The sequence below is a fragment of the Corvus hawaiiensis genome, chromosome 26, assembly GCF_020740725.1.
Source record: "Corvus hawaiiensis isolate bCorHaw1 chromosome 26, bCorHaw1.pri.cur, whole genome shotgun sequence".
NCBI classification, from domain to species: domain Eukaryota; kingdom Metazoa; phylum Chordata; class Aves; order Passeriformes; family Corvidae; genus Corvus; species Corvus hawaiiensis.
In genome coordinates, this window is record NC_063238.1 from 31,549,675 (window position 1) to 31,621,763 (window position 72,089).

Below are 72,089 nucleotides of genomic sequence, written 5' to 3' on the forward strand. Positions count from 1 at the left end.
TGGATGATGAGTGATACACCACTTTGATGAACGTAAGCCCTGGCTGAGATCTCACCACTCATGCCAGACAGGAGGAATTGAGTAGGGAAGGCAGCCAGAAGACTTGGCAGAATTTATGCCAGCCCTCCTCCTTGAGAAAGCATAATTGACTCTTGTAGCATGGTGAAATACAGAATTCAGCATATTCCAGCTGCATACCTGGACTCTCCAGGAGAAACTCGGTCCAGAACCAATTTTTATGGCCATGTCAAGGCACATATGACTTTTTCTGCCAGATGCAAACCTATAACAATTGTCAACATTTTGGCCACCCAAAAGGGGGTTGGAGTAATACTCCTCTGATGTAGAATCATAAATATACTGAAGATTGTGAAGACTGCTGAGGCTTGAAAGGAGCTATATATGAAAGGCTTATGAACTAACTGCTGAACTAGAGTGAGGTCCGCCCTTAACTGTGTTTCTCTATACTCAGCAGTCTTCTGGCTTTTCCTTTGTATTTCTTCCATTTACAAACTTTTCCCATGACCCTCCCAAGTCAAGGGACTCTACAGATTCCTGGCTGAGGGAGCCATGCAAATGGATCAGCTTGCTTCTGAGATTAATGGACATAGATTTTTTTCAATATTCTGAGATGATTAATTCATGCATTATAGACACGTTTATTCACCTGCTGTTTGTGGACTACGGATCCCAAAAGAGATGTTTTTGAACGGGAAAAAGAAGGATCCAGCCCAGGCTTTTCCATTAGCATTCTTCATTACAGTGTAGGAAGAAATGCATCTGGCCTGTTACTGGATGTGAAAGCAAAACCCAGTCTCATCTTGCTCTGACTGACCTTCCTGAAAGATCTGAGGATTCATGGCCTAAAAGAAGCAGGAGTGATCCGTGCTGTAGGGAGATAAGCTTTGTGAGCTTTGTGTGACAGAAGGGAAATTTAGAGAAGCCTGTAACGATAATGTAGGAAAGTGGTGGAGATGCAGCTAAGGGTTTCAAGTGCTGTATGGAAACATGAACTGCAAACTCAGTTTGCTCAGCAAAAACTGAGCTTGCTTTTGCTTTGCCATATGGACCACGGTAGATGGCTATCAGAGCTTCAGCAAATCTCCCCAGTGTTCACAAGGACTCCCCAGCCTGGATGCAGGGGATGCCACCAAAACATGGGCTCCATGCATGTTACAGGAGGAATAATGGCAGGAACCTGGAGCCAGAAACGTGCAGCACAGTAGGCTCAAAGGTGGGTGGCAGGTGGGTGGCACTGCCACCATGTCAGTGCTCCCTACATGCCCCTACATGCTGCTCAATGAGTTACAGGACTCTCGACCAGCAGTGTTTGGTGACAACTGGAAGAGGCTGCAGCTCCTTATCTCATATCTCTGTCTGCTGTGTCTCGTGCAGCACATGAAACTGGCTTTGCATCTTAGCCTGGAGTCAATTTTCAAATGCAACCCAGTGACAAACTCATTACTTTGGTCCCAGAATGAAAACCTTTCAGGAGAACTTAAGTAAAAGAACTAATTCCACTCAAAGTGTTTTGCAACATATAAGAGAAAAAAAAATTAGAATTTGATATTTTTGATGGTGCAAGAAGAAGTTACAAACAGTGGTGATAGGATATGTAGCTGAGGTGCCTGTCCTTTTTAACCTGCTTGAGATGTGGTGATTGCTTGGATCCCCGCCACCATAAGTCATATGGCAGCAACCTCATCCTCACCAGCATTTGTTTTTTCATTCCACCAGAAAATGATGATTGATTCTTCTCTTCACATGTGGACTTTATAATAATGATCTGTCTTTTTCCTCAGAAAGCTGGATTACTGGCCTGAGATTTTTCTGTGAATTCTTTTGGACCACATTGAAAGACCCATGTACTTCTCTGAGAGAGCGTGGGATGTCTTAGAGGTTGCAACGCAGGGCAGAGAAGGGTCCTCAAGAGTGCATATGGTTATGAGAGAAGAACCAGCAGCATCTGGACAGTTTTGGACCCTCAAAAATTAAAATAAAAATTAAAACATGGTTTAGCTGATGAAAACTACCCTGTCAGTCATCACAAAATCTTTTTTCTAGTATTGAGTGAGACAAATAATATCATCAGTTCACAGAAAATCAGGTGATTTAAAATGCAAGAGTAAAAACCAGATGCAATGGACAAAAGGCCCATGTTTACATGGCGCAAGACAATGCCCCATGGATATTGAGATAAGTCTCTGTTTGTTAAAAAAGCAGTAGGCCAGGGAACCTATGTTATTTTATGGGAGGGTTCAGACCTTTTTGTTATGCAACTTAGACCTAGGAAGTGGGATGGTTGGTTTTGGCTTCTTTGACATAGTTTTGGATAAGAATTTGGTATGTGGGCTTAAAGAGAGCTCAGATTGCAAACTTCAAGAATTCATCATTTTTAGTGGCTTGCAAAAGTGGTCCAAAACCGAAATCCTGTGGGAGAGCTGATGTTTGAAGAAACGCCGCAATTAAAAATGAAACGGGGAACATGAAGTAGCTATTGGAAAATGTGGTTCATTTTATAATATGACTGAATAATAGAACAAACACTTATGAATCCACAACTAAGCCTGAAAGTGTGGGACCAGGTTTTAGATAGAAATAATATGCAGCCAACTATTTCAGAAATAAGTGAAGTGTTGTAATTGGTGAGGTCCTGAAATGCGTGTGCTGCCAATTTTTAGATGCACTAGACAAACTTGAATTTGTATTTGTTTTGACTCAGTCCCCTGAAATAAATTTGGATCAGATATTTAAAATCCAATTATGCTATCTACCATATTTCAAATGCTAAAATAAACCCCCCAAAAGGAAATAAGGTCTCCTTACTGCTTTCAAGTGGGTATTAGTGCTGGGAACAACCGAAGAACACTATCATCTTGGTATCCTCTTGGTTAACACGATGGTTTCATTTCACATTTGACTCCCACTAAAGCAATGGTATATTGGAAAAAAAACACAGGAACTTCTTTCTCCCCAGTCAAAATATACATGATGCTCATTAAAACCCAAACAGGTTGCCAGTGTATCCACATGCTTTATCGTTTGTGTTGAGTTTGCTGAGTGAAAGCTTCTCAAGCATCTGAAATTGGAAAAACAAATTCCAATATGTTTTTATTTTTTTGCTAGTGGTACTCAAGAGAAAACAAAGAACTGGGACAATTTTTCCACAGTAATCCTGTTGTCCCCTACCTTGAAGTAGAACAAAATTCATCATTTACATTACTTCTTCTTTGGAACAAATGATTCTCACATATTTTGATATTATTTGAAATAGAAAAACCCTGAAAACAAAAGGCAGGTGTTTCATCCCTTTCCTCTTTTTCTTTTAGCTTTGTTTTCAGAGGAATTCAATGGTGGTCTTCAGGAGCTTCTGACTGTAGGTGTGAAAAGGACAATAAGGAATGCACTCTAAAACCAGCCAGATACATAGTGAAGTGCAACACTCAGAGAAGGGTCTCATCTATTGCACTCTCCTGGCATGGTGAGGGAGGCCTGGAAGAGCTCTGGGATCTCAGACAATAAGCAATTCTGTTTAAACTTCCTAGTGTACTTGGGAGTATTTTGCTGTCATGCGAACATTTATTTTTAAAGGAAAATCTCATATGAAAACCATTTTCTTTGTGATTTAGAAAATAGTGATGGCTAATTCGGTATATGAATTGAGCTTTCACTTAGACTAACAGGAATTCTTGATACTGTGCTGCATTGGATTGATTACTTCAGCTTTCCCTTATTTCTGTACCGTAAGTAGAAGAAAGGATTTTAAAAAATTTTAATTGCTATTTTCCTTTAACTTGGGCTCAGCAGGAGTTTCATGTCATAGCAGCAGTTTGCCAGTTCTCACAATCTTGTCTGTAATAGCTTTGTTGAAAGTCTGGAAAAATGTGGGGTATATCTGGATTCGAGCAATTTTATCAAATTTGGACCTGTCTGGCCTCAGTTTGGCTGCTGTTTGCTTTCACCACTCAACTTTGTGGTGATCTTTCTGTGAATGGAGTCCCAGGCTGAAAGCACCCTGCTTGGTTAAGGTTCTTCCGCAGCCTCTAGATAAATAGTGATCTCACTGCAAAGTCTCCAATTATTTATTTGCCAGGGGTGAAATTCTCCCACCTTTTTTTGACTGACAGCCTGAAATGTTTTCTTTCATGTATTCATTTGCACTGACAAATTTGTCCCTAGCTCCCGCATCCTATCTGCTCCAGTCTGGCCTGTGTCCACTAGCTGTACCCTGTGTCTGGGCTGTAAAACTTCCTTCCTTTCCTGGCATTTCTAATAAGGCACCTCCTTAGCTCCAAGAAATCCACTTACTCTGTCCCAGGCCCCACCTTCCCTTTGCCTGCCAGTCTTGCTGCTGCAATGCTTTCTACTTTTCTCTTTCTTTTTGTTCCTATGGCCTGTGGGGCTTTTAAGTCCTATACTGTTCAGGTGGGGTCTTAAATGTCAAAGAAGAGACCACTGTTAGTATTGTTTTAGACCTAAAACATCATCATACTTTTGTTTTGCCCTATTCTGGATACTGTGGACTGTAGTGTAGAGAGCAAATACTTTTCTTAGTATATTTCTAAAGCTTAAAATAAACAATGAAAACAAGATTGGAAATGTTGTCACTGTCTTCCAGAATTTCCACTCTGTAATGATGAATTTTTTTCTTGTGTTTGTTCCATAAGAAATCTTGGCTGAGATTTTTTGCAACCTTCTTTCAACGTCTTGCAATCAAATTCTTGAACATTTGTCACCTAAGATCTGTGCCACTCACACCTCTGCCCTAGCTACCCCAACACTGCTTTCATGTCATCTCCATTCTTACACCAGCATTTTTTCTCGTGAAATTATTTTGTGAATTCAGTGTTAGTCCCCCTGAAACCCAATGATTCCAGAAGTATGTTTATTTGAACCTTTTGTACATGCATAAGGACCAGCCTTATGAAAAGTTAAGCTATGTTTTTAGTTATGGATAGACATGCAACAAAAACACTGCACCAGTGCAGGCAGCCTGTAATCCCAGATAGTCCCCTTTATGTCACCACTTCCTTCCTGTTTTTGTCATTGTTAGAAACAAGCACAAGGAGTGCATTGTCTCATCATTTGACCTTCCACATCTACTGTGACAGTAATTTTCATGTGTTCCACATCTAAACACACAGGTTGGCATCCAGGTCATTTTATGCAAAATTTGAAAATTCCTCAAAGTAAATTAATTTCCTTTGGAGCTGAGCCAATGAAGCCTCATGGTCATCCTGAGTGTTCAGGTGACTTTCTTGCCATTTTCAGAATGGGCAGAGGAAGGAAGGAAGGAAAGAAGGAAAGAAGGAAAGAAGGAAAGAAGGAAAGAAGGAAGGTTGGTTGGTTGACCAAACTGTACATTAACATAATGCAAGCAATCATTCTTTAGGATATTGATCCATTTTTGACAATTTTTACTAAGCAACAGTCAGACCCAGTTAGGTGGCTACACTCAGATGTTTTGAAGTGATATTTAACCTCTCGTGTTGAAACCTTTTATGAAATGTGAAGGAGTTTTCTGCACTGACTTGTCTAGGCTTATCTAGCTGAATGGTTGAGTGAACATGCCTGATTTTAAAGGAAGGGAGAAGTTCCTATGCCATACACAGGTATTTCATACTTCCTTATTTTTTTTAACTTACTTTACTTCAAATACCTAGAAGTATCAATTATCACGGTCCCAAATTTATTCTAATATTGATACTATTTTTACCAAGATAAAAGTGAAGGCTCTTTCTCATCATTAAGAGGAGTAAAAAATATTGGCACACATAAAAAGTCCCAGAAGCTTACAAGTAGCATTAAATCATACCTTTAATAAACTTATGATTTCTCCCAACTGATTTCATTATCTGAAGACTGCCTTACCTTAGCAACTAACCAGAAGCATTATTTTAAAAATTAGAGTTTCTGTAGTTCTTGTTTAACTTTTTCTGGAGATCTTAGGATATGCCAAAAATGTGAACTTTCACAACTCTATCACATCATCATCTGGGCATTTTACTGCATCCATTTCCCATAAGGGCACTGACATGGACAAAATAGAAGTGACATGCCTGGTAACAATGAAATATTTTTGGGGGGTAGGGGGTGGTATGAGTACAATTAATTCAGTCCACTCTCAGTAAAAGGATTTTAATCACATTCTTTATCTAAAGTCATTGCTGACTTTAAAGGACTATTTTTACCTTTGCACTTGAATAGCTACTTGAGTTAGGAAGATCAGACTTCCACGCTGTAAATCCCTGAGGAGAAGGCCCTATAGTGTTCTTGCCTTGCACATGCTTGGCATGGCAGAAACCATAACTGGGCTCCAGCTAAAGGCTCGTGACTTCCCATTTTTGGCTGTGTGTGAGAGCTCACCCTTTCCACAGAGCCATGAATTCTATGGGAGTGAGCAAGGGATCTGTCAGGAATGCTGCATGTTGTAAACATGGCCAGTGCTCTCGGCAGGGCTTGTGGCCCTCATTCTAAGGATTGAAGCAAAATATTTCTTCATCACTTCTGAATTTTAGAGCAAATACAGAACAAGCCCATGGTCTCTCCAAACCTCAGGCAATTTACTTTGGCTACCAAAACACCCACAGAAAGAGTTTTGCGATTTATATATTTATCCTTTCCTTACTTAGTATTGATTCTAAATAAAGAAGAAACCATGCTTGACGGGAAACCTATGAGTAAAGACATATGAATTAAAGAGTTTATCTACCCACTTTCCTTCGACTGCTGCCAAAGAAAGTTTTCTTCTTTGTAGTAAAAGTAATGGTGCTCTGCATATAATCAGTATGATATAGATGAAGTGGAAGCTTCTTTTTCAGATATTGAGTACTGAGAAACTATCAAATTATTATTCTACTCCATTATTCATATTTCATTAATCTTATCTAATCTACCCAACAAGGAACATGTACTGACAAGCATTCAAAAAATTCACCTTTCTTATTTGCCTATCACTATAATCTATCATTTTATACATCTAATTTATTTAGTTTAACTTTAGTTTGACAGATCTTATGTCTGCAGCAGAAACAAAAAGGAGATACTTCTGTGACAGCAAGTTTCAAGGAGAAAACTAATCTGAATAGACAACCCTGTTATGTTTCTAAAGTACCAATGATTTTATTTTACATTCATATTCTTCTATCAGTGGTAAAATGCAGCCATTTTTCCTCAATGGATAAGTTTAAAATAATATTTTTGTTATGTCTGTGGAGAACTATAATAACCTTGAACCAGTACTCCAGATGCAGGTTGCACTATATAATTAGGTACCCTAGATAAACATTACTGTAGAAGTTAGAACTGAATGAACTTTTAAGGAATGGAAAGAAAGGGAATTATGATCCAGTGGTAAGAATACACTTCAGGCGATTGTCATATAACAGTGTTTTCCTGATGATAGTTTTACCCATTTGTTTAAGTAAATAAGCAAAAGGGCTTGGAAAAAGAATTAGGTTTAATTTAATTTTTTTAAAAATGCATGCTCACTCCTTGTTTTTGAATTTCAATGTGATACATATTGCTGCGTGATGGGATGACAAAGCAGTTCTGCCCCTAAGCACTTGCATGCACACACTTTTCAGCTTCCTTAGAAATTGCACAGTTTAGTTTCATTGATATAATTCCAACATTTGCCACTACTGTACTTTATAGAAATGGCCATCAGGCACATGTTGGACCCAGTGATATGGTTAATGGCAAGAAAAATAGAAATATCGCACAGAGAAAACAAATCACCAGAGGAAGATGCTTGCAGGATGCAGAACCAATGGTACTTTTTATACATGCCAGGTTCTCTCTTCTCCATCCAGTAGTGTGAAATATGGGCAGTTGCTTCTCCGCCTCTGTGGCCTTGGAGTCCAGGTGATTAGCTCATTGAGGCAACAGAGGTGAGTATCATGTGATGTAGCTCCATACAAGTAAAATGGGCACATTGGCATTAAGGCCAAAAACCCAGCTGAAAACAATCCCGCAAATTTCCAGATGTTTTGGAGGAGGCCTAGAGGTTAAACAATGCTCTGTGAGAGACCTATACTACCCAGGTAAATGGTCCTTCCATGTGTCTGGCCCAAATGGAGAGGCAATTTTTTTACTCCCTGTGTTAGTCTATAAAGTTGAAACTCAATTCAAGAACTGACTGATTATTTCCTCCTGTGCCAAAATAAAGCTGCCTTAATGGTAGCTCTGAATTGGCTTGTCATAGGGATAATAAAGGCTTCACTTGTAGTAATGGAGAGCATCTACTCCTCACCAGTGCTCATACTCTGCATACCATTTTCCTTACTCATGACTTCATTTTAGTTCTGGGAAAGTGGCCCATACCTAAATTGAACATGAAGGAAATGGGTGCCTGCAACCAAAATAAGACTGTAAAATGAGACAAACTTGAAAGTTAAAAAAAAAAGGAAAGGGGGAGGGAGGGAAGGACAATGCTTAGACAGTGTCAGAAGTATTCTTACTAAACTTGAGCAGCACATATAAGAGGATTTGTGAAGCATGCATGAAACTACCAGCTTAACTTCTGCGAACTGTCTTGGGAGAGCTGGTCTGTGGCATAAATCTAGGAGTGACAGATACTTAGCTCAGTTTTGGCGGGTGTTTAAGGATGGATATCTAAATCATCTGACTTTAGTGGTATGACATGTAGTAGTTCAATCAAGACATTGAACGGCCTGTAAACTACCTCAGGTCCCTAAAATAATTAAATAAAAGCTGTGTGTTTATGGTTGAGTGTCATTCAAGATCCTTCCCTAGAAGACCGTTGAAGTTAGGGGCATGGCACACAGCTGGGAGTGATCACCTGCCTTTCACAAAAACTTGAACAACTTACCCAGCCAGCATCAGATAGACACACGCAAAAGCATGTACTTCAGCTATAGAAATGACTACAGACATCACAAAGCTAAGTTGATGCCTTCACCTTCATGTACAGCAAGTAGCCTGGGTAATCTAACATCTCCCAGGTACCCCACAGTGCTGGCTTTCCTGTTTTCTTTTTTTTTTACCTTTTTTTTTTCCTCTTAGTCAGAATATCTGGAAATGGACCCCTGAACCCTGATGTATGTGGTCCTTGCTTGGTGATATATAAAGGCTTTCTGAAATAATCTCTATTTTTTCTCTTGGAGCTGCAATTGTCATCCATCAGGGTCCAAATTTGCTTTAAATCCTATTGCACTACTGCCAGGAGGAACAGCAAAAAAATTCATAGGTTTCAGTGTCTTGTTGCAGTGAAAAGAGCCTTTAATGTTCATTCCACCCTTAACCCTGTGCCTCTCTGCATCATGATTCCTTTTAAAGGAGGTGATAAAAAGAAAAGTGTAGAAATTGCCTTTAGATCAAAAAATAACCTGAGAATTTATACTTCTCCTCTGGGAAATCCCTTATTTTTGAAGACAGGCTCATCTGTCAAAATAAACTATGGTGACATTTAAATACTCTTCCTTAGTAATTATGTTTTGCTTTGCAGTTTTTTAATTACTTGTTATTTCTAATATGCAGCGGCTGCAAAACTCTACAAGCTCATAACTCATGCTTGAGTTCTTGAAATATGATGTTTCTTTGTGTGGAGGGGAATCAGAAGTGCTTCTATCTTTCTAGATCATAGGTTTGGTGAGGGGAGAAACAGCAGTTTGTCAGTGACTGGAATAGTACAGCCTGAAGGCAAGTTGCAGAAAAGTTGATCTGGAAAACACAATTTAGTGTTCAAAAAAGATCCCTCATAATTTTCCAATAGACACTCCAAATATCCACAGTACAAATGGCTGTAGTATAAGTAACCATAGGGCAAGAAACCCTTGGCAAAGACTTGGAAGTGGTTACACAGTAGAAGTCTGTTCCTTGGCTCAGAAAAGAAATGAATCGTGGTATAAAGCCAGGGATTGTTTCTGGGACTGGGGGTATCTCAGGCATGGATGACCTGCAGGAGGAAGCAGGCAGCCAGCTAATTAAAGTCTGCAGATGACTAAGTTGTTTTCAGTAATAAAAACTACGGAGGCTTGTGAGATGCTAAATGATTTGTACACATTGGAAATTTCCCACATGATTACTTATGTAAATACATTGTTGTCAATGTACTTTAAACAGAAAAACCTTCTTCTGTACATATAGGACCCAGACACTGCCAGAAATCTTTATGGAAAAGCTCAAGGACATGGTGACATCCTCCTTGATTATCTGAAGAGGAGACCTGTGCCTTTACAGCTGCAGATCAAAAACCAGGACAAGTGCCTGAAAAACCAGGACTGTTGCAGTGCGGATACTGTAACACGTGTATCAAACAAGGAGGCCCATGGAAAAGAAATATCTATGGACCGATTCTTGATAGCTGTTTCAGAGATGTTTATTTCTCCAGCCGCATGGCCGGGGCTCTGCTGAGGAACTGAGGCAATCACGGGGCCCGAGGGTCCTTGCCCGCGCAGGGGAACACAAAACAACCAATGGGGAATGAGGCTGAGCAGGGCCAGGGAAATCCCGTGCCTCCCCCCCAGGGCCCCTCTCCCAGGACCCCACGGCTGGGGGGGGACGGACCCCGACACAGGACCACACCTGGGTCTCTTGCACAAGAGTATGTTCTCAGCCACAGAGCTGGAAGGAAATGCCTGGTGTGGCAGAGGAATACCCTGTGCTGCTGTCGTGCACTGCACCACCTGGGCTTACCCACGGCATCCCCACAGTGGCACCAAAAGTGTAAACGTTGTGGCAAACAGAGAAACCCAGAGAGCCACAGTGTTTGCCTGCAACTCCGCTGCGCAAGTTGTGACATCCAGTGCAGACTGGATGTCCATTTGGCTGCCTGCCTACTCACTCAGGTAGAGACCCCTCAGCCTCAGTCTTCAATGCCACATTTAGCTGAAGTCAACAGGAAACAGACTGTGACTGTGAGGTGTCGTTGCAGAAGGAGGCTATATATAGGTGTATACTCAGAAATGGTGTGTACTTTCAGAGGGCGAGTTCAAGGAACCAGGATAAAAGTTTCCACCAAATAGGAGGAAATGGGGAAGCCTTCAAACTAGTCTGAGTCACGCCTTCAGGGAAACCTCTGAGAAGCAGCCTGTCTGGATGCTCACCTCTTTCCTCACTCCTTTGGTGTAATCAGAAGAAGGTTTTTCTCCACAAGTGGTGGCCTTGGAGCAGACAGCTCTGGCCTAGCTCTGGCAGGGCTGCTGGGACAGCAGGGCCCAGGGCAGCCACAGGCCCCAGGGCAGCCACAGGCCCTGCCGCCCACGGCATCCTCCAATGCATCCCACTCCCAGTGCCCCTCCTTTTCCTACAGCCCTTTGACTACCAACATTTTTGGTATGACCACCCATCTCCTTTTCACCAGATGATGATCTATTTCAAAGGATTTTCCATTTCACAGATTCCCAGTTTGTATTGTGTCACTCGTCTCTGGAGTTTTCACTCAAATGGCAGTGCAGGGCACTTATTAAAGAAATCTTTGCTCACTCCTTCCCTGCCATTCACATGAAAAATAGCAGAATGTGAAATATAAACCTCTGTTTAGGCTTCATAAGTATAAGGTTTAAGCAGCAATAAAGCACTGCGAACACTAAAATCACTGAAGCTAAAGAAAACAGACGGGACTTGTTTTCCTTCATAGATACTAATGCATTTTCATTTACTTCTTTCTATTAACTGGATTTCCTTGACTGTGTCTACAGCCATCTCAATTGTAATTATGTAGCAGTTAACCTGTTCCCCATGCCTAACACAACCCATAATTAGTTGTCTTGTGTCCACAGTTTATGACTCAACTCCATGTGGTTTTTCTATATCAAAGGCTTGGTTAGCAGATTTTTTTTTCTCTACCACAGTACTTGTGCCTGCACTGGAGGAGGGCAGCAAAACCTGAGCACATCTGTTTTGTTTGAGGACAAAACCACCAGAAAACCAGACAGTTTTATGAAGATCTTACTTGGGTGCTTTCCAAATACTACATAGTCTTGAAGGAGAAACTGTTTTCTTGAGGAATGACCCTTATATTTATATATTCAAGTTGTCACTTGGACATAGATGTAAAACCTTCTCAAAACAAATACTATCTTTGTGCCTTATCTGGAGATAGGGAGAAATACACATCTTAGGATGAAGATGACCTATTCTTCACTGACAGGCAAGAATTTTATATAATGAATTCATAAACCTCTACATTAATTATGTTTCATTATCTCTCAGCGTTCCTCATGTGGACAGATAAGATCACTCCACATGAGAAAACAGATTACTTTGATAAATAGATAGCTTTGCTGAATGAGAATGAACATTTTAACTTGTTTACGCAAGTTTTCCATTTGATTAATTTTGCAGTGACACGTGGGCAGAAGAGATGTACAAAAAAACAAACAGGTCCTTTAGACTGATATAAGAAAACAGCCAACCACGATTGGAGAATGTTTAGATAAGAACAATTAAAGGAAGTGACTTAAATGTTAGGTCCATGGCCTGTGTATGAAGGCAAGCCTTCTGACCACCCTGGATGCTGCACACTCAGCTCAGCTGCTGCATCAGAGAAGTGCTTGCAGCAGAGGAGCAGTGTCATAGGCACTGAGTTATGTCCTCTCCACCAGACTGGAACAGAAACTGCTGGGAAAGCTTCACTTTGTTTATCTTTGCAGGAGGTCCTTCTTAAATCACAGCTGGAGACATTATCTCAAAGCTGAGATGTAGGCATTGCTGAGTAGTCCTCATTAATGAGGCTTGTGGTTAAAGGAACACAGCAGTTATAAAGCTCCAATATCAGATAAGAAAGAATAGTGCCCTAGGAAGGACTTTTTTTTTCAAATGAATTGGCAGTTTATATGAGATTTGTTTGCTGAAGTCTCCCATTTGACCCTCAAGGCTGTGTGTTTTTGTTCAAGGACACGATAAGAAAAGTCTGATGTGTGCCTTCAATGCTTTTACAGAATGGGCAGTCTGTCTTTCCCTGATTTTTTGTTTTTTGAGTACAGTTCTACTGGCAACAGAGCAATGAATACAAAGTCCCTTGTATAATTTTCCTGGCAGCAAGGAATAAATGATGCACTAATGCTTTGGCTCTTGAAGGATTATTAATTAACGCATAAGAATAACTGAATTGTAGTTCAGTAGGAGGGGAAAATACTATGGCAGATGATTCAGTTAATATGGCCCAAATTATCTTGCCCCAAAATATTTAGAAAAAGTTGAACTCTGATGAATTTTGTTTGTGTTTAACCAGCCCAGAGCCAGGAACAGAGAGATCTAAGATTCCCAGCCTCTAGTAGGTCCCACTCAGAGCAGTGGTCTAGATGGGAGGAGTAGTTCAAGTGCAAAATCTACTGCACATTTCAGATTCCTTTGCAGTGAGAGAGGGAGCAAAACAGCAAGCTGACCAGTCTTGCATCAGTGTTTATAGTAACCAGAAGGACAGACCTTTTGAGATGGATTTATGGCCAGGTTCTGACAGAAACCTACGGGGGAACAGCTGAGAGCCATACTTAACAGAATGAGCAGCAGTTAAACCATGATGTTCATTTCTCTTGATGAAGCTACTGCTATTTTTCAGGTGCTTTTAATATCCTTTTTAATAATACCATGCAGTCGTTTTTAAATTTAAAACCTGAAGTGAGAGACTGCTGATGCTCCAGCTTTTTTCTTCTCAGCAGAAAGTGATATTTACTGTAGTAGTCTCTGGACAACGATACAAGGCATCCATGTATGCATAAAGGCCAGAGAACCTTTTCACAGCTAAAAATAGAAAGGGGACTTCATGCAGAAATTTAGCAGCTATGGCATTTAAAGAGATATGTAGCGCTGCCTGTTTCCTGGTTAACAAAACTTAAAGTAGGACTTTCCATTAAAGTATCGACATCAGGAATTCAAATGTCTTTATCATATGGTTTTAGATCCGCCTCTGTATCCTCTGCATTGATTCCTATTGGCTAAAATAAATGTTATTTATATCAAGGGAAAAACCTATGGCAAATCAGACATGACTTTTAGAACTTCTTTCGAAGATAATATTTTTTTAAGGTTTTCTATTTTTTAGGTCACCAGATACTTTACAAACAAAACAATATCAAACAAAAACCAGGATCTATAATTTTTCAATTGGAAAAGGCTAAGATATTAAACCAGCCAAGAAGTGGTACAAAAAAATTTCAGACCTAAGGGCAACCAGACAGCCTAAATTACTGGTAGTTCATTGTTTTTTACTTAAAGTAGAGGAACATGAACAAAACTAATAAACTACAAATTAGGAAGACACATTAACGTGAGAGATTATGGGTTCTAGAACTTAGCTCTAGGAGCTATTTTCTCACTAAATTTGCTGTGAGATTGGGAGATTTTTAGCTGTGTTTTAAGTCTTTTGCAGACAGCACTTGACCACAGGTTTGGACTCTATTCCTTTGCAGTCCTGAAAATAAAGGACAAGATTGTACTTGAATTGGAAAGTATGCATTGCACATCTAACTGAAGTAATTTTGTCCCTTTTCTGCAGGTCTGTTTTCTTATGGGAAAATGGGAATATTTGCTTTCTTCATAGATATGTGGTGCATCTTTATATACAGAAACACCTTTAGGACTCCATATGGGAGGCACCTCAGTGTAGAAGTGTACATAGAAAGAAAAATGTTCATTAATTGAATCCGGCTCACCTAAATTAGGCAACTAACTAGTATCTAAACTTTGGAATCTAATACATTTTAGAGGACAACATTCCCTGTACAAGAAATGGAGAGAAGCAAGTTATTGAAGGCTCCTTGGATGGAAGTCTTCCTTGCATCTGCATTAGAAAGAATAATTTTGTTCTGAAAGTCTTCTGAGGCATCTCCTTTACTTCATGGACAACTTAGGCACTTAAGAACTGCTTTTTTAGGTTCTAGAATTATAACACAAATTTCCAGGGCTCCTGCTTTTGCAAGATGGATCCTATCTAGTGTTTTCACACTTATAAAGAGAACTGCTAAGTCTTTGAATGTTTGTCCATCAGGTGGGTTAAACACAGCAGTGAAATGACAAGCGCTACCACCTGGGGTACTTCTTTTTTGTTTTTCAAAGCACTGAAGTGAAAACTTTTAATTTGAATATTCAAAGAGAAGCTTGAAAAAAAAGAGCAGGCTATTTTATTTGATCATTGAACTCTTCATTTCATAGATGGCTGCTGCAATAAGCAACCTCTCCCTGTAATTGTGGTAGTGCACAGTCACTGCTCTCTCAAGTTTGTTGGCTCATTGAGATGGGAGTCAAAGTATGCTGCCTGTTTTAGCATTTAATCCAACAGTTTAGAGCAACCACAGTTTTATAAGCATATAAATCATGTCAGTTTCCTATGAAAGTTTTAAGGGTTTTCATGGTCATCCAGTTTTCAAAGATTAGCTTTTCAGGCCACCAGAAGCTTACATGACCACCCCTTTGTACATTTCCTCTCCATATTTTCCACCTCCCAGATTAGATACTTTCTGCTGTGTTACATGCTGTAGAGGTCAGTAGCATCCGACTTCTCACTTAGCCCTCTATTTAAAGGTCTATGTTGGCCAGTCTGGCTTTCGGCAGTGATGCAGCTTTATTATAATAATAATGCGTTTTAATTTATGGGCATCCATGCCTGAAGCATCTTAACAAAAACAACTAAAATCTAAATGGCAATAAACAAAGGCAAAAGAGAGCTTGGAAGCAAAGAGCTTAAAATCCCTGCAAAACAAAACAGGAAAGGAAATGAGAAAGCCAGAAATCTTGCCTAAGAAAGTGTTCTGGCATAAGCAAGAGACAGTGTGTTCCTGAGGCAAGGGAGGAGACCATCTCTTTTGACCTTCCAACAGGCGATGACCAACACCATCAGCTTGAATTGTTGAGAAAGAACACAGAGGTACAGGAGGTGGCTTTCTCTCACCTCAGAACAAGCAACTTCATTGGAAAAGCCACAATAATCTTGAAGTTACGTTGTCCCACTTTGCTTCCCTGGAAAAGTTCACTGAAAATGTGTCTTCCCCTCTAGGTTTTGTTTAATTTGTTTGAAGACATAGCAACAGGTCTCTCAAATGGCATCTCAAATGATGGTCCTGCAGCATTTGAGCTTAAATTCGATAATTTTGAGAATAGCTAACTATGCTATGCACACATATATAACTATACTACACATATATGGCTAACTACACTGTATATTCACTAACTACATCAGAACCCAAAGGATTAGCAGGTTTAAGAAAAACACAGAAGGTGTGTTAGCATAGGATTTTTTTGTCTCTTCAGCAGCATTTTTTATCAATCTTATTATTTCTGTGCCTCAAGTGTCTGACCTGTGATGTGAGAATATTTACCTGGTATGATGGAAAACACTATCGACATGGCAAATCTCCTCTTGTTCACTTACCTCTGTCTGCAGCAAATTCTAGTCTCAGCATGGAGCTCTGCCCTGTGGCACACTGAGCTCCTCTGGTCTGCCAGGGTCCCCTCAAACACCTTTCCCAGGTCAATTCAAATTTTAACAAAGCCCTTGACTGGAGGTTTTGTCCCTGCTTTGGAGGAGCTAATACCAATTATAAAAAAAAAAATCCACTGAAACAACTTTAAAAAATGAGGCTTTTGGGTTTTCAGCCTGTAATTACAGCATCAGTTCCCTTTTATGCTTCTAAATTACAGAGAAGCAAACTGCCCTGTGTTCAGATGTTTTATTTTTTTAAAATTACTCAGTGGCTTTGTGGGGAAAGAGTAACTGAATATTTTTGGTGGTGTTATATAGGCGACGCCTTCCCCATTAGCTCTTAGGGAGTGATTCTTTCTCACTCCTGAAGGTTCACTTCAGTGGGAATGGAAATTAATTTGCTTCAAGAGAAGTGGTAATAAAGAATGTCCCCTTTTCATGGTTTAGCCAGCTTGAAACAAGTTCTTAAAAATGTGCACATCATTTTTTAGCAGAGGCTTTGCGTTAATGAGGATTAAGCAGGCTCTGTTCTTGCTTCAAAACATAATTTTCCGGGTAGCCTTGCAGCATGGTTGGCATGGGCCTTGGCACAAGGCATGAAATGGAGCCTTTGTGCCAGACAGCCACAAATGTCACCCCATCTACCCGTACTGGCTCGTCCCAGCTTGGCACCCCCACGCCCCTGCACACGGGCCTTGCTCCAGCTGCATCACTCATGCAGACGCTGACAGTGTTGCTGGATCCAGCTGTAGCCTGAAGAAACACGTTGAGATGTTTTTAGAGGTTATAGGGATATTGATCCATCTTCAACAACGGTCAGCTACATTTCAACTTTCCTTGGAGGTCTTGCCTTTTCTATTTATCTTCCCCTGTCTCTCCAGTTTTAGAGTGTCTGTCTTTCAGGTTTTGCCCTTTACACGGAGGACCTGGCTTTCAGCTGATTGTCACAACAGCCTGTCTCACAGTTTACACCAGCAGCTGTCCCTCAAACTGATTGCACAGTGACAGGAGGGCTGGGTGGCAGAAGCTGGGCTGGCAAGGAGAAAGCAAAAAAAATTTGCAGTACCTTCATATTTAAATACTTAATTAATGCATCCAGAAAATGTCCCAGCTGAGGAATTGCATACTGCTGGTAAAGCACACAGCAGGTTCCCTGAGCATCCATCCCACCGGTTTGCCAGACTTTGTAGAATAGAATGGAATACAAAATAGTAGAATAGAATAGAATAGAATAGAATAGAATACTATAGTGCAGTTGGAAGGCACCTACAACAATAATTTAGTCCAACTGCCTGACAAATTCAGCACTGACCAAATTAAAGCCTGTTATTAAGGACATTGTCAAAATGCCTCTTAAACACTCACAGGCTTGGGGCATTGACCACCTCTCTAGGAAGCTTATTTCAGTGTTTAAACACCTCTTGTTAAAGAAGAGCTTTCTAATGTCAAGTTTAAACCTCCCCTGGTGCAGCTTTGAACTATTTCCACACGTTCTATCACTGGATACTAAGGAGAAAAGTTAATCACCTCTCTCTCCACTTCCCTTCCTCAGGAAGGCACTCCTCTCCCACTTTATTCTTGTGCTTGGCGTTACTTCATCCTAAGTGCAGAGTCCAGTACTTGGACTTGTTAAATTTTATCCCATTAGCCATAGCTCAAAGCTCCAATCTATCTAGATCCCCCTGCAAGGCATCTTGTCTCTGAAGAGACTCAACAACACCTCCCAGTTCGCTATCATTGGCAAAATTTTTAGTGGTGCACACAGCTGGGCTGACAGTGCATAGAGCTGGGCATTAAATCCACTCAAACGTGCTTGTGCTGTCTGTCCATTTCATGGAACCACTGTTCTCTGCCATGCCTTTCCTAACTTTTAAAGCCAGTTTGTACAGGCCTTTGTAACCAGCAGGTCATTTATGACATTGCTGAGATGCAGTCATGGGCCCATAGCCATGAAATTGTGCCTATTCATGATTTTTTTTCCAGCACGGGAAATGAGCAGCATAGACTTGTCAAGTAAAGAGTTGTCTCAATTTACTGCTTGGTTCAAAGAAAACATGCAGCATTTCAGAGATTCTAATTTCTAAAGCATTTCTCCAATAACTCATGGATTAATATTTATTTATGGATCAGTAACTGGTTTGAATTTCTACTGGTTTTTGCCCAGGCTGTTCTGTTGTACCTGGATGATGATCCAGCCAGACCATTGACTTTAATAAAGTCTAGGATTGTCTTTGGACCCCAGACTTGCCAGATGGCAAAAAAATGAACACTTTCCACCACTTTTAGATTTTAATTTTCCTGGGCTATGGCAGACATTTGAATTTACAAAAATTACTAACTCAGTGATTTACAGTCAGGTCTCCTTATCCTTTTAATATTTTTTAAATTCTAAATTTACTTTTCTTTAGTTTATTATACTCAGTTTACACATACTCTTGAGTCCTGCTTCTTCCCAGAACTAATTTAATATTGTTTTGTGTCAGCCTCATAGAAACAAGGCTGGATGAAAACTAATCCAACGGTTGTTACACACAAGTCAGGAAAATCTCACAGGCTGCAGAATTCCATTTTTCCTGGGATTATTAAAATTGTATTATAAATGATATTGCACTGTGGTGAATCATATATTATTTGTAATGTGTTTTTGATTGCCTTTGTATGACTAGATATGTGGTTGGGTTTCATGTATTTTGTTGTTGCAGAGTGGAGCAATAAAATTAGAAAGAAGTAATCATTCTCTATAGTATCTTTAATAAAATCTGATTTTTCCTTTGAGAACCTCCAGGAAAAATCACTGTTCTCTGTCCATCTGTCTCGCTACAGCAAAAACCAAGTCCAAAACATCTTCAGGTCATTATGGTCCATTGTTGCAACACTGGGATTAAATTTTGACCCAAATAGCAATTGTTCAGTCACTTGTAGAAAAGAGGAAACAAGAGAGAGTTTTCACAGGTGTAAGTAGGGGCAACATTTGAATTTTGGCTGGCAGAGTTTGCAGAGGTGAGCTTTTCCACAAAGAGTCCAGTGCTTCCATAGCCACTGCTCTGCAGAAAGGGGTGATTCTGGCTGCCCAGCCCAAATGTCCATTCAGGCTGTGCCTGTGCTCGCCCGGATCACACATTCACACGCCCAGGTATGTCCCTGAGATGGCCTTGCTGGGACAGGGGAGGGCCGACACGAGCAAGGCCAAGCAGCAGCCCTGGCCTGTGGCAGCCCCACCCAGCACGGTGCTCACTGAGCACCTCGGGGCTATTTTGGCTGAATTGAGAAATGAATGTTGAAAAGGCTGTTTGCTTCGGTGGTGCTTGGCCACTCATCCTCATGCTGGTCCCAGGACAGTCTGCAGGGGTGGGCAGGGTCTGCAGTGGTGGTGCAGAGGGCATCCTTCTCTCTGCTGCAGGGAAAGGAACAGCAGGAGAAAGGAGGCAGCTGGGAGATAAGAAATGTCACGGAAAGAGAGAATTGGTGGGGGCAACTTGTGTTAGTTCACCTGATTCACCACTATTACCACAAACTTAGATTCGTTTATTCAGATTGTTGAGCCTAAGGATTTGGTTGTCAACTAAAGTGTGAGAGGGAGAAGTGAAAGAGGTGAGGGTGGTGAGATGCGGGGGATTCCCCTGGGCTTGAGGACTGACACTGCAGGTACATCCCTGGGTTACAGACCAGGAGGAAGACACGATGGTGTGTGGGTGGCAGGGGTGAATGGAGATGTGTAGGAGAAGGCAAAAGGCCTTCCTTAGTCTGGCCAAGGCACCAGAAACACAGAGCACCCTCAGGCTGCTTGGGAAATCCATAGGGCTTGGATGCCAGCACATGGTTCTTCCCACTGCTCATGGTATCCCCAGCTTGAGGGCAGTCAGGGCAAGCTGGCACTTGCCCAGCTGAGGCTGGGACATGGCTTAGAGGCCACCACTGCCAGAGACCACATCTTTATGAGGCTAGGACATGCTCCAACACCTGCCTAAGTGAGACATGGGGTTGTATTTCAGGACGTAAAATGAAAGAGGGCATTTAGCCATGTTTTGGGGATGCAGCTTTGAGGAATATCATTGAGTCTTGCAATATGATTCTCAGTAACAGGTGAGTTTGATGTGTCAATAAGAAAACCAGTGTTAATAGCCGTTATATTTCTGAGTTTAAATTGATAAAGTTTGGATTAGAGTTTCGTTGCTGATGGGAGCCACAGAGGGAGAGAAATTGTGATCTGGTGTCAGAATCATCTCTTGATTTCAGTGTGATCCAAATGTTCCCGGAGACTTTCTGTATCTTTTCAAAGAGACTTGGGCTTGATATGAGATCAAGAGATAAATATATGCTTTCTTCTTGGCAGGAAGGAGATTTTTTTGGCAGGATTTTTTTGGCAGGCCCAAACCATGCCTTTGTCATCAGACCTTCATGCAAGAGTAACTGGCATAGTCTGTATAGACTGGTGCTCACCACTTTTGACTATCAAGAGGACAAAGAACTTTGCTGATAGCTTGATTTTTCCAGGTACACAGGAGTCGCAGAGCTGTCAGCATCTCAGAAAATGGTTTTATTGGTTTCCTTCTTTCTGTAGCAGTTCTATTCTTTCAAAGAGCCAGACAAAGTGGATGAGATAAACAGAAGTGGTAAAGGGTGGATAAGACAAAGGAGTGAAAGCAGGATACTGCAAAAGACTACAAGCCATTTTTTGGAATCTTCTTGGACAATAAATCTTGATGCCTACCTTCAGCTTAATGGTTGGCTGCAGGGCCCACTTGCTTCTCCAAGCACTCAGGTATAGATATTTTAATGAGATGATGGAGTGGAAAATACGATGCAGTCAGCAGAATGTGCAACCCTTCATGTTAAAGGAAAATTTTGTGACGATGAGTAGATAGATTACCATTTGCTTGTGAGGCAGATTTAATAGACTTCTGGTTTGCTGTTGGAATAAATGACTCTGCAAGCACCTCTTGTCTTTTTGCAGACCTGTGGTGCTTTGACAACAGTAGCCAGTACCTTACTGGGAGCTGAGTCCAACAGTAAAAACATGAAAGGCAGCATCATGGCCTCTAGATGGTTTGGTTGTTGGAAGAGCTGACTGGATTTTATCTTGGAAGGAGATGAGAAACATGCAGACACAACCAGCTCAGACTGAAATGGGCACAATAAATTAAGCCATGTTACATTTTTTGAGGGCATCTTGATAAAAACTAAATGAACATCCTTTCTAATTGGCAGCTATGCTTTTAAGTTCAATTGAGTTTAAGCCAGTTCTTTGTGAAACAGTTTAAGGACTTCCTAAGAAAAAAGATGATGTTAGTAACATCAAGGCTGACATGAAAGCTTTGTTATCACAAATGCATCTTTTGGCTCTCAGTATATGCTGTTTCTGAAGTCTTGCCTTCTCAGGCAGGAATAATTTCAACTGTAGTCTTTTTTGTTGCTCTCTTGGGTTCTATTCTTGGATAGAAGAGACATAAGATCCCAAAGTGGTAGTGCATGGTAAGCACCATCAAGGAATATTGGGGAAGGTTATACAGGTAGTGTAGAGACATGTTAATATCATCAAATTGCACGGCTGAGACATTATTTTGCATGCTAGTTTTGCCCATGGAGATCAGTTAATCCAGAATTATAGGGGGTATTGACATTTTTTCAATGTTCTTTACTGAAATTGATTACCATAATTCAACATATTGGAGCTTAGGAAATACACACAAAATGTGGCAGATTTGCATGAGGTCTGTATTTTGTATTCAGTCCATGGACTTGAAGATTGTTCTTCCCACTTCAAGTGTCTTCACACCACATTCTTGTCTTCTTTTTTCAGTTAACACTCTCTCAGTCTCTCCCATTTTGTTTTATACCACCAGTGGTATCTTTCCTGGAGCCAAGGGCTTGACTTCAGATCCCTCACACCCCAAGAATGTGCCTTGACAAACAGCCTGCCATGGAGACTGAGCAGCCTGTTTTCACTGGAAATTCCAGGTAGGCACTGCAAAATTCTTCCCAAGAAAACTGGCATGCATGCTTTCACTGAAATGGGTTGGTTTGGACAAATACACACTTTCTAACAAAATGGAAAATTCCATGCTGGTCTTCTACTTGCAGAGATGCTGATTTAAGTGCACTTTGACTGAGTGGACAGTGCAGTAGTGCCTAGCACCTCAAGAAAATGAAATGAAAAAGCCCCAACCCAACCTCAAAAATCAAGAGAAAGGGGAAATGTGAACCCAGCATTCATAACATGCAGAGCCAAGAGCATTGTAGTCAACCAGCAAGACAAAGTGACAAGTCACGCTTCTGTCTGAACTTCATGCTCACTTCTGATGAACAAAATCACATACAGTGTTGGTCTATTCCCACCTTTATTTGTCTGGGGTCCCTTTGCAACTGTTTGGTAATCAGATCCTTAGATCCTGCTGCATCAGACAGGCCAACAGATCTTTCTCACTTCTCTTTTTCTTTTCAAAATTTTCTGAATTCTCATCCAATTTTCATTGTTCTGCTTCCCTGTCCCACTCACCAGAGGCTACCTGCCACTCATGTGGGGGGACATGCATGCACTGACACCCAGAATCTTATATCAAAAGAACATACTGAGGAAGAGTTTCAGTGAATATTCATAGCCTTCCTATACTCAGCTCTCTCCTGTCCATTTTCCTCCTCTCTTGCCTGAATCCACTGCTCTAATCTGCAAAGTATCTTCATGTGCTACTCAAAGCACTACACCAAAGAGGAAGTAATCACAGGACTGTTTAAATTGGAAACAAATAAGAATGGACAGCCAGGTAAAGGACACCTTATTTGCTTTCTTGCAAGAATAAGGAGATGCTTAGTCATTTTTAAAGCACTGCAGTGGAAATCTTACCAAAAGGAAATGATCTTATATTATGCAGAAGCACTAATGCACAACCACAGGATTTAAGTAAAGCCAAGGTCAATAGGAATAATAAGGGGAATTCAACATTTGTATAAGTAATAAGACTGTAAAATTATGTCTGATGGGAATCTGTTGTTTTTTTAAAAGAAATGTTAAACCAGCATGTTTTTGAAAACCATCTGGGGGTATACTGAACACAACTCATAAGGAGAGCTGGTGAGAAATGGGGGACAGGCCAGTACACAGAGAGCAAGAGGGAAGTGATACAACTCTCTTCCAATACCTAAACCTTTAGGCAAAATAGTAGAGAGTTCCAGACTCCTGGTCTGCCTGTGCCACACAAAAAGCTGGCAGAAGCAGTGTGGACACTCAGCACTGTCTCACAGCCAATGTGAAGTGCTTTGGTCCAGTCAAGGTCACACTTGCCACAGCTGGTTAAATGGAACAAATTCACTACCACCAGATTGGAGAGCTTAAGATTTGGGATCAGGCAAATGGATTTATCATATCTTAATAAATAGAAATTTCAACAGAAGCTCCACTGCATTGCTTTCTGTAGCATCTTGCAGAGCTGTTTCACTTGAATTCTGAAACCATCTTAATTCTTGTATTTCATTTGTTTTCCATGTAAACAGATTGGCAAGACTTAGCTGCCTAATGAGGAAGAATCCCTTCATCTTAAATCTCTGGAAGCTTCTACTGTCTGGAAAAAAGGCTTTTGTGAGAAATCGTATAATTCTTAATTCATTTTTATCACTACTTTATCTTAATCAGAAAAAGAAAACATGAAGGAAGTTTAAAGACATTTACTTAAGCTTCTTTTATACAAGTAAATGAGGGATTTTCTTGTAAATTATGTTCACCAAAACTGAGAGTTTGAGGATTATTTAATAGCAAAATCAAGATAAACAATAGCGCAATTCTGAATATACCTAGTGTCTATTTCTGGATGTTGAGCTGTTCTATCAACATTAGAATTTCAGCATTTGAAGAATTACGGACTGCAAAATTTAGCAACCACTCCAACCAAGCTGAAATGTCACATTAGCAAGGAAATGAAAATCTTAAAATAAAGCCAGGCCGTATTTATCCACTTGCTTTAAAGCAAATTTTGCGCATGTGTTAACAAAGTAGACAGCGCCTTCAGAATAAAAATCCTTGTGAGTACTGGATGTGTAACAGGAAGGATTTTTTTTTTTTTTTTTTTTTAATGTTCAGTGGAGAAAATAGAAAGATTTGTCCACACTGGTGCTAAAAATACAGAATAATTATCATCTGAGGTAGGTGCACTTCTGACTTAAGCATACATGCACACCATGTATTTTCAAGCCCTCGTTGTTAGAATAAACAGATGAATTTTTCCTCAAGTACAGACTTTAAAGGCAGATGCAAGTGGCTTCACTGGGGAAGGAAAAACAGTCCCAGAAAAGCAGAGGAAAATGGAGTCCCAATGCCTTTGACACCTTGTTGCATTGTTGCTTCCCCAGCAGGACAGTGACTGTGAAACATGTGCCACAACCCCTCTGGAGATGGTGCCAGGTGACCTGGACATTGGTGACACAGGCCTACACCATGTATGGCCTCTGCTCCTTCTGGCCAAGGTCCCACATAGCACGAGGATACGCTGTGGCATTCACGGGATCACAGAATCACGGGATGGTTGAGAACGGAAGGAACCTCTGGAGATCATCTGTTATAACCCACCCGGTTCAAACAGGGCCATCTAGAGCCTATTGTCCTGGACTGCAACCAGAAATGTTTCAAATGTTTCCAAGGGTGGAGACTCCACAACCTCCCTGGGTAACCTTTTCCAGAGTTCACTCATCCTCACAGTAAAAAAAAGTTGCTTGGGGCTTTTTTTGTGTTCATAGGGGAACATGAAAAGAAAACACTGGTGTTCATAAGGGATCTCCTAATTTTCAGTTTGTGCCCATTGTCCATTGGGACAGTCTGTCTGGTACTTTTGCTATTGTGAAGTCTTTCAGTAACCTCAGCTATTAATGGAATGTGATTCCTGATTTTTGACATGCTGTAGGTCAATAAACAGCTATTCTGATTTCCTGAGTGCATGCTAAACCTTCAGAAAACCAGGAGTGATATAATAAATGAGTAGGTGTAAAGTCAATGCATATTCAGCCTGCATAGTTTTGGTGAAAGAAGGTGAAATTTGATGCTTTCTTCCTTCTGCTTGGATTCTGGTTCAGTTTGTCTGTGTTTCACTTCTACACTCCTCCAGGTTTTCCTTCTCAGGGTGCAGTTGAGGTCTGCACCTGTAAGCATGCAGGTGACCAACAGTCCCTTCTGGACCAACTCTTTATGACAAAAAGGGTTTCTAACAAGCATGGGATGTGCCTTATGAGAGCTAGGACACAGCATCATATTCCAAACAGCTCCTTTAATTATACTGACTCCAATTTTATCCGTGCTCCTTCACTATTGTCTACTCTTTTTGAAGTCCTACTCTCCTCCACTTCCCTGACACCTCTTTTTCTTCTCAGCCATTTTGTAATGGAAGATTATTTAGCCATGGAACTGCTGCTTAACATGGATAATTGGATGAACTGCCTGCAGAAGACACATTTCAGACTGCTTCTCCATGTCCATGAAGCTAGTAAGGCTTCAGACTGGAAACACACTTTTTTTCCTTCCCTCTCACTGAGGAGTGCATGGGTGGGAGAAAAAAAGGTGGGAGAGGGTTTGGTGTACTTGGTCATAGACACTGGGGCAGAGCTGAAATCCTGGACCCTAATCACAGTTGTGCCAGAATCAAAATGTGGCTCAGATCCAGGATACAGGTCTGGGCTCAAATACCTTCAGTGTGTTAGTTTTTCTGAAACATTTCATCACTACATCATTCCTCATTGTGTTCCAGGGCCACAGGAAGAAGGACAAGTTACACTCCACAAGTGTAAAGGCCTTTTTTTGATTCAGGGCTGTGTGAATGCACATAGGCTGCTAAAGCAGAAACATCAGCAGTTATTAAAAAATTAAGGGCCTTTCTTCCAGAAAGGGCTAAATAGCTGATTTCCTTCATGCATGGTCTTTCCAGAATTATCCATTTGTGTAATAAAAACCAGCTACACTTCTGAGAAAGAGAGAGTCTTACACAACGGCAAATAAAAGCCACTTGCACTGTTTGTTGAACATGAATCAAGTAATTTTTTGTCTGAAATAAAAAGCAATGGATAACCTAGGTAAAAAAAAGCCATGCAAGCGTGTCTGTATTTGAGCTGTTTTGAAGGTAATCAACACTCAGTTTTTGCTCTCACTTGGTAAGAAAAGCTCCTTTAATACCTTCTGCCAACTCTCTTAAAAGTTTGGCTTTTCTTCTGAAGAGATGCAGGAGTGCAGGCAAAATCCTTCTTACTTTGCCACTTTGGGTCCTATTTGTTTTGGATATGATGGTTAGTGGGCTTGATTCACTTATCTGACTTTATTAAGAGGTCGTACAAGGTATCCCACAAAGAACAGCCTGCAAGGCAGAGAAAGACAGGGATATGCCAGAGACAGGGGACCTATACAAACTGAACGTACCATAATGTAACAAAATCAGGGCTTTTTTAAAAAAACAAGTGGATCTAAGACAAGGGTAAATGGGTTCAATTTATTCCTCACAGTCTTATCAGGCAGAAGATGTGGGCAACTGACAGAAGAGACTTGCTACAGTCAGGAACCTAGGGATAACTTCAGTCCCTATTTTCTCTAGTCTTTCTTCATTGTAGGCAGTTTGAGGCTAGTACTTTTAGTCCTTTTTGCACAGAGCAACTAAGTAGTTCTGTCTGTGCCCCACAAATTGCTTTTGACAGTGCCTGCTAAAGGAAACCTGTTCTGCATCCATTTAAACTAAGAAAATATATCCACAACATATTTACACTGTGTAAGGTAACCCTTTTTTCTTGGTCCCCCTGCCTTCTAAGTAAACAGATCTAACCATTTGTTGTATAACCATAAACACACACAATTTACTCATAATTTAATTATTTCTGAAGGTTTAAATCAATTCCCCCCCCCCCCCCAATTTTACAGGTATATATGGATTTTGTGTGAACTGAAACCGTTCCACCTACTGCAGTCAAGTGGAGTTGACATCCATGTTATCTCATCTCAGCTCAGCTCTTTCATGCTTAGAAAATAAAAACAGGATTATGAAAAGAATTGATGTTTTTCCTCTTTTGTTTTAATTTAAAAGGCTTTAAGTTAAACATATTACATTTGCTTTTGTTTGACTTGGTGGGGGGCGACAGAATGGCCCATTTAACTTCAAATAAATAAGTCTTTCCAAAATGAAAAGTTTAGTTTAACCACTTGCTTTGAATTCAAGAGTGCTTTCAAATTTTCCTGTGCGAATGACCTAAAGTCTTTGATTTTTGCAGCTGGAGTTCTCTCAACCCCTGGTGGCAGAGGAAGGGGAAATTTCACATCAGATGAAATGCTTGAACCCCTGTGGGCTCTGCCCCCCCCCCCCCCCCCGTGGTTGCAGTGGACTCTGTGAGCAAGGTGGCTCTGTGGCCATGGAGAAGAGCAGAGCAGAGTGCCAGACAGATGCACTTAGTGACCATCCAAGCCAAAACTCTCTCTCTGGCCATATTCAAACAAACCTTGGTGCCAAATCTTTCTGAGCACAAAGCCATTGGACTGAGCAGCGAAATGTGAAATGGTCACTGTGACTGATGGAGACAATATGAAATACTTTGCTTCTCCACTTGTAGCATATTGATACTTAATCAAGCAGTTAAAAGGAATCCAAACTGTTACTTGGGGTAAACTGGTGAAGTGACCCATGGACTTGAGCTGAGATTACTTTTCTTTCTCTGTTCTTGCCATCAACAAGCAGCAAGCAGGCACTAACCCTTTCCTCAAGCTTCCTGCTGCTTCCAGAAACAAGTAAGCCACAGTAACAGGAGTTCCCAGAGGCTGCTTTTTAGTGGTAACTCCTGATTTATCCTCTGGCTGGAAATGCATCTCCAGGAATTGGATAGCTCATTCATTAGTCTTTCATATTGTCCAGGGCCCCTTTCTGCTGGTGGAGCTGTAGCAGCAAGAAGACAGATGTTGATCTGGGGTAGGCTGCAGTAAATTTAAAAAGCTACAAATCGAGGTATACAGCATCCACTGAATCAGGCATCCACTGAAATTTCTGTTCACAGAGAAATTCCCAAGAAAAGAGGACTTGAAACAGAGTTTGCAGAAAATTTGCAGAGACCAAACTGAAACCAGACACATTAGCATAACCCAGAAAGTTTTTGGATAATCAGGTGTCTGTCTCTGTGGACTCAAAATTCCCCTCTGGCACGACCAGCAAATGTTTGCTTGGGAGGTAGAAGTGAAAAGCCAGTGGGTCTGAAATCTGAGCTTCCACAAGAATTTCTCTGGTCGGTGTTCCGCGTTGCCTTCAGGGGATGAGAAGGCCGGGAGGCAGGATGTCGGCTGCTGGGCTGATTCCCAGTGCCTGCGGTTATTGCTCGGGTAATCCCGCATGGTATAGCTGAGCTAAAACTAAATTGTATCCATTTCTCCTCAGCCCGTCTTTCCAGAAGCAAGGAGATTTTCTTACTCTGAATAAATACCAAAATAATATTTTTTCCTTATAATTCTTTGTCTGGACCCTGTAGCTGAAAGTATTTCCTTTTGCAGCAATGAATATCTACGCTGGCAATAACTGCACTGGCAGTGCTGCGGACTGGCTCTATTTTACTTGCCTGTGGCAATTTAATTTTTCAGTAGCTCTTTCCTTTAAAACATTTAGAAATCCCACAGAAACAAGTAAGCCTTGGATATGTGAAGAATTCCAGGCATAAAACTTAAATCATAATTAGAAAAGAAATGTAAACACATCTTTTCATGCCTGACATGGGGCTGAAGATTGCCTTTTACTTTTAGGAATAAGCTGTGCACTCAAAGCCATGATAAATCACACATAAATAAAACCATCCCATAATTCAGATGCCCTCCCAGAAAGGGCAGTTCTAAAATGTTCATTTAAAGAAGTGTTTTCTCATACATTTCAGGTTTTACTCAGAGAAGGGAGTACTAGAGGGTGTTCAGAGTCTGGTGGAAAGAAAGGAGAGGAAGACGTTTTTCTTGGCTTGGGATAAAAGCAGAGCTAGATGTCCTAGAATTTAAAATTCAACATTGAATTTGTATTCCCTAGGCACAACACAGCGAACCTGAATAAAACAAATTCAAGGAGATTAGCTAAAGCCATGTAGGACAAATGAGTCTAACCTCACTCTTCTTACAATATGACTTCATTCATAAGGAAACATAAAACTCTTTTCTTCATTCTCGCTTTCTTATTTCTATTGCTTTCTTCTTCCTGCTTGAATAATGCAACTGTCCTAACTCTTTGTATCAGAGCTCAGTATTGAGCCATCAATACCAGTGAGTCAGAATCCTTTCCCACAAGATTCAGTACTTGGGATTTTTCAGGGAAACAGTGCCAGCTTGTTACGTCTCAATGGGAATTTTTTGGAAAACACCTTACATTTGGAACATAAAAAACAACCGTTGAGCATTATGTAGATGAGGGCCAAGGACCCATTATCTTCCTAAAGGATACTTTACCAAGAAGGTAGTAAACTGCTCAGGAGGTGGGGAAATTACTCCAAGCTTTCCTCTATTGTTGGCAAGCAGTTCCCTTCAGGCATCTCAGGATTGAACATTAACTTATTCTAGAGAGAGTGAAAAATATCTCCAGGGCTGAATTTGAAACCCAGCGTTCTCCTACAGAAAAAGAACAGAGGTGGCTATTAAAAAGCTGTAGTTTTTTTATTCTTATTATTGTAATTATTTTTATTTCATGTATAAATAGCCAACTCTGGAAGTATACATTTATTTCTACAGTTAAACTTTCTGTGGGAATGGTATCTCTGGGGCATGAGAGCAAACCCAGGAAACTGCTGATTAAATACTTACTATGCTGAATGGGCTTGTGGGTATTTTAGCTTCAAGCAAGGCTAACCAGGCAACAGGACTGATGCTTTTTTTGTGGGTGTCAGATTTATTGTTGCTCCAGCAAAACTGAAGCATGTGTCTTATAATACCTGAGCTGTGGGATATGAAGAATGATGATTCTTCACAGGGCTGTATTTTCCTAGCTCAAGGGTTTTCCTAGTCATTACCCTACATATAATCCAGGCTTTTTGTTTGTCAGAGTCCTTTTATTCTGTATTCTGTGGGTGTTTGAGTTTGTCCTATACCCTTCAGGCTTACAGTGTGGGATGTTGCAATAACCACCCACTTATCATCATGTGAGAGGGAGCAGGGACATTTCTGTGGGAATAGGTGCAATTTCTTCACTTCCAAAGCATCTTATAAATACAACGTAGCACAGAGCAATAGCACAGTGCTCTGCTATCCTGGTCACTGCTGTTGGAGCCTTTGCAGTAACAAAGTATTTTTTGTAGAGTCAGTTATTTAGAGTGCAGTGGCTCTGTGGTTAATTGCTGCTCATTGCAGCCTCAGTATGTACCTTGCAGGTTTTCTGCATGGTGACATGAGGATGACAGCATGGCTGAATGGGAGAGTGGTAAAATGCAATGTAAGAACTGAGCCATTCTCTCTGCCAGAGCAGGGGAACGAATTGCATCAACAAACTGTGAGCAGCATGAAAGCAGAAAGAGCTGTAATAGGGCTATTGTGTGATGAGAATGGTTTTAAGGGAGCAAGGAAGATGAGACATGAACAGTCAGACCTGTGTTGTCTCACCCAATACTGTTCTTTTTGAAATTTATTTCTTTGTGCATGTAGAAATACTCTAAAATTAGTTTAATTGAAAAGAACACTAAATTAACAATAGTTAACTCAGAGTTTGAATTCACAGAGCTGTACAAAGCGTTTTTGATACTCCCCTGGTTGTGGCTCCTGGCCATGACTTTTTGTCTGAGCAGGCATACTTTTTCTATGCCTGTTTAATGCAAATTAAGTTCCTGCCTGCCCATTTTTCTTTAACTGTTTAATACGCACTCAGCCACTGGTGTGGCCCCATTCCAGGATGGAGGCTGGTGACTCCTTCAGGCTGTCAGGGCCCCTTCCCAGCAGAGGTGGGTAGAATCCCCTGAGGCTGGGGAAGAAGAATTGCACTCCTGTTGCCACCTCCCTTCTGTGTGTGCTCTTGGATAAGGAGAGGTGGGCACCAGCAGCTCCAGGTGTGGCAGGAAGGTGAAGTAATTATCTGCACCTGAAGGAATCGCTTGGCTGGATTGCACCACAAGGGAGAGCTGGGCTGTAAGACCATGTGTCACTAAGACAGTGGTGGGGTGGGAATGGAGGGACACAATTTCAGCACACAGACCTTTGCAACAACTTCCTTAGTGGGACTGAACATCCTTGTGCTGAGTTTAAAGTGCCCAAGTCCATGGAGGGTACAGAGAGAGGCTGGGAACATCACTGGGTCACCACTTCTACAGCTGGGCATTGAACTGCTTTGATGCTGCCATTGCTTGCCTGTGAGCATCCTCTGACAACACGAAATCACCCACTTTGGGTCTTTGTCAAGAACTGCAAGAAATCTTTTCTTTTCTGAGTACTTGGTTTTTGTGATTGTTTCAAGAGAGAAAGTCTGGTTTTGAGGCACCAAGAGCAAAATTTTTCTGCGTCATTCCTCTGTCTTCTTGAGGTTTCGGCATGTCAGTCTTCTCAGACTTTCAAAAACACTTCTCAACAGCAGTAACTACCCATTCCTTGTATCCCCGTGTTGGGTCCCAACCCACGCGGTGTCAAACCAAGCTGCTTCTTTAGCTCCAAGAGACAGGAATAGCCTAGTTTCCCAATGGCTTCACCAGCCTGCCAGCTACTCTCAGTTTGTTTTGTTGCAATCCAAAAAACACACCCTACTTCAAGCATTGACACATCTCCCAAGTGTGGACACCCTTCCCAAAAATGTGAGCCTGTGTTCATCTTCCCTAACTCTGGCCAGGAGAAAGAAGCTTCTGTGAAACTGCTGGTGTTTAAGCACCTTGGTCTTTGATGTCTCAGTCTCTCCCGTTCAAAGAATGCAAAGACCTGACCTATCTCTTACCGACACCGAATTTCCATTGTATTAAATGGGATTAATCATCCTTTAGGATGTGCCATTTCAGTCATCTAAAGTGCCATAGGCAGAGCTGCAGCACAACACAAATACCACACCACTGATACTGTCAATAGACAGAAATCTTGTTTTGTCTGCTGACAAAATTCTGCATATCCAGAATGATATATATCCTACTTGCAGAAAGTTTATTTATTTATTTAAAAGAGAATGAAGACTTGCCTTCTTAGATAAAGAAATAAAGGAGAAAAATATTCTCCGGAAAGTTCTGTCTTCACCATTATTGAACCACACCCTGTCTTCTTCATATAAGAAATATTGCCAAAGCCACAGTCTTTCATCATGTGGTTTCTTTTAAATAACCTCCTAGGTACTAAAGGTCAGGATGATTTTAAAAAAATAGCCTGGTAGTATGAAAGAACTTTTTTTAAATGCGAAAAGACAAACAGAGGAATCCTACGCAAACTTGCCATAAATACAAGGGATGAAGATGATGATGAGTGGAATAAATTACATTTACATTGTGTTCATCTGCTTTACTTCATCTCAAGTTTTTTCAGTTCAAAATTCTAACGTAAAAATAGAATTACTCAATTCATTGCAATTCTGAGTCCATTCTTTTAGTCCTTTTCCCATAGATTTGTCCTTGAACTCCACTGGGAAAAGTCACACAATGACCGCAGCCTTAGCTTTGTACGTATTTTTTTCTCTCCTCATTACTGAGCTTATTGTCAATTTTGCTTCTTCATCTAAGGTAAAGGAAGAAAAATGCAAAACTCTTTTTTTTCAGTTCTTTTTGTCCAATTTTTATTTCTCCACATTATTTCAACAAAGAAATATTTTGAAGGGTGGGCCTTTTTCATATTTGACATTTGTCCAAAACTGAACAGTTTCTGATAGTCTGCAGAAATTACTGGTACCTTTTTCTAGAAATATTTGTTTATTTCTGAGCCATGGTTTTGAATTACTTTAAGGCTGAAAATCTGGCCACTTTGAAGGTGATTCACGAGCAAACCAGACACCTGTGCCTTGGATGTGGCAATGTTGACCCATATCAAGACAGGCAGGGTGGATGTCTGAGGATGATGAAGGGCTTGGTTAAGCTGCAGTCCCCATCATGGCCTGTTGAAGCCCCAGGATAAGTTGTGTTCCTGGTGTATGGTGTGTGTGTGTGTGGTGCTCGGTTTCAGTTTTGTGCGCATTCCTAACCATCACTTTGAAACATCATTATTCAGTTCTCTAAACTTTTTAAAAGCTATCTAATACCTGGCTTTATTTTTAAAACATTCAGTCGATAGCAGGCTATACTATCAATTTTTACTATAAGAGCATTCATGGGCCACGGTCAGGGACCAGGCCGGGGTCTATTGCGCTTGGTGATGTGCACAGCATAAAAAAATATTATTACAGAGATTAGTATCTAGTTTCTTCACTAATTTCCCCCATAGTCCAAAGCATTTTCTGGAATTCAAGAGACTGCCTTGATGGAGTACATATAAAGTACATATAAAAAAAACATTTAAAAAGCAAGGTTGTAAAAAATTTTGGAATCATAATGTTGTGCTTTAAACCCATGTTATTTTTCAATAGGTCAGGGTTGTTTCCATGCTTCGAGAGCAGAGCTGGACAGACGACAGCTGAAGAACCTGCCTTAAAACCCATCTCACTGTCTCCTTCAAATATTCCCCAAACAGCTTTTCCTTTCTCTCAGTGAAGAGGAAGCCGACAGGACAGGACAAACCCTGCCCCTGGCTGGGGCAGCAGAGGCAGCATACTCCTCTTGCTTCCCTGTCCCTCTCCTCCTTTCCACCCCAAGGCAAGGCCGGCCTCACTTCTGGCCAGAGGATGACAAAACATTTGCTTCCCAAGTCTGGTCATCAGCCAGGCTGGGAGGAGAGCAGGCACTATTACCCTGGTAGGTCAGGGCACCCTGAGCACAGAACCCCTCTTCAAGTCATCCCCAAGGCCCAGCTCTGGCTGGTTGTCCCCAGCCCTCACACCTCACATTTTCCTCCCCACAGCAGCATTTCCTCCAAGCCATGGACAGAGGGACCCCTCTCCCACCTGCTGCCCATTGCACATCTTCTTTCTCCTGCAGCCTTCCTTATAAAACAAGCTACCACCCCCAAACCCACATTTTTTCCAAGCATTCCTCCTACTTTCTGTTTGCCTCACCCTCTCCCTCATTATCCTGGGTCTTGCTTTTGTTTGTCTTGGCTATTTTCGGCTGGAGGCTCTTTGGGGAAGGGAATACAGTTTAAATGTCGTCTGCTCAGGATGTGTTCAAGTCATTCCAGCTGAGTGAAGCTGAATTGATAAATGAGGCACAAACTGACTGAGAAGTGTCTACCTGAGCATGGGCAACTGATTAACTGAATCAGCTTTAAGAGGTATAATTCATTAAGCATGTGTATCTTTAAGTTTAGGGGGAAAAATCCTATTTTGAAAGGCACAGGTAATAGTTTAATGCTAAATTTTCCCAGGAAATCCAGTCCAGGCCATACTCTACTGTAGTGAAGCACAGCATGTTCACATGGTAGTTATAGCAAAAACTGTAGGTTCTGGCTCCAAGCACCTTCTTCACTATTGTTATTCCTGAAGGACCACAAACACTGTATTGTTTACAATGAGAGTTACATATAACTATTTGAAAAATGGAAGTATAAAGTATAAATTAAAACCCATGTACTAAGAAGCAACTGTGCTTTTCTCTAGAGTGATCTATCTCTGTGAAACATTTTTAAATTATATTTCTACTTGATAATATAACTATACTATCAATTACAAAATTGTTTTATATGTAGACAGGATTCAGATGATATTGTTTACAATGTGTGTGTGATCTTAATTTTGTTGCCAGTAAGATCATTATTCTCACTTTAACACCTAGAACACCCCAAACCTCCACACCTGTCAGAGTCATGGAAACATCTGGTATCTATTTTGCAAATTTGAGACTCTGTTGTTATAATCTTTTAATTATATGTAAAACCACTTTCTGTTGTAGAAGTATGTAAATTATCTCAAGTGAATCAACACAAAACTAGGAAATTTTTGTGTGTTCAGCACCATTTCTCAGCTACACTGATAAATGAGATGCTAATAGCATGTGAAATTTAAAAGGGAGTTTATTCCTTTTGATAAAAAGGTGATGTGAGAATTCAGTGAAAAATGAATCCCCAGTATTTTAAATTAGTAGGTCCCATTTTTATCCTCTGTATGGAGAGCAATTCTAATGAGCACCTATTGTATTAACCAGAAATCTTTTTCTCATTCTTTGCTTAAGTTCCTCTCATCTGTAGTAGAAGAATATTTGTCATACAAGCCTAAATGCTTATGGATTTCCTTTCCTTACACAATGGAAAAGAATATGTTGAATATTCAAGCTCTGTTCACATGGTTTAAAGAAAAAACCCCAAGATGACAGTCTCTCTCTGAAGCCACCAAAGCCTTTGGTGTGCATTGTGAATGACCACTGGTCCATAAAATTGTGAGCTTTTGATAAGACACTCATCCACTCTCTGTTCTGTTTTTATGGGGCTCAGGGCTTTGTAGGTGCCTCATCCTGTAGCTGAGGGAAATGGTAAATGACTATTTTTCTTCTGTGACCTCTCTGTGTTCCCTTCCTTTAAACACAGTGGCAGTATGTGAGGCTTTCCAAGCCTGTCAGGCCTATGCATCATCTTTCCTCCATGAAATTACAAGCTGTGGTTAGGGCAAAGGTTGTGAGCTCTCCAAGAACATCACTGGGCCAAGAGTGGTGCTGGCCCAAATGTGTCTGTGGAGTTGTAATCAATTGTATCACAACCACCTGGGCCTTTTAGACTGGAACCATTAATACTTTTTTAGCTTCTTCTACATCTTTGCAATGACCGTGAAAATCCAGTGCTCATCAATATTTACATGGTTCACATATTAACTACTAGACCAGAGAGGGAGTAGCAGAGACCCAGGCCCAAGATAAGGTGCAAAATCCACATAGTCTGTCTTTGTAATTAGTTCCTACATCAGAGTCAAGAGTAAAACACCAGTCAAAAAGTAAACTGAAAAATTTAATTGTTTTATAAAATAAGATTATGAAATTCTATATAAAAATCCAGCTTCTTAAATATGGTACATTCACTTCCTCACAGAATATTTAAATATTCAGGTCACTTGAGCTATATCTTCACCGTATTTGAGTTAAAATCATTGGATAAATTAAAACATCCTTACCAAAAGATACCACAACTTATACAAATAATACTAAGCAATAATACATTTTTTTAAATACAAAATGTAAAGAAATTAATAACTCTTAGGGCATGCTACAAAATTTTGCCAGAAAAATATATGGAATCATTTTTGTTTAACTAGAAAATATACAGTGTGCTTTCCATTCCTCTTCCTAAAATTCAGTCTCATACAATTTCCATTTAACTTAATAAATATGTACAACAAAAATGTTTATTCTTTGAAGAATATAAATAGCAAATACTGGAGTAGAGAGCCTGGTCTGGCATTCCTTTCTCATCTAGTGACTGTAGTGGGACTTTTCAACTCTGAATGTGCAAAAATGCAGAATCAGGCTCTTAGTGTTATCATTGGGTTAACAGCTTACACAAAAGTGATTTTTATTAAAGAAAAAATAAACCTTCAAAACCACTGCAGGAGACTTAGAACTATTCCAGTCAGGCATTCCTATAAATAGTAAATCAAAATGTGGCGAAATAATGTTCCAGTTTAATTACTGCTGGCAGTAATTAGAGAAAAATAGTCAGTGGAGAGAGAAACATATCTTGAGCTAGACACATCTTACTTTCACAGATTTAAGTTGGTTCCCTACCATTTCTAAAAAGAGTTTCTGGTATAATCTATACATTGTAAATCTGTGAAGAAACTTAATCACCTTTTTCAGACTTTGGATGGTTCGTTTTGGAAAGTGGTACATTTTCAAGTGCTTCAGTCCATACATTAAACCTGTAATGGTGTCCTGGTCACCGTTCTTTATTCTCCACAGATTGAGAAGCTTCAGAACTTGCTCTGTGGGTTGACATAGTTTCATTGTGCGCTCAACATCTTCTTTTCCCACCTTCTTGCCTGGTAAGCTTGCCATCAGCATGCTGAGATGTTCAAAGGTGAGGTTCAGGTGGCCAACATGCTTGAAGACACTGTTTTCACAAAGATTGATATCTATAGAAAGTAAAAAGATAAGAGAGGTAAGTACAGAACATTACAACTTTACTGTAGCCTGCAGAAAAGCTTCCACAATTCCAAGGTGAGTTTGCTTTCCAAATACCTTTGCTTCAAATAATTCTCTCATCTTTGCTTTTTTAGGCTTATCTATTTTGTAAAATGTTGTGTGTATGTGACAGGACTCCTAGTATTTGGTTCCAGTGAATGAAAATTTAGCTCATTCTGTTCAGAAATGCCTAGGCAAGCTTTGTTAAAATAATAATTTTGAATTTTGAAGTACTCTATACACTTCACAGTCTGACATAAGCATACATACTAAATAGCAGAGGGTTAAAAAACATTTCTGCAGCATTTTTCAAATCTATTCTGAGTGGACTATATGCCATTCGAACGTGGTGGTTGTTGATGGTGGCTTACATGAAAAGGGTTGGCCTGACTGTTGTAAGAAACCTTGCTATTAACACTGCAGCACTATTTCATCTTTGAAATCTGTCTTGGTAGATTCAGCACAAACAAGCAGTGAATCAGCATGACAAATAGGTACCAGAAGGGAAAGCCTGTCTGTGTATTCCTCACTCCCATGTGCCCGCACCCTGTGGATAGATGTCCCAGTCCAAAATATCAACCTCCACTTTATAGAAGACAAATTGCACTCTCAGCTGCAGGCAACCAGCTCCCTCTAACCTCAACTGCTCAAACATTACAGTGGGAAACACTTTCCTCACTTGATCAAAATTCTTCGTATGTTGTGCAGTCTCAAAAGGGGACCTTGGTCATGGCACAACACACGCTCCAAAGCGGGCCACAAGTCTGGGAAGAATTCAGTCCTTGACTGATCTGGAGAAGTGGAATTCTGTTCCTGCTTTCCCCCATCTTCTCTATGCTCACTGCATCGATGTATCTCAGTCAGCCCCTGCAGATCCTTCTCCAAGCACAACACATCCCCAGGGGGTATTTGATCCCAAACAGTTTTTAAAATGCCATTCAGAAGGTTGTTCATAATGCACATGCTGTCACAATAAGATACCTTGGATAATCTTCTTGACCATATCCTGTTCTTTGTTCTGCTGCTTCCATATTTTCAAAAGCTGAAAGGTCTGCTCTTGAGGACTGTGCCTTTGTTTAATCCTTTCGATATCTTCTGTGCTAACCTTTGTCCCAGGCAAGCTGTCTGCTAGTATGTTCAGCCACTTAGGTGTGAGATGAGTAGGAACAGCAAACCTGAACATAGCCTCCTCACACAGGGTTACATCTGAAATGAGAAAGAGATGTCAGTTGTTCTGATCTCTTACCTTGACTCAGAAAAAAAAAGCAACAAAAAACCCCCAAGAATGATAAGAAAACGTGTTAGTAAAACAGACTAAGAAGTTATCTTTATAGTGCTGTTTCTCTTTCTGCTCGAGTTCGTTTTAGTCTGAACTACAATAGTTAAAATTCTACTATGGCCATCACCATAGCAGGCAAAGAGCTAACAAGCTAGGTATTTTTATCCCAGATTTTGATAAATTAATTTCAATGATAACTAAAAGTATGTTTTCAGAGCATTCTTCTTTAATGTGATACACACCTATTCCACATTTTTGAGGTGTCATATCTGTATTTTCCTGACAGATGTTGTCACGAACCTCATTTCCTTTCAAAGCTATTTTGAAACCCAGGGCACTACAGTTGGTGTGCTTAAGACAGGTTGCTTTGGATGAGGTTTCATTTGAGAAAAATCCTTCTGGACATCTCTCACATACAGTATCACTCTCAGCGGTACCTGTGGAAACAGGAAAACAATGCATTCAATTATGTATAACCTCAACTGTGGAAAAAAAATTTAAAAGAATACAGAAAGCAAGGAAAACATTCCTCTAAACTGTCATGCTTCTGTTTTTTATGTTTGCAATCTACTAAGGAATCACTTAAAAAAAAAAAAGACAGAAGATGCCTAAAGAGAATTATGTTCCTGCTGGTGAAATACAGTAAATAGTACTCTTAAATATGCTTGTTACCAAGTTTAAAATCAGTGATCACTGGTTAAATCAGTAATTTAGTAAAGTAATATCTTTAAAACCTCAATTACTTGAATCTGTTCAGACATTACACTATGTCTGATCTTCATCCTTCAACTGTACAAATATTCTGTAAAGCAATTAAATGGCAAAAAAAAGTGTTCTGAATTTCACTCTGCAATAACTGCCCAGAACCTTACTTGAATTACTTCAGTTCTAGATAAAAATACAACCCAACTAAATATCAACTAAAGACAACAATTTTGAAATTCTTTTGAGGTTTGAATTAAGTACTATTAAAAGCAAAGAAAGCAGAGTAACCAATGTAACAAAAGTATTTAATAGACATACATGTTTTGCTTGGTGATTTAAAATGCGTATTTTTACTTCAGAACTAAATATATGATACAACAACAGAATGACAACATATGGTTCTAGCACATTTACAAAGAGGAAGAAAACTAATCCATGAAATCTGAAACTATGCAGTCTAACCACTAGTGTCAGGAAAGTAACAGCACCAATAACTGCTGTATATTCACTCTTAATTCATCCTTATTCATCCAACATTTAACAAGTGCCTGACGTTTGGTATCTAATAGTGCATTAATGAACATGAACTTAAGCACGTGCTTAAAATTTATTCGAAATAATTGGAAACTATACTTGAATTAAGAAAATACCTCCATCTAGTGTATTTTTAAAGTATTTACATGTGGATGATTATTTTAATGTTAGCTTTTAAGTAATATTCTATTTATTTTGGGAAATCCTTAGAGAAAAAGAGTATGAATCTCAGGTTTTGAATCAGCTGTGAAATAAAGAATAGTGCTTGCATACAACCTGACTTAGCACTTCATCAGACAACGAGTGAAAACAAAGGAGTTTATAGTTGCCAGAGAACCTGTATGTAGCCAAGCAGCTCCCAAATCCTGTGCTTTCTGCAGCCACCGCGTTGCCCTTGCGCAATGTGCACTGCCTGCAGTTATGGGCTGGACAAAGCTCCAGCCAGCACCTGCACCGCGCGGGCAGCCATCGGCTGTCCTGAATCAGCCGGATTTTAGCAACTTTCCCTGCTACAGACAGGATGCTGTTGTGTTCTGGCAGCAAGGAAGTGGAAGAAAGGAGTGTTTCCGCAAATGGTGCATCGTTCTGCTCAGAGCTTCCTGCCTAATCTTTGCAGCACAAGAGAGGAATAAACCGGGTAATCCATCAGTGTTCTCATCGCTGAGCATAAAGTCACCCTCCAGCTCTGCCAGGTTCTTCGCTGTTTACCTCGCCGCTCTTGTTCAGGGCACAAACTGCTGCTGTCTGCCTGCCCCTCTGCCACTCCCTCCAACTCGCTTGGAATCCCCCATTCTTCCCAGGGAAACGGCAGCCGCCACCGGGGAGACAGAGCTGCCTCACAGCAGTGCTGCTTCCCCGGTACAGTGATACCCTGCCTCGCACAGGGCCGGCCGTGGCAGAAAGGAACGAAGCCTTAATCTGCACTCACAAAAGGGGATTACAAAAGCAAGGTGATATCCCAGTGTAATCGTGGACAACTGGCACCGGGGAAACAGATTTCTAATGCTTTAAGCCTTAAATGAGGCACTGGACCACACCACCTCCCTGTGTGGGAGTGAAATCATATTTTTCTACTCTTAGGTTTTATTCATCTGAATTTGCATCATTACAAAGTTCAGGGCTATCATATGGCAGAAGGCAGTAACACAGTGCAGTACATGCTTATTAAGTTCTTAATTGCTGCCTCACCTCAAAAACTGACTACTGACATAGGGGGAAGCAATTATTTTTACAATGTTTTCATTCCTTGTTTGAGGTCTGCTTGGGTTCAGCTGGTTCAATCTGATGGTCTTTTGGAAACCAATTTTTCAAGATATTACAAAATTCAACATTTTATCTTTAAAAGTTTGCTTCATTCTGAGCTGAAGGATTGAAATTTGTCTGCCACATTTCCTTGTGCTCACAGGGATGCAGCATGCTGGTTGCTCAGACAATTTATACTTTGTTCACCTCCCAAACATTCTTTCTGAGAACTTTGTTTCTGGCCCCTTTTGACTTGCTGCCGAGATACAGTGGAACCTCATTAACCCAAGTCCCTGGGTTTAGTTAGTTTAGGTTAATGAAGGTTTACAATATGGAAATGGGGTAGCTGCCAGTGGAAATGCTTAACAGTGGAAGGGCATCAGGATAATGCTTCATCAATCAATTACTCAAGGACTAGTGAGCAGCTACAGCAGTGACATTTCTCCTTACATCAAAGCTGCTCTCCAAGGAGAGGTTCATAACCCAGAAAAGGGCTTCCAGCCTGTCATTCAGCTCAGCTCTAAAATGTAGAGGTGAGCCCTAGTGTTTCTCACTGCAGGTACGTCATTCCTAGGGAAATCATTCAGTAGGCCGGAGACGGGTTGCCTGTGGGTGTCTGAGACACTTTGATTTTCTGCATTTCCTTCCTCAGTGCTCCTCTCCAGACAGTGATCAAGCTCTGATACAATGACAGTTTACAATTCTTTCAGGCTGTGTTAAATACTGGAGCTAAACTGGGCCATGACATTTACCAAACAATAAATGATGTATTTTGTTTTGAGGGAAGAACATATTATTGTTTTAACAATTTATGTTGTCTTAAATGAAGAATACACTCCACTGAAAAGTGCTGCTTTGCTCTATATCCCCATCAGACATTCAGCACTGTGCCAGCCTGCTTGACAAAGAAATAGTTGTTTGCTTGATAATAGTAACAGTTTCCCTAAGAATTCCACTTAGGATGGTGATAATTAATTATTACCACATATTGCTGTGATGCTAGAGCTATATTAATGTTGTTATAATTATACACTTGGTGTCAAATGTAGTGCTCCTGGTGTTTATCAAGATACACAGTTGCTTGAAACAGCAGATTTCAAAACGAAAACATTATTATTTATCACACACAAACACTACACGACAGATAATGTTCCTTTAAAAGACGCAATCCATCATGTTTCTCATTAGAGTGCAATTTGCTACATTTGCTACTGCCATTAAGTTATATATTACAGCAGGAGCAGGGTATTCCACTGAGAAACCTTCATTTGGCTACAGCCCAAATGATGCAGACTAGAACAGGTTCAATTGGCTTTACAATTTACTGTCCTGCAATTTCATCTGGACAAGCCTCTTTCCTAATCTTGTAACCGCCATGAATCGCGGACGTGCGGCAGGGCTCTAATTCAGTCTGTGCCTATGGAGGAGCGGCACCCACCTGCCTGTGCCACACCGAACCCGGGCGGACACTCCGTGTGCCTCAAGCAGAACTCGAGCTCCAGGTACCTGCCCTTGACGCACTCGCAGACGCGGTTCTGCGTGCTGGAGCACTCCTGCCTGACGAACTGCAGCTCCTTGCACACGGTGCTGCAGTACTGGCACTCCTCGTTGCTGTTCCACTCGTCGGCGTAGTACTGAGCCGGGCACGGGGCGCACTGCGTCGGGCTGCTGGCGCTGCAGTGCTGCTTCACGTAGCTCCCAGGAGGACACTGGTCACACAGCAGCTGGCGAGATGTTCCTGGGTCGTAATGGAGATACTTAGGGGGAGAGTCATCCTGGATGGTCCACTTAACAGAAATGTCCAACAGCTAGTGACAGGAAAATAAAACATCACTTCCTTTTAGTTCCGGGGAGCACCATGATCAAAAAGAAACCTGCACTTTAATGAGTTTATGAGTCTACTCATGTCACTATCCTCAAACAAATATTTGCGTTAGAAATTGCCAAGATACTGGCCAGCTTCCAGACTCTCCCATGTCTATCTTAGAACGGGAAAGTTTCAGGATTTTATCTAGCAAATCTTCCCGACCTAAGTGATTCCTTGTTCTTCCAGAGATGTAGATCCTATTCTTCTCCCATTTACACCCTTTTAATATCACTGGGCAATGGCCTTTTACTGCCTGGCACCAGAGAATTTATCTGATGCACAGTCAGTGTGGGGATTATGCACCCCTGTGTTCTTGAGTACCTCAGATGCAAAAGCAATTGTGCCCGAGCATATGAATCTGACCAGTGTACTGCACCACCACCACACCTTTAAAGGTGATTCCTCACACTATTTTGCTTACACTATTTTTTTACCAGGAATTAATGGCTAGAACAATAGAGGCTACTTTTTAATGCTTTCCACTTAATTTTTCACTGATACACAGCAGCTCTTGGGATGCAATGTGGCAGCTACATCAAAGGGGAAGACACAGCTGGAGACAGAGGCAGAGAATGACGCAGGTTATGAAGGGCACATTAAGTACTTAATTGCATGAGCTGGAAGAGACCAGGCCAATGCTTTCATTTCCTACCTAAAACCACAGGCTCACAGCTGTTGTGAGAATCTGGTTCTGTACCGGCATATGCAATGACAGCTACAGTCCCCCTGCTTCCTACAACAGCCTGCTTTGCTGGTGTGATTTGGGACCTAGTGATCGGAGACATCCTGCCCTGCTGCAGAGACAACCTCCATATCCCTTTGTTCTGGTCTTATAATTGAAAATTTGGTTCTGTGATTCCACCGGTCTACCACAAAAATAACTCTCGAGAACCACCCTGATCCCCACAGGGTCTGCCAACAGCAGACCCCTCCTCACTGATAACCCAGCTCTGTCCCAGCACTGTATGCATGTGCCACTTCTCTTCCAAAACTTGTACATTTTATAAAGATGAAGTAAACTGGCTCTGACTTAAGATGTTTTTCTTAAGTGTATCAAATCAAATTATAGATCTAACGGACTTATCTGTGTTGCTATTTTAATCCCCCTCAGCTAATACAGAGTTGCCAATTCAATTTCAAAAATGTATTTCTTCTTTTCCAAATGTCCCCAAAGTATAAGTGGAATTAACTTTTTTTTTTTTTTAACTCTGTATTTCCTTGAGATGCTTCATTTAAGGGCCTCACTTCTGCCACATCATGGCACTTCTAAAGCCATAGTCTTATTAAGTTTGGAAAGGACAATTCAAAATTTCATCTGCATTAACACAAGTCACAATAAACAACTTAGGTGCTTAACTTGGGAACTCTTATTGCTTAAGCAAATACTCTTAAATGCATTCTCCTGTTGCCTGTCTATGAATCCACTTTTCATACAGCTATAGTTAGGCTGAGGAATGAAATGCAGATAGTATGGATATTCCCTACAGCCTCTTGTAGCTACCTTTGACTAAGTCTGATAACTTATCCAATCTGTGATTTCTAGAGGTGGAGATCTCACTTTTCTTGTGGTCTCAATGCACAATACCTTTCATTGTGAGAAATTCCTTATTAGTCTTTGAAGTTTGATGAGCAACTCCATTTTCCTTAAATGACTGGATCTGGTTCATGTGATCTATTTAACAAAGAGGGCGCAGCACATTTTTTAATAGTGAGTGGTTTTACATTGAGGAAAAATGCCCCCACCCTTGGTAAATCTACAGCTATGACTCTAGTAATAAGGAAGTCCTGGTAATCTCATTAATTGTTGATGTGAACAGTAAAGTTTTCTTCTATAGTTTTAATTCAGTAATAGATAATACAATTACTAGCATCCTAGAGTCCAAGACTTGCATGGACACATGTGCTCCCCTCACAAAACATATCTGACTACAATCTGTGGCACAGGCACTACAAGGACAAGAATCAACCCACACTTCATGCAGGTTTCTGTGGAAACCCAAGACAATTCCCAACAGAGGTAGAAGTGTGACACTGTGAAAATTATTAGGGACAGCAACCAGTCATATGGGCAGCACATCCTCATGCAGAAACACCAGTATTCCTGCTCTGCAGTGCGCAGCTCCTAACAAACCCAAAGCTGTCACTGCACTATAATCTGCTCGTCTGGGTTGTGCCTCTGCCCTTGGTGACACATTTTCATGTGACAAACAGGTAGGTGAATCATTTCATGACTTTTAACTGTACTCTGCAACACGTAGGAGCAAGAACAACAAGATTTTATCTGTGTTCCTTACTCAACTATTTACAATGGAAACCATGTATGAGGCAAGTAAAGAATTTTGCTGCAGGGGATGATTCAGCATTAAAATTAATTAGAATTCAACAATCAGAGTATGAAAGCATAGGGGTTTGTAGGGGAAAATGGAGACGCTTCCTGAAGAACCTACAGCTGTGGAAACAAGCCAATAAAAATTGAAAACATTTCAACACAATTTTAAAAATTGAGCAAAACAATACTTGAACACTATGTGTGTGAGATATGCAGAGTTTTGTCTTTGGAAGAACCAATAACTCTGAACTAATAATGACAACCAGAATGTTATTAATCTAGATGAGCATAGCCAAACCCCATATTAATAGGATTAATAAATCAGCATCACTAAAATCAGTCTTCCCATTTGATTTTTTTCTTTGTGCTTTTAAAACAAAAGCACATCACACTTGTTTTCCCTTTTTTTACCAGAAACACAAATTACATAGCTGCAGTAATCTGTTGATCAGTGGCTGAGCCACACGTATGCAGGATCCAACTATTTTATTTAGTGAAAAATTATGACATAAAGATTCTTCAGTCAAACTAAAGATATAAATGCAATCAATATCTCAGGATTTTACCAGAGCATTTTATACATCATTTTCGACATAGAGCTAGATTATCATTACTGCTACTGTTTGACTACTATGAGTTTATTAGCACAGTGAGCTGTGCAACTTACTGCCACAGGACATTGTAAACAGTCGAGTTCATGATGTTACCTGACATAGTAATAGATGAAAATCATAAAGGACTATTAAACATAAACGTCACCTTTTAATCAAGAAATCCCAAGCTAAAAATTGCTTGAGTCTGAGGACTGTTTTGGAAAAATAGTGATATTTTTCTGTCTTTTTCTTCCATGTCTTCTATGCATCAGGTGTTGACCACTGCCATAGACAGCCCATTTTAGGGCTTTTTGTTTCAGGATTTTTTTTTAGACCAAATACAGCCATTAGTACGTTGCTAAGTACATTTCTAGACCTCAATCCCCAATACCACACTTCATAAGACTACTGTAAGTTACTTGATAATACTTAAAAAAAAAAATCTGCGAAATTGTCTTCTATGCAGTCTGAAAACACGTAGCACACCGGAATACTCTGAATATTGATATGCAACCTGCAAATCAGAAGTTAGCTTTAAACCTACATCAAGTGCCAAAGTAAAAGCAATCTATTTCTCAGATGTTTTGCAAAAATTCAGTAGTAATGGTGGAAGATAATGAAATATAATTTTCACTAGTTTTACTGCAGCAACTTGGCACAAACAGAATGAAAAGACTTTTTGTCCCCCAGTTCCCAGAATAAGCTGGAGGGGAACATCACTAAATTGTCCTTTCTCCTGGCCTAACACACCCTGAGTTTGTGCTTACATTAGGAATTTGCATCACCTGTTACAGCAGATTTGCTGAGAAAAACAGATGGTGCTGCGCACCTGACATCCGCATTATGTATTATTCTGAGGGGATATTTTAGACTAACTTCAATCTGCTCTCATGGACAAGCATGCATTAGTGGTTACAGTGCATCTGGTGTGTCTCTGGGGTCCATCTCTGGATTTACTTTCATCAGGCCAGTTTACTTTGGTAAATCTACTTTGTGCACTCCAGGGCTGCTCTGATGTGGAAACTTAAATACGGTAAATAAGGATGATCAGGAGACGCCCTTCAAAAGGATGTTCCTAAGACAAATTAAAATGGTATTTAAATGAATTTTATGTCATTCCTGACATTTCCTCTCCTAAACTATGCTATGACCAACTTGATAGCAGATTCTTAGCTACATAAAACCTCTGATTGATCTGAATGCCCATATTTAAAGGTGGTCTACATACGAAGCACCTGAATCTCTTCTGTAAGAAACAGCACTATTTGAGCATAGGAAAATGCCATAATCAGAACTTACTAGTTTTGAACAATGGTCTCCCCAAAAGCTTCATAGAAAGCAAGACTTCTTCCATAATCATGCTGGCACTGGCCTGTTTTGCTCTTGCTGGAAAAGGTATCATGTGCTAGTCTGGAAGAAGGAAGAAACTACAAGTCTGGCTTCAGTTGACGGGAATCAGAAGTAGGGACAATGAAAATGTTCATCCTATAACCCTTAAGAAACCAGAGCTGGCATCCACCAGTGCCGCACATGGCCAAATTAATGGATTTGTCATTCAGAAGATTGTGTAAAGTTCTGTTCATCTGTGTTTAGGAAAGGTTAATTCACTGGGAAGCGATACAGAGAAAGTTTAGAAGGAAATTGGGAGCTTCTTCTTGGAGAGGATCTGGACTTGTTCAATAGCTTGGCAAGTCATAACAGAAGCTATGAATTCAGTATAGGTAGACAGTGACCTCAGAGAGAAGAACTTTCTCTGTTAAAGGGTAATGCTGGCAAATGAAAAGGGGATTCTCTCATCAGAAGAAGATTGGGAACAGCCTTTCACTGAGAAGCAGGTGCAAGAAATGTACCTTAAATATAGCTCTCAATGCTTCTCTGAAAGTAGATATGACATTTGGTTTCCTGGAAGAGATGGAGAAGGGACTAAAAAGATCCAGGCAGCTTCTTTCATTTTTAAACCCTCAGCCAATCCTTTATATCCCAACACTGAGGGAAGCCAATAATGCTCAGTATGTTTTTCATCTCAACAAATTAATTTTTAGTCAGATACATTTTTTTCTAGGGGTAGTGAAATGCAAGGCTCAATTTAAAAAAAACCTCCCAAACGTTAGAGGTTTTTTTTGTTCTATGAATACGAAATGCTATCAGTAATAAAATAGTTATAGCAAAAGAAAACCTAGTATCACTAACTACATCTAACAACCTATTGTGTGAAATTGAGTTCTAATGTCATGGGCTCAGTTCTGAAAGGACTGAAGAACTCAATCTTCATCCATCTCCCTGGGGAAAATCCTGGGCACCTCTCAGGATGCCTGTCTCAGTGTGAGAAATTGGGATGAACTGTAAATATTGGAAAGTAAGTCTAGTGTAAGTCAGTGTGATGCAAGTAAATACTGAGAACTTATTCAAGATGAAGTACCCAAGGCTAGAAAGCAGTTCTTTCATTGTGTCACTCAGCACATTAGGCCTGAAGCTATATTTCTCCATACCATCCTTATGTCAGCATACACAATGCTAACATAAAAGGCCTGTGCAGTCCATTTATTTGAGTCCTTAGAAGATGCTTTTGAAAGAGAAATAATGTGATTGTAAAATTTCATTTCAGATACTGGGCATAAAAAAATACACGCCCTTTTCTTTCATCTTTAAATGTAAGGCAAAGAGCTGCTTGCTTTCTCTTGTTGAATTAAAATGAACTAGAAGACAAAGCACATGAAGTAAAAATCATTCAAGCATCATCCCTTTAAATCACTGCTTTGTGGCAGAAAAGAAAGTGGCTTTTCAGCATATGAAAATATTATTATATAGCTTGGCTTTGTGGTTTTGGGTTGTAGACCAAAGGAGAATGTTTAATTTGCTGAGAAAGATAAATCTGTTTCTGTTTTGCATTCCGCAAGTATTCCAAAGCATATTTTCTTGTGTGATAAATAATCTTTCAAGACATCTGTCAGATTGCTCCCAGTGTTTGCATTGGGTTCAAAGTAAAACCTCATAACTCTCCTACTTTGTCTTCTACACAAAGTATTTGGACAAAGCTAAGGCAGGAGGCCTTCACATATCCTCAGCCCTCAGGTAGAATTCCTCACTGAAATCATGCTCAGGCCCAGAGAAATCCCACTGGCAAAATATTACCGGATGATATTATAGCACTGGATGATATTATCAAGGTCCTCCTCATCAACAGCTTGTGTCTCAGATCCAGTATGTGACAATGCTGTGCTGGATCAGGTCCACGTCCACCTACTGAAAATAACCATTCTAAAATATTTGTCATCCTGGAAGAAATTACTCCCATCCGGCTCTCATCCTTCTTATCTTGCTGTTCTGGAGGCCCATGCAGTCACCAGATTTAACCTCTTTGGGCCAGCAGCTCTGCAGCACTGATGAACTATGGATTGCTGCAGGCTCACAAGAGTGCTGCCCAGACAAAGGACCTTTCTGCAGACCACAGCCGAGTGCCAGGTACACAGTGAAAGCTAACATGGAGTCATTTTCACTGGTTTGAGTTCAGCTTATAAAGCTCTTCCACCTTTCTGCTTCACTGTAATCCACTCACTTTGGATATAACAGAACCTACTTTTGTTTGGAAGACACTTTATAAAGTGAAGGCTGTTCTTTTACATAAGGAATGCAACTGGTGACTCTCCTGAGCGACCCGTATTGAAAACTGAGGCTATGAAACACTGTCTTCATTTCTCTACCAGTAAAGAAATATGTCAAAAAGTCAAGTCTTGTAGAGACTTTTTGAGGCACCATTAGTTGTCATTCACAAAGCAATTTACGGGTCGAAACTACTGTTTCATTTTCAGTGGTAGGAAAATGAAATTCAGCTGAAGAGCAGTTTTACATCTTATCAAACAAGTGCTAAATTGAAAGTCTTCATTTATATGAGTTACATTTGCCTTGAAGCTTGTAGAGGGAGAAAGCAGGAAAAACTAACCGGATACTCTCCAAAATACATGTCTTACATTTTGGAACATTATTCACCAGAGTGACAGCAAGATTTAGAGCTAACCCAAAGCTGGGGTGCTCCCACAGTGACTACAGTCTCCCTTTGCACTAACATAATTTCTAACAGCTGACTGCTAGCTAGAGAATGTATGTCCAGTACTATGTGCAAACAGGTGTTTTTACAGAAGGAAAAAATTAAGTTTTCCATGAGATTGAACAGTGGGTGTTGCTTCAATTTCGACAATATTTTTTAAAATTCTTCTGGTAACCTTAGTGTTTTATTTTTAACCAAGACACATGCAGACAGAAAGAAAGTCAGACAGAAAGATAACTCCTACCCTCGCGGGCTGCAAAGCCACTGCTGCCTACACACAGCAAACCCAACAGGCAAGCCAGAAAAAGAATGTCACATGTGCCCAGAGATCCAAAATAGAGAAAGGTCAAGTATAAGGGTCAAGATAGTTACATGACAAGTAATGAGATTCAGCTCTGGGGAACTTCTTCCATTCAGACCAATTTCATAATGTTTGTAAGCAGCTTTAGTGTTCCAAGCAAACAACACAAACATGAGTGCACCAGGTAACCCTTCTGAAACCTTAGCAAAGAGACCAAGGTTCTCATCATGCCCCAAAAGTCTTTTTAGATACAATGTCTCCAAACTAGGTTTGGAGGTGTGTGAGCCAAACAAACACAACTTTGAACAACAGTTGTGCCTCCTAAAAGGGTTCTTATAAAACAGGTACTAAAGCTACTCTTCTGAGCTCTAGCACATCTGATAGTACTTGAACTTCACTAATTTTACTTAAATGTCACAATAATTTAAAATAAATTGCATAATAATAATAGTAATAATGCAGTTGAATGATTAAGTTCTTTGTTATCTACTGCCATTGATGTGTTTCAGCTCCAAGACTCATCTGTCAGAGGATTAAGCTGAACTTCACCAAATGCTATTACTTTATGGGAGAACATGAATAGGCACATTGCATTTAATCAAGATCAAAATCCTGATGTGATTATTTTATGACAGCCACAGATAAGAAGGCAAGTTGATAACTAGATATTGCTGAAATTCCCAGATTAACTTCCTGTGATTTCATACTGAAAAAGCAGGCACAACATCAGACATGAAATGAAAAATTGTCCTGCATTTCAATCTGCCGACCACAAGCCTGACAAATTTTTCTTCCCTTGCACCATTAATTATTTCGGGTTTGTTTCTCAAAAAGCTCTTTCAGAAAGTTGTACAGAGAATAATAAACACGCATTACTCATCAGATCCTGGAAATCTCGTTGCATTTATAAAAAGCTTTCAGAATAAATGGATCTCAGTTCTAATGCTCTGCCACAACATTAATGCCAATGTACTCACCAAAACAACCCAGAAGCAAGTTATTCAGCCTGCTCTGAATATTATTTTTTAATGTTTTTCTTTGAAAGTTTCCTTATGCAAAAGATGAATAGCCTCCAAATAGATGTTACACAGGATCTGTCTGTAAGCAGGTTTTAATTAAACTGAACTCATATACAATTCCATATGACTAAATGGATTAAATAACATTTTGAAAGATTTACTGCACTGTTAACATCTCTAAATTTGCACCTGGAAGCATCTTACTAAATCACCAAGTAAACAAAAACTTTTTAAAGCAGGGGCTTACACCAGATTTAATAACACAACTTTTTCTGTAATAGCTACTGGCACAGCTACTAATTCATCACTTTCTTGCATATGAGGCTGAATTTTCTAAGCCAAGACAAGAACCACACACTTGTGGGGTTTTTTTTGTGGAGTTCACAGTGGTTTTCCTGGGTAAAAAAGCCAGCCCAGTATCTGAGATACCAAGAGTACCACTGCAGCAGAGATTAGAGGCAGGCAGGGATGGAGCTTTTGTAAATCAGAAACAAACATTCCAGCCTACAGTTTCTAAATTCATTACTTGATACAGGGTTTTGCTTCAGACCAATACGATGAGGCCTTACAAAAGGAGGGAGGAAGACAGAATAAAAGCAAAAGGAAAGCAAATCATGCCACTACCTTGAAAATGGGATGAAAATCCCTGCTGTCTCCCTGGAGCTGGACATGTCCATCACATTCCAAACTCACCAGGAAAGTTGGGAGAGATGAAACAAAAAGGGTTTACCAAGAAAATGGAGAGAAGGCAAAGCAACCCACAAACAAAAAAACAAACAATGACCCCCCCCAAACCCAAAACAAAAACCCCAGAAGAAAAGCCGTGTCTCTCCAGCCTGATGCCTGAAGCTGCAATGCATCCTAGAGCCTATCTACCTCTCCGAAGGGACTCACCACAAGCGTGCAGCACAGGAACTTGTTCATTGTGGTCGGTGGAAGAAACCTCAGCGCGCTGGGAATCAGGCAGAGAGTCAGCGCCAGGCTCCAGCAGCTGCTTACATCCCCAACATTAAAGACACGATATATATATAGTCCCGGTGTAACAGGAAGCTTGGGCTCAGCTTTGATCACACATTCCCTGCCATGACCAAACTTTTCTTTCGAGCACTCCCCCTCACCTCCCCCAACCCTCCCTCCACCCCCCCCCCCTTTTTTTTTTTTTAAGGAACCTGTAAAACTGGGTGACTTAATGGAACCCTTTGAGCGCCGTAACCACAGACTGGAAAATGCAGGAGGGAGTGTCAGGGGCTGGCCAGGGGAGGGTTTAATTGCTCTCTGTCTGGCTGTCTGGCTGAGCCGCCCTGCGCTCCCCTCAGCAGCGGGGCCGGAGGGGAGACTCCGGTTCCTTGGCTCGGCTCCCCGGGGGCTCCCAGCAGCGGGGCTGGCTGGAAGCAAAGGCCAGGGCGGGGAAGCTGAGGAGAAGGAGCGTCCCCGCTCGCTCCCCTTCCCTGCTGAGGCAGGAATGCGAGGGACGGCGCCCGCCTCTCGCCGAGGCTGCCCGAGCGCCGCCGGCCTGCTCCGGCCCCGGGGAGAGGCTCGGGGGAGCGGCGACACGGGGCCTCTGCTGTGATTTGCCAGCGACAGTCGTGCCTTCAGCATGCTCCTGCCCACAGGAGAAGCCCCACTCAGGGGGCTGTTCTTCCTTCCCCCCAGTTTAAGTTAGAAAAGGGCATTTTTCTAAAGCCGAAAGGACCAAACCCTGCTGTTCGTGCCTCCCGGGAGTGCTCCGAGGGCTCCATGGAAGCCCCGGGGAACCTGTGTGTGTGTCAGGTGTGGAGCAGAGGAAAAGTGCAGAGAAAGGATTTCTTCTCCCAACCTGCAGATAGCCATAAAGGATTATGGGAGCCTGTGGGATCCTGGGGTAGAAGCCAAACCTAGATGTGCCTCCAGATTTCACAGATGGTTTTCTCTCCCTTTTCACAGGCCAGACCAAAACCTCAGGTCTGGATACACCAGCTCTTGAGCATTTGAAACTGGGGCCCCTATTGGCACTGGGCTGTGCAGTTTTGCCCCTTTGAGTCACAAGGCTGAGCAGGATTGGCAAAAGAGTGAGGTGGAAAAAGCCTGCATATTTTTTCATAAAAATTCAGCTACACTGTCTGGAAACCATAATCTTCAAGGACAGCCTCACACATGCTTCCTTACAAATCCGTAACCATTTGAACATGCATCAAGCATAACCTAAGATTAAAACAGATGCTGGTTACACTTGTCACGATAATAAAAGTTCAAGATACTTGAATTAGTAGTAAGTTCTCCGTAAGAAGTGATGTGCAAACTGGCACAGAAACCCTGCCACCCGAGGGAACATAGCTGACATCTGTTGGGAAGCAGTCACCCCTTGATTGTATCTGGAATGGATGATGCAAGTGTTCCTGTAATCTTTTCAGAAATTTTAAGTATTTTAGCATACATTTGAACATACTGCCAGATAAAAGCACAGTAGTGCCAATAAACAAATTCTACCTGTATGTTCCTGCATTTTCATTGCGGGGCAGGGGGAAGGACTGTTCCTGACATGGATGTCTTTGTGCATCTCAGGGTAGCTATGTGTGAGTATGGTATTCTCCACAGAGGGACCAACTTCCAGTGTCAACCATAATGCTACAGCAATTCCATCAGCTGAAGTTCATAAGTTCTTAAGCAGAAGTTTAAACTAAACTACTTTTATCCTGTCAAAGGCCAGGAGCTGGACCTGGCAATGTGCCTCTTCTGATTGGAAGTGGCTCCAGTGTCAAGTCAGGAGTTCCTGGGAGGTAGGTGAGGCTGATTGCTTCCATCTCAGATACAGCAGAAAGAAAAGCACCAAACCCATAGCAAGCTCCCCATGGTTAATTAATACCGTTAACTGGATTTCAATGGGCTTTGGATGGAGCTTATATCCTCTCATGGCTGGTACCAGCCATAAATGCCCAACAGCTGGCTCTGTAGAGAAATAAAAGTACAGATAATAAGCCTATTTCAACAGGTTAATGTGTATGGACAATAGTGTTCATATCAGAATTTTCTAGAGATGGAAATACTTTATGCAATTAGCCAGACCAGGAAACAAATCAAAAGCCATTAAAATTCTTCAGCTGAAATTGGTGCTATTGTTAAGAAGTGGCATCTTCTTCAACACAACTATTTTGTGTATATTTTTGTTCAGAGTTAGATATGCTGATTTCTCTGAAAAGATGTTCTTCATCCCTAAGCAGTGAAAAAAACAGACAGAGGTTAATGAGAAGAAAACAGATCCTCCTCAAGCTCATTCAACTAAATGGAAAGGGGGCAAGGCGTATCTGTTTCAATGACAATTGCAGGTTTGGACAGCTGCTAAGGAGACCATCATCTTAACCATACATGAACATGAAAGTTTCAACTATCTAATCTCATTGGAGTCTACAGAGCTAGCTGTGGATGTTAGGAGAGAACTTGTACTTAGCATGTTTGATCCTGAAATCACATACACAATAAATACAGGATCCCACACTGCCATTTTCCGTGTCACTTTCCAAAGAAGAACTGTGCTTTAACAAGGTTAAACTATAGTTTGAGTGTTTTCACAAGTGTTTTACAATGTTGCCACTTTGCCTTTGGGAATTAGTTAAGATGTGCTTTTGCAGAGCATAGAATCATAGGACAAGGCAGTAAACCCTGTAATAAACACTTGTCCATGCTACAACCAAGTTGTCCTCAGCAGTGTTTAAAAGAACTACGTTTGTGACTACATGACATAACAGAGAAGGGACACAGCCTGAAAATATTTTTTAAAAGTTAAGTGCCTTAAAGTATTCATTATTCATAGTATAGTTTACAAAATGTCATAGGAAAAGAAACTAAAAAATCAGGTTTTCGTCTTTCACTAACAAACCTAAGTGTTGAGTGTTACAGGCATTAAGTACTCCATTCCATTCCATGTTACAGGAATACAGCTAGCTTATTTTAATTGTCATTAGTTAAAAGTGATGTAGAAACAGCCCTCTAGTTAACAGAAATGGTTCACTGCAACTTGCAACAGTACATAGGACTGGAGAAAAAGCACAACTTGCATTGGGCAGACTGAAGGTTACCAACAGTATGTTGCTTTCAATCTGTAGTGAAGTGCTTTTGGTAGGACATCAACTTATTGATTCACTAGTAGTCATATTTCCAGACAGGTATTTATCTTTCCCTGGTTTTTATCCTCACTATTTGTATTGCTGTCCTGGATGTTATTGTTGTTGTAAATCTATTTTTGTTCCCATGCATCATTATAATCATCAGGTCTATAAATGGCTTTGCTCTTCCAGCCTGTCTGATATCTGGAAAAATTCACAAGTCCCTACCAGTGAGTTGGTGCTGGCAGGTGAACTCTGCCTCGCTGAGTCATCTCAATATATCAGTGTGATGTTTATTGAGCCCAAGCAACAAACAGTGGGAAAACTGTGGCTTCGGGCTTGGGATGTAGAGTTCACCACATGTTGCATTTAGAGAACACTCAGAGACTCGTCATTAAGAGATTTCTGTCAAACTAAGGGGAAGAGGAAAAGGGAATCTCAAAAAGATCAATTGGCTCTGAAAGCAAACATATTAGTAGCTGCAAGAAGGAAACAATCTGGCATTCTACCATGCTATTATAGCTGTCCCTTAGAAATTAATCTCTCTCTTTAAATTACAAGAGCTGATGATCTGAACTATCCTGAGAAGACTTTGAAAATGGAGACTTAAAGGAAGCTGTTAATCTGCAGTCAGTGTGGTGGTGCAGGTAGCAGGAAAGCATGTCTCAGATTTGTCCAAAATAGGAGAAAACCTTCTGCAGCTACTTTCCTGTCCTTTTTCTCTCATATAACTCAGAAACCTTGGGAAAAAGATTTCACGCCAGTATATATTGAAGGAAGAGAAAAGGTATTTAGCTAATAATGTTGTCAAAAGAAAGCTTATACCTATGTGATTAACTGTGTGGCTTGTTTTATCTTGTAAGTGGATTTGCCTCATTTTTTAAATTGAGACTTTGTCTTGTTTTGTAAATCTGAGGCAGATACATGGGGCTAATATACAAAATGGAAAATCCCACTTGTCAAACTGTGTCCAGAGAAGGAAATACGGAGCTTGTCCTATCAAAACAGAACTTGATTTGGATTATAGGATTCGAAGGTTGCAATGAAGGAACTGGAAAATTAAGTCACGAAAGATATATAGCATTATCATCCCTAAAAAAAAAAAAAAAAATTAAATAGAAACATCTTCTCCAACTTCAAAGTGAAGAAGGACATATATTCTTGCTGTTTGGGCTTGTCTACTGTCATAGGTTAGCAAGCATAGTCCCGGAAGGGATGTCCTTGCTAAGGGGTGCTTACAGCTTCCTCTGGGACCTGGCAGAACCTCTCAGCTGGCCAGTTTGAATATGGACAATTCTTTAAGCCACTTAAAGTTGTGATCGCCTCTGTTATCCACATTTAAGAATAGACAAACCCCCCCCCAAAAGCTCTCTCTCGTTTCCGGCGCTGGGACAGGTGGCTGCGGGCCCCGTGTGGGGCCCAGCGGGCCCGGCCCAGGCCCTGCTCGGGCCAGGCCGGGCCGGGCCACGGCTCCAGGATGACCCCCCCAGCAGGGCTGTGGGCAGCCAGAGCGGCTCGGAACCACCCCCCACCCCCCCACTGCGGCCAAGATTTCAGCAAAGCGGCACCTCTGTCCGGCAGAGGTCAGGTGACCAATAGCGATAAGCCACACAGCTGCAAGGCCGAGGTGAGATTGACCCTTTTATTGCTGTGAAGAGCTGAAAACCTGAGGGAAGAGAAAGAGGAGATGCTTAAAGCTGAAATTCTGTTGTGAAGCTATGATGCATCAGAGTATCCCGTTGTAATTTCATGAAGGCATGGGGGGTGGAGCGTTCAACTTGTACTTGTGAGCAAAAGCACCTGCGCTGAGATAGGCAGATGCTAAAGCAGCTGTAATTTAATGAGAAATTTGAACAGGGAGAGATGGAAGCGATGAGGACTTTTGATCCACACGGGAAAGGAGAAAACCTCAGTCCCTAGAGATGCTCCCACAGATAGTCCTAAAGATGAAGATGAGGAAGACCCTTTGCTCTTAGGGAAGGAGAAGTGCCTCTGTTCTTGTTTCTGAACGGCTCAACCTTAAAATTGTACCCCAAAAAACTTCAAGAGTGGACCCTCGAAAGCAGTTGCGGGAAAAGCTGCAAGTCGGGGGAAGGGACTCCCACATGCGAGCAGAGAGACTCCTCTTCCTAAATGGACTGAACAATATTTGGAAGTGGGCGGCTGTCTCGTTGTGATACTGTTTTCATAGCACAAGCAAGAAGAGACTTCTCTTTCTAAATGGACTGAACAAGGTTATTATGGAAGTGGTAAACAGACTGAAGGGTTGTCTTTTTACATTGTCAGTGGGAGAAGGGAGGAAGGTGGGGGGAGGAGGAGAGTTCTGAAGGTATGGTATAATTTTTTTTCCCTCTTTTAGGTCTGTTAATAAACTTCTTTATATTCTTTCAAGTTTGGTGCCTGGTTTGCATTTCTCCTAATTCTTATCTCACAGCAGATAAACAGTAATGAGTATTTTGGACCAAACCACTACATCTACCTAGGGAATTAAGTCAGCTTGTGAATCTGAAGAGTGCTGGTTCCCTGTGTAGACACCCTTTGCTGGCAGATAATGTTATCTTCTCTAGTTCCCTTTCAAAGTGGATTGACACCATTTAATTCATCTGGATTTGTGAATGTTTCGGGTTGTATAAACAATTTGAACTGGGTAAGATCAGATTTCTACCCTTCAGATGACTGTAGTTCAGACTCCCCTCTTTGTATAGGGGCCACCAAATTGCTGCACTGTAAATTTACATCCCAGCCTGCTTCACAGTCACTCCTACCTACAGGCAAACCAGCATGAGCGTAAGGAATGCTGAAGAGCTGCGAACTGAGAAACGACAGTTTTATTTAGCCATTCCTGCCTTGCCGTTTTTGGCCTTGAATTTCTTCCTTACTTGATCTCTGTGACATCAGGAAGCTTGAGGCAATGATTCAGATCCTTCAAGTACTCAGAAGCCTTTGAAGTTTTCTGAAAAACTCAGTAGTAAACCCCATTTGATAAGAAGGAATTCATTGTTCCCAGAATCAACATTTCCAGTTAACACCAGTACTCCAAAAGAGAAAGAGACAGCACATGTTTTACCGAAAACTATGGAAACTGGAACTGAAACAAGACAAGCTTTAGCCAGTAAGATTTTCTGGCTAACAGGTTTTTCTTTTTTGTCTCTACTAATTTGCTTGTTACTCTGTAATTGAAGGTCACTGGTTAAGGAAAATGATCCTCTTAGCTCATGAGGGCCATCTGCAATTTTATTGCTTTCAGTCTGACTTCATTGTGTATTTTTGGGCAGTATTAACATGGCACCAATTTTCCCTCCTTCTGCTTTTCCATGTACACAGGATTGTCAGGCCAGAAATGATGCCACTTTCGGCCTTCAATGAATTTTGCATGGAGATCTGAGATTTTTTTGCTACGTGTTCTGAATTCAAATCTCTCAGACACTGGGTTCATTCAACTGTGAACCAGCTACTGGCTTATGCAGGTTGATGGACAGCCTGTATAGTTTACATCCAAATGGTGTCACCACCTGTGGATTGCTAGGCTCTCCCCTTTCAACCAGGAAAGTAGTTAAAGGCAGTTGCCATCCATGAGAAGAAGCTGGCTGCTCTTGGACACAGGACCTTGGCTGCTTCTTGTGACAGTAAACATCTACAGTACAGCAGGGGCTTTCATTGCTGAAGAATCTGAAATGCAGGTGAGGTAAGAGACTGGAATCTCAAGTGTAGACTTGACTGAGGTTGGACAGAAAAACCACTGTGAGAGAGTACAGTCTTTTAAAGAAATCAACAAAATAATATTTGGTATAAAAGCAATATCTTTCAGCTGCAAATATCAAGCAATCTTCATGACAATTCTATGAGTTACATAGATACGTAGATAACATTACAAATACAGTGATTTCAGACACAGATCAATGCTTTCCTCCTTATTTATAGAAAGTTCCTGGCTTTGCCATCTGTCATATCAATGCCATGCTACTTTGAATTTCTCCAATAGCCTTTCCTTTTCCCACTGAACTGAGTTAAAGCATTTTGTCCACACCTTTGAAAGTGACATGGTCCTTTCCCTTACTAGTTATCTTCATGTCTCTTTTCATATGGCTTCTGTTTCCTTTTCCATGCCACTGAGGCCAGCCTCAGCTTGCCCATTTTCCCCCAACCACCTCTATGTCTTCATCATTCATAGATCACCCCTCTTAACTGAAGTTTGAAGATTCTTTACTTACTACTCTACCCACCCTCTCTGGGAGCAATGAGTGTTTGATGGGCAGGTGGTAAGTGTATGCAATATATGTGTAATATATATGCATATACATATTATAAAAAATGAATGTACTTTTCTGCCTTGTACTTGCTGTACTTTTTAAAACATTCTAAAATTTCTTAGGTATGCTGCCTTCCTCAGACAGGTTGTGCAGCACACCCACAAAAAACCCCCCCATTTACAGCTATACTCAAAATCAATCACAATAAAGTAATGAAATCAATAATGAATACCCAATATTTCCTCCCCAAAATGGCTTTCAGAATTTATTTGAAATTCCTTGTACAATGTCAGGTCTGCAGCTTCTTGCTTCAAAGGAAGTGAGTGCAGTGGTGCAAGCCAAGAAAAAAAGGAGGGACCTTCGTGAAGTAACACAGAAGGAATATGTAATTTGTGGATGATGGCAAAAGTCACTGGGAAAGCTTGCCATGTCCCTGCAGAAATAGCACATGCTCATGTACTAAATGCTCTGAAGCACCTTTTAGGTAATGTTGTTTGTGGCCAGACTTCAGGCATAATAAAGCTTTTGTCCTTTTCTTGGCAGAGAAGGTCAAAAACCAAAAACAGGAGTGGGGGGAGATGGAAGGAATTTCAAACTCCTCAGAAGAGGCATTCCAGCTGGTGTGGACTGTGCTACATCCTTCCTGGATGCTGCAGTGCATTCCTTTGTTTCCTCTGGCCAGACATTTTCTTTTGTTTAGTCCATCAGTGCCCTGCAAAGTATGTTGTACCTCCTCGGCAATGTGGAAGGCATTGCACAATCTTTATCTTCCAGCTCTGAAGTTTCCCCAGATTTAGCATTTTTATCACATGCTGCTCTTTATTCACTGTGTTAAAAGAACTATTAATTATTGTTTTTAATTTCTCTTACTCAGCACTGAGATGTGAGCTAAATTAAGCTTTGGTGGAAGCCAAACTAACTGTCAACTTCATGCATATTTATTCTTCATTGCCATATACGCAGCAGGGTGGCACCCTGAGAGCAACAGCACAGATTCCAGTGCTTCACCCAGCAGGGACCAGGACGTTTTAAAGAGATTCCCCAGAGTCACTGATTATTGTGCACAAGGGAATGTGCTGATTTAAAGATTTTGCATCTACCATGCTGTGCCTCAGTTAGCACTGGGAGTTTGCTGTATTTCATGCAATGTGAATTTTAAATGTTGAACATTAGACTTCTCTGGGTGTGTATATGTGTGTAAGATGCACCTCTTCCCTGAATCCACCTTTATTAATCCTTCCAAAAACATATAAACTTCTCTCTCAGCTTTCTTCGAAGCTTGTCCTCTCCCAGTGGGATTTTGCTTTTGAAGCTTACCCTTAACTTTCTAGCTTCTGCCTTTTTTTTTTTTTTTTGCATGGAGATCTCCATACACTTCCATATTTCTAGAGGTACAGGGATTCTTCTGGCCTGCTGTCAGAATAGGCAATACAACTTTGTACTGTAAGACAAGTTTGCACATTTCCATGCTCCTTTTCAATCAGTATTCAAGAAAATCGCTACTAGGACAAATATTAAAGGAGCCAAGGGTCAGTGGTGATGGGCCATGAACCAGGATCCTTTCAGTGAACAAGAAATTAAAGGTTCCTCTCAAGCTTTTAGCAAGAAGCCTATTTTTTAGCAGGTGTAAAGCAGAACTTGCTTGATAAATCCATGTATTGCAGGTTATGGTGTCCGCTTGATCTTCAGTGAAATTTTCCAGTAAGTATTCCTGCAGCTGCGAGTTCAACTGCAGGAGATGGAAGCATGGCTCCTTGGCTAGGTCTGCTCTTGGACTGGGTTAGGACTCAGGAGGCTCGAGAAGTGGAAAATAAAATGAGAGGAAGTGAGTGTTCACCCTATTAAAAAGTATTAACACACAAAAGATCAATATACTTTTTCCTATGTAAAAACAGATATTGTAAACAAGAAAGAAGAGTAATAATAATAATAACTTTGAAGCGACCTTTCAGTTAAAGAATTCAGTGCTGCTGCTTTAAATTGTTGATGCTGACTGCACAAGGAAAGCTAACATCATTCTGATTTGTTGTGAGAACTTCTCCCTAAAATGTAAAAGCCTTCCTTATCAGACAAAGACTCTCCCTTCTCTGCTTCTGCCATCTTTTTTCATATTGCTATAAAAAGGCTAACAGTAAATATCAATGAAAATGAAGGCAATGTGGAAATACATAGAAACTGCTGCTCTGGTCTTTTTTTTCCCCTGTGAATTCTTTTAAATAATTTTGATCTACATCCAGAGCAGTTTATGGAGGCACAAAACAGTGCATGTGAAACAGCAGGCATGAATGTGGAATGAATACTAATGCACTCAAACACCCTCCCTCAAGCTCTCTAAGCCTGAAAAATCCTTCTGCAGCATAACTGCTAGTTCCTGTGGAGGTTGCTTATATCCTCATGGAAGAAAGTCCTTCAGTATTTAATAGAAAATTATTATCTTTTCATACACTTTTTGAGCTTTTAGAATTTAATACAAAATTTCATCCTTTCCATGTAGTAGCTTGGGAAAAAAGCCTCTACAGACTATCATGAATAAATTCTAAAATGTTTTTAGGGAAGACTTTTCAGGCCAATAATAATTTTTATAGGACCTGAATACCCCTTGATAAATAAAATGTGGTTTTTTTCACAACAGCAGAATCTTGAACTAAACTGATTTTACGGGTAGATTTACCAGGACAAATTTTGACTCTTCAGTGTAAGAGGAGAACAGAAAAGGGCCACCTGTGAAAAACAGAAGAAAATTTAAAAAAAAAAATGTACCCTTTTTCCTGAAAAATATATTATAATTTCTGGAAGGCTAAATACTTAAATTATTTAAATCTTTTTGGCAGAAAATGCCACAAAAGGCCTTTCTTTATCTTCTAATTTCAGAGGTCTAATTACAATCTGACATATCACTCAGAGATGTCAGTGAGGTGCACAGCACAGAGTTTGGGGCCAGACTGGTATCAGAACATTTTTTTTCACTAAACCATTAATTCTGTGAAAGGGGTTATGTGATGTCTGGCCCACAATAGCAGAAAACTGCAGTCAGTGGCATTCTCTTTTCTGCTCCCTCTGCCTCCCATTTCTCATAAACTGGGGGTCCATTTTTCCTCCCATTCTGCCTATATAATGACTTTACATGTTCAGAGTGTAAATATACTTAGGCAACCATCCGGGAGGACAAATGTAAAATTTCAGCCTGAGTGTGCTTTGGATACCTCTCTTTCCTTAGACTCAAGGAACTCCAAGGACAAAGTGGCTGCTGTTCCTGCTTATATGCAGAGTTGGAAGTTGAAAAGAGACAAAAAGCGTCACAATTCCATAACTAAAGACAGCAGATTTACTATTTATAAGCCTTGTGTGGCATGGGCTGTTGGCAGATGTTTACTTCCCCGATGCCATTTCTCTACAAAAGGGCGGGGTGGCCCAGTGCAAGGCTTTTGAATTAATTGACTTCACTTCTCTGCTGGGGCATCACCTCACCCATGCAATCCCAGCAAAATATCCACACTGGTTTCCAAGATTTTTTGGCTCTGCAAGAAGAAATGGGATTCTGACAATCTTGCAAAGTGGAGCCTGTCCTTTATATTTTGCCTTTTAAAAAATTCTTTTTGGGTAAAACCCCATATACTGGTATTGCTAACAGCTGGATTCTGAAATGAGAGGAGCTATATGATTACCTTGGGTAGGTAACTAAGAAGTGTTGCTGACAGGCCTTGGCATTTAGCATGCTGACTGTGACAATGGAAAGATTTATTCAAAACTACTGCATCAATTAGAGACCATATTTTATTTCACTGCAATATGCTTCTTGGTGTTTTGCTTTTTAGCTTATTTAGCAAAATAAGCTCCCTGTTGAATCTACCAGCTGACTGTTAAAATGAGTGAAAATCCATGGCTTTCCACAGCAGCACTGTGCAGAAAAGAGAAAACCAAATTAAATCCGGATATGCTGATGAGAAGGGTGAAGGAGATTCATCAGCCACTCTGGCAACAGCAAAAGCCAGACAGTGATGGTTATCTCTCAATCTCCCTTCTCCCTGCCTCCCGGTGGTTGGAGTTGATTCAACAATGGGAGAGGTCAGAATCCAAATTAACGATCTCTTTAATGGAATCTCCTAGTCCTAGAGTAAAGACCTGTTTCTTCTCTCCCCTTATCTCCATTTATGTTCAGGCAGCCTCACCATCTTTTCCTTATTTCACCCCTCTCTCCCTCACTCCATCTTCTCTCAAAAATGGAGGAGGCATAAAGCTATGATGTTGTTTGCTGCTACTACCATATTCACTTTCCTTGCAAGTTGTGACATCTCTTTTGAGGCCTGTCTTCACTGTTTGCATTTCATACTTCTCTGTTTTACATTCATCACAATGGGACTATGACCTCTTGAATGTTTTCCAAATAAATAAATCTAGGTAAGGTCAAGCATGAGGCAGTGGCACCCCCCCCATGAAGAGCAGGCACTACTTTAAACATCAAATCAGTACTCCAGTGTATGGTGCTATGCTTCTCCCTCACCCTTTTTCTGCTTAAGCAATAGCCATCAGTAGTGGTCAGAATGGCTGTGTCTGTATTAAGTTGGACTCTGGAGAGACAAGATAACAACACAAGAACTAAGGGCTGTAAGTCTTGCTCGGCAGCTGAGGGCTAGTTGAGCATATGCCAGCCAAAATACAGCTGGTATGCAGATACCACTATAAGTCAATCAAGTTATCCCTTAACTAGTGGACAGCCCAAAACTTGTTGAACTCTACTGCACAGCAGCAGAGTTGCATGCCAGGATCACCCCTTGAGTGGGGATGCCTCCCAGGGTTACTCCTTAAGGCCGAGAGAATCCTTATTGTTGCTGTTCAGGAGAACTGAGGGCGGACAACCCCGTGTGCCACGACCTTCCTAGAAAGAGTGTCCTGCAAGAAACAACTCTTCCAGGGGCGGTGGCCAGATTCCCTGGGCAGCAAGCACTTTCAGCAAGTGTAGGGATTTCTTAGCTACAAGTGATTCCAGCTCTTGTGATTCAGCCCTTTGTGAAATCACCCAAGATGAACTCGGGGATAGAGAGACAGGAGCCTCGTATAGCAGTTCCTTTATTGTCCAGCAGCCTCTGTGAAGGGAAGGCCAGGGACGAGAACTCCCTACTGAGGGGCAGAAACAGGGATCTTCTATGGGAAAGGCAGGGGGTGGGGGAGAAACCAACTAGCCAGCTGGGTACAGGCTATTACCATATAGAAACAAGGCATGCTGGGGGTGGTTCACTTTGTCACCATGACCCGAGGAAGGCTGCTTATCTCTGGGGAAGGTCGTCTTGCCCTCAGGCCTCTCTCCTCCAAGGGAGTGCAGAGGGCTCTTGTGCCAAAGGCTCCCAGCCCTTCACACCTCATCACATCAGATACCCAGTAGGTGAATTGGGAATAGGAGCACTGAAACTTTGAAATCTTAGCTAAGTGATGTAAAGGCTTATTGTGTATCTGTTATCATTTAGACATAAACCATTGACCAACTCTGGGACTGAGCCTGAATCCAACCACACCTGAAAATCCTTGCTGGGAAAGAATTTAGAATGCAAGGGGATCCTTTCTGAACCTCATGACTCAAGGGAGGGTCTCCCGACAGTTTTGCCTGACGCTGTCCTCCATGCAGCACATACCTTGCCATTGAACCTTGTTAAGCCACTGTCACATTTACCTTTGAACTTTGGTAACTCACTGTCCTATACCAACAAAATGTATCGTTGCTTCCCTCTTGTGAGGGAAGTGCACGACTCCATCTGAGACAAGGTGAGACTCTAATCATGGGAGCATCTCCCATATTCCAGCTGGTTTCATTGTATGCCATGGCCTCATTCCTGGGATATGTAAGTACATGGGCAACTCTAAGTGTGTCAGTGGCCCACTGCTTTGAATAGGATTACTCACACTATGAAGCACCTTCCTGAACTGGAGCTTCAGTATTGACTTGAATAGCAGAGAAAAATGCTTTTGAGATCCATTGAAAAAGTGCTAATTCAAACCCCATGTAAAATGTAAGCTAGTCTGAACAGCTACGTTATTTCTCTAAAAAAATATACAACCATCTTGGCAGAGCTCCCTTGTTATTGAATTCATTTTTATATGTCGAGTTACGGGAAATGTAATAATACCTCATATTTTTATTTTTTATGGAAACTATGCAAAAATACTTGAAGTTAACAAATGCTAACAACCTTTAGTAGTCTTCAAAGCACAACTAGAAAATTAACTTTTTTCTTTATGGTGGTCCTATTTAAAAATCACAAATAGACACAGTTCTTTTCCCTCTGAAAAAATGGGAAATCTTTTTAAGTAGTGCATATCAATGAAAGAAAATGCAAGTAGATATGGATCAAATAGCACCAATATGAAAGTAGTTGTAGATTAAATAACATTTTTGTTTTATTGCCAACCCTTGTGGAGGTCCTTTGCTTTCTCAGACGTTGAATAGTTGCTTGGGGCAAACTTTGGGAATTGTGTGCATTTGCCTACCATTGCATTTGTCCCAATGACTTTTCTGTGAAACCACAGTTTGTGGTACCTCCTAAGGGTATTCACAGTGAAAACTTTGTGCATCATTTTAGGGGTGTTGAAATTACTGAAATGCTGTGAGTAAGAGACATACAGGAATTTCCCTCACCAGCAGGAGATGAAGTAAACAAGTAAGAAAATTCAATTTCATCATAAACCCATTGGGGGTTGGGGTTGGGTCACCATGTCAAGCAGTATAGAAAGAATGGCTTGGTTTCCTTGTTCATTAAATAGTAATTCTCTCTGCTGAAAACTGCAAGCAAGAATGCTAATTAGTGCTTGCCACTCTCCATTGGACCGACACCGTGAGACATCTAAATATTCATCTGACTAAAAAGCTGTAGATTCTCGTGACCTAACTTATTTCTGAAGCAATTATTCAGAAGTAAAATTCTCTGCTTTACTTTTTCAAAACTGCTCTCTCTGTCTTAACCTGTTCTAATTTTGCAAAAAAATGCACAATTAATTCTTCCAAAACCCCCAATCACTTATTCCTACAATATTGTATTGATGTTACTCAAAGGTTCACGTGACAGCTGTAACATTTTGCATTGAAACTGTTGGCTGGTTTAATGGTATTGGCCACATTAATGAACTCCAGAGCTGGAGAGATCATTTTGCTTAGCAAACTTGGTTGCTTGTACAGCATAGATGATGCAAATGCTTTGTGCTCGCTTACAGAAGATCACAGAATCATAAAGAAGTTTGGGTTGGAAGGGACCTTTAAAGGTCATCTAGTTCTACCCCCACATGTGGAAATCACAGAATACTTAAGGTTGGAAGGGAACACTGGAGATAATCCAGTCCAACCTGCCAAGGCAGGGTCACTTAGAGGGGGTGACATAGGAAATCTTCCAGGTGGGTTTTGAATGTCTTCAGAGAGAAAACTCCATGACCTCCCTGGGCAGCCAGTTCCAGTGCTCTGCCACCCTCAGTGTAAACAAGTTCTTCCTCCTATTGAGGTGGAACTTCTTGTGTTTTAGTTTATGGCCATAGGTCCTTGTCCATTTTGAATACATCCCATTTTGATTGTAAGATCACTCCCTGAAACCCTTAGTTGCTGTTCCACTCATTAATTAGAAACAGCACCAAAAAAAAGTGTGGTTTATCTTGTCTGTATACACAGAAATTCAACTAATCTTTTATGTGATACAGTTCACAGAACACCACTCTGCTACCTCAGTATTGAGTCCAGCAGCTTTTGTCCACTTTTTCCAAAGAGGTATCTTTGTCTGCATTCAAAGGCACAAAGAAGTGGGGAATACACCAATATTGCTATTTTGTTCTCATGGTTAACCACCACCTAAGTAATTTCCCTACTGGTTTTTTTCTTTGGTATCTTCTGATTTAAATTATGTAAACAGTTCTTCCTGATGCCATTTTGAACAACTGAAGCCTCAGTCCAACACCTATTTAAATCAAGGGAAACATTCCTATTGATTACAAAGAATATTGAATCAAGTTCTGAATTATATATAACATTTTCTGTGGTTTATGAGATGAATGCTAAAGAAAGTCTCTCTTAATTTTCTAGCAGAAAGAGAATATGGATGATAGAGAGAATGCTGCCCTCTCATGGTTTTATGGATAAATATGATCTTATAATATATAAAAAATAAAAAAATAATATTTTAGGTCACTACATGCTGATCTCTTTTATGTATTGCACTGAAAGGCATACTTGCAACAGGTATCACTCCTGCCACAAAAAATGCTATGAAAGCACGGAAGACACAGCCCATTAATTGCAGACACGGAAGTAATGAAGCTCAAGGAGAAAGGGTGATGCAAGATGCAAGTTTAATATCACTTTCTTTCAATCAATTTTTTAAGCTCATCCATTCCCCAGATGAACTGTTCCACATGCCATGCTTTCCCTGCTGGAGAAGCCCTGGGTGCCACTGGGCAAGAGGTACAGAAAGTATTTTTCTAGTGTAAGAGCAAATCAGTTCCAAATTACTGGGATCTTTTTCTCTCCAAATGAGTAATTGACTGAGCATGCCTAAAGGAATAAAAACAGGTACAAAATGACTGAGAGTGAGTCAGGCTTCCTATACATCCTTGGTAGCTGTTGAACAGTATGGAAGATATCCAGCACACCCAACATACCCTGTGCATGCAGGACCCAGGGCAGCTGCTGAACCAACTGCAAGATCAGAGCTGGTGTTGGTCTTCAGTGCCCTCTGTGCACATTCTCTGCCCTTGATAATGACCTTTATTGTCTTTATGACCAGTTGCAAGTTCATAATGAAAAACATGGCATTAAATAAGAAGACCCTGTGTGGTGTTTTCCCTGGGAAAGGGCTCCTGCAGGCTGTTCAAAGCACGTTTGTATTTTTTTGTGAGAACTGTATATCATACTGTATAACCTCAGACTGTGAGCTCAATCACATCTCACATTCTGTGGAATCCTTCATATGCAAAACCATGAAAGAAACTGTTGCAGTGGGGATACTGCAACACGCATATATCAAACCAGGAGTCCCGTGGAAAGGAAATATATACGGACAGACAGATTCTTGATAGCTGTTTCAGAGATGTTTATTTCTCCAGCTGCATGGCCGGGGCTCTGCAGAGGAACTGTCCCAGTCACGGGACCAAGGGTCCTTCTGCCCGCGCAGGGAACACAAACCAACCAATGGGAACGAGGCTGAGCAGGGGCAGGGAAGCCCCGTGTCTGTGCCCTCAGGGCCCCTCTGCCAGGGCTACAGGCAGGGGAGGGACCCCAACACCTCACCCGTTTTATTTTAATAAAAGGAGAATGAAAACAACTGGATAAACATAACAAGAACAGTTTCAAAACAAAACAAGCCACCCTCCTGAGTCTTTAAATGTCCAAACAGATTCTGTGGAACATCTTAGGGCTGACAGAAGGGAGACAGGACTCTCTGAGCATGCTTTGTGGGGAAACTGAGGCAGGAGAGGGTTTAACTTCTTCCCTCCCCCTTTTCATCCCCCACTCGGCATTGGAAAGGGATTTTTGGGGAAACAATTGGCAAAAGCATGGTTTTGTGAGGGAAACCATGGGTGAAAAAACGGATTGGGAATACACTGGGGGTAATAGGACATAGGGTAAAAGGGAAAGGTGGGATTAGGAAAGGGAGACTGTAGGGAGGGCTTACAATGGAGATATTGCCTAACATGACTACAATTTTTTGCATATATACTGCCTTTTACAGGAACACCATCAGGCCCAGTGACCTGCGATGCTTGTAACCCTTTTCTCCCTAGTACAATATTAAATTCCACCACCTCTCCATCTCCCAAGCTTGGGATGCATTTTTCAGGGTTATTCTTTTTAATAGCAGTTCTATGCACGAATATGTCTTGCTGGTTGTCACACCTTGTTATAAAACCATAATTTTGCTTAACATTATACCATTTTACTATCCCTAAGGTCTTAGTTACTATGATCTTTTCCTTTTTCCGAGTGGCTGCTGTTTTCTGTCTCGCTGCGTCTTTGCTCTCTCCTTCGGTCGCTCCCGTGTTGGAATTGTCGGGGCTGCTGGTGCCTGCGCGCTCTTCCCGGGGTCGCGTTCGGGGCTGCGCGGGCCGGGCCGGGCCACGCCGCTCAGTTCTCCGTGCGTCGCCTCCTCTGGTCGCAGCTTCGCTGCCGATGCCGGGCGCTGCACCCACGTCTCGGCCGGGCCCCCGAGCGATGACTCCCCCGCGCCCGGCTCCAGCGCGCGTCTCGGCTGGGCGCGGCTCCGTTCCACCGCCACCGCCGTCAGCCGCCGCCCGCGTGCCGCCCCTCTCGGCCGGGCGTTCACGGGGCTCGCTCCACCACGCGCTGCGCGGGGCCGGGCAGGCACCGCCGGGTCCCGCCGCTCCCGCCGCGCCTCGCTCCGCCACCAACACTGCGGCTCGCGTGGCTCCGCCCGCGCGCGGGAACTGCCTCGCTGCTGCTCGCAGAGCGCTCGGTGCACGTGGCCTGGGCCGCACGGTCCCTGCGCCAGGCTTCCCTTCGCCAGGACACAGCTGACATTGCTCAACAGTCTCGGTAACTAAATAATATTCACGAAAATATTCTTCCATCAGCATATATTTTGACTCCAGTATTAACTGTGTCCAAACGGTTTTCCAAAAGCCCTTGGTAAGAATTAAATCCCAAGAAACATAGAAAAAGTTCTTAAACAACCATGCCAGGAAGTGTTTCAGTTCTTTTTGAGCTTGAATCAAGCTAAAATTTACAAATCGTTGTTCAAGAATCATTTTAAGTTTAAGATAAATGTCCATATGCGGCTCTGAGAGCCAAGAGTCTTCCCACGGTTCCTCCATAGTTCAGATATGGAATAGCAAAGCAAAACCAAGAAGAGGAATCCAAAGTTTCCAGGGTTTACTCACACAAATCAGTCGCTTAGGGATCGGGGATCGTTCTGCTCTCAAATCTCCACCATTTGTTGCAGTGGGGATCCTGCAACACGCATATATCAAACCAGGAGTCCCGTGGAAAGGAAATATATACGGACAGACAGATTCTTGATAGCTGTTTCAGAGATGTTTATTTCTCCAGCCGCATGGCCGGGGCTCTGCAGAGGAACTGTTCCAGTCACGGGACCAAGGGTCCTTCTGCCCGCGCAGGGAACACAAACCAACCAATGGGAACGACGCTGAGCAAGGGCAGGGAAGCCCCGTGTCTGTGCCCTCAGGGCCCCTCTCCCAGGGCTACACGGCAGGGGAGGGACCCCAACAAGAAACCACATCAAGATGTGCAGACCACTGAAATCTTCAAATAAACATTACCCACATTTATCTATTGCTTCCGTACTAGGAACAACAAAATTCCATTTTGACTAACTGCTAAACTATGTTGAATTGGAAAAAAATTGCATAAAGTAAGTAGTTGTACTAAAACAAATCATGGGCCAGAATAGACCATTAGGTCATGTAGCCTTGTCTCCCACATAACAAGAATTTCCCCTAATTACTGCCAATACGTTTTGTTCGACTCTAACAAAATATGCCAGGAAAGCACTGGTGTGAAAATGTCAAGAAAGGTAATTCCTTTCTTCCTTTGTCAGTTTGTGAAGGCTAAATCTCTGTCATTCTTAAGAGTTTGAGTATTTCTCCTTCACTTCTCACTGAAAGATATGTCTCAGTCACCATTTTATAGCCTCATTGACAAAGTATATCTTAATTTAATAGATGGGTCTTCCAAACAGTTGTTACTTAAAGGATTTTTTTTTAACGGAGACTTTCTAAAAAAAGGCTTCGTCTCCATAATGATATTTTTAATAGTTTTGGGTGTAGCCATGACAATATAATGTAAAATAAACTTTTCCCACGTGGGGTGGTAAAGCCCGTAAGTTATTGCACTGAAAGGGGAAATTCACTCTGGGAATAATATGGCTTATCCATTTTTTCAAAATTGGACTGGGATGTTTTGGTCTGGCCATACTAAGGCTAAAAAATTACTTGGGTACCAAATGTGAATACTCAACACATTTCAAATTGTGTTTCAAATTTGTTTTGGGTCAGGTTATAGTACTGTAATAGGGTGAATGGCAGCAGAATAATTCTGGTTTCCAGTTGGTCTCAGGGAAGAAAACCTGTCATATCTATCACAGTCAATCAGATATATCCCTCTGAGCACAGACTGGATTTTACTTCTTGTGAGTGTCATAGAGAAAGTCCGAGTCCAGGCTTCCCCAGTTACTCATCTCTGTTTCTCCATGGTACCAGTGTTGCATATCATGGTAATCAATTTTAAAATGTCAGAATAACGTTAGGTTAAAAAAATATACTGTAAATATTTTTTACTCCTCCATTTCTCTGTAGCAGATTTCTGAGTGTCAAGAGTCAGGTCACACATAGAAACATATTTAAAAATCGCTTTAA

The 72,089-nt window shown here is 41.1% G+C and overlaps 1 protein-coding gene across 1 annotated transcript; it reads right to left on the reverse strand.

Moving 5' to 3' along the window:
* Positions 1-36,307: 36,307 nt before the first annotated feature.
* TNFRSF11B (TNF receptor superfamily member 11b) lies at positions 36,308-52,518 on the reverse strand. The gene is made up of 5 exons (XM_048286953.1): positions 52,298-52,518; positions 42,688-43,057; positions 39,011-39,205; positions 38,471-38,695; positions 36,308-37,440 (listed from the first exon to the last, which is right to left on the reverse strand). The coding sequence occupies exons 1-5, from the start codon at positions 52,325-52,327 to the stop codon at positions 37,052-37,054; spliced, it is 1,209 nt and encodes a 402-aa protein (XP_048142910.1). The 5' UTR covers positions 52,328-52,518; the 3' UTR covers positions 36,308-37,051.
* Between the last annotated feature and the right edge of the window lie 19,571 nt (positions 52,519-72,089).

Coding starts and splice junctions, on each gene's coding strand:
- TNFRSF11B (XM_048286953.1), bottom strand. CDS start 52,327: ATGAACAAGTTCCTGTGCTGCACGCTTGTG. Junction 43,058..52,297: donor TCCTGTGCTGCACGCTTGTG/GTGAGTCCCTTC, acceptor TCCTGTCACTAG/CTGTTGGACATTTCTGTTAA. Junction 38,696..39,010: donor ACCTCAAAAATGTGGAATAG/GTGTGTATCACA, acceptor TTCTCATTTCAG/ATGTAACCCTGTGTGAGGAG.